This window comes from Urocitellus parryii, chromosome 9 (genome assembly GCF_045843805.1).
Source record: "Urocitellus parryii isolate mUroPar1 chromosome 9, mUroPar1.hap1, whole genome shotgun sequence".
NCBI lineage: Eukaryota > Metazoa > Chordata > Mammalia > Rodentia > Sciuridae > Urocitellus > Urocitellus parryii.
In genome coordinates, this window is record NC_135539.1 from 112,047,139 (window position 1) to 112,118,196 (window position 71,058).

General features: G+C 46.7%; 2 protein-coding genes across 2 annotated transcripts in view; both read left to right on the forward strand.

Moving 5' to 3' along the window:
- The first annotated feature begins 13,505 nt into the window (after positions 1 to 13,505).
- Slc26a9 (solute carrier family 26 member 9) lies at positions 13,506 to 34,433 on the forward strand. Its single transcript, XM_026387398.2, has 20 exons — positions 13,506 to 13,630; positions 16,245 to 16,384; positions 16,477 to 16,587; positions 17,202 to 17,377; positions 18,876 to 19,040; positions 19,604 to 19,756; positions 20,126 to 20,208; positions 20,944 to 21,091; positions 21,334 to 21,447; positions 21,616 to 21,693; positions 22,240 to 22,335; positions 23,929 to 24,035; positions 24,769 to 24,838; positions 24,969 to 25,061; positions 25,442 to 25,552; positions 26,153 to 26,434; positions 27,426 to 27,480; positions 28,591 to 28,736; positions 30,450 to 30,521; positions 32,084 to 34,433. The coding sequence occupies exons 1-20, from the start codon at positions 13,506 to 13,508 to the stop codon at positions 32,129 to 32,131; spliced, it is 2,373 nt and encodes a 790-aa protein (XP_026243183.2). The 3' UTR covers positions 32,132 to 34,433.
- Positions 34,434 to 54,615: 20,182 nt separating this feature from the next.
- Positions 54,616 to 71,058, forward strand: part of Pm20d1 (peptidase M20 domain containing 1) — a 20,578-nt gene continuing 4,135 nt past the window's right edge. The window contains exons 1-11 of the mRNA XM_026387399.2: positions 54,616 to 55,121; positions 57,765 to 57,851; positions 59,280 to 59,512; positions 60,174 to 60,260; positions 60,770 to 60,903; positions 61,316 to 61,435; positions 62,434 to 62,509; positions 62,953 to 63,014; positions 63,236 to 63,314; positions 66,171 to 66,242; positions 69,314 to 69,482. Coding sequence (XP_026243184.2) covers positions 54,953 to 55,121; positions 57,765 to 57,851; positions 59,280 to 59,512; positions 60,174 to 60,260; positions 60,770 to 60,903; positions 61,316 to 61,435; positions 62,434 to 62,509; positions 62,953 to 63,014; positions 63,236 to 63,314; positions 66,171 to 66,242; positions 69,314 to 69,482 — 1,288 coding nt within the window. The 5' untranslated portion in view covers positions 54,616 to 54,952. The remainder of the gene's footprint in view (positions 55,122 to 57,764; positions 57,852 to 59,279; positions 59,513 to 60,173; positions 60,261 to 60,769; positions 60,904 to 61,315; positions 61,436 to 62,433; positions 62,510 to 62,952; positions 63,015 to 63,235; positions 63,315 to 66,170; positions 66,243 to 69,313; positions 69,483 to 71,058) is intronic.

The window sequence follows — 71,058 nt, forward strand, 5'->3', positions numbered from 1 at the left end:
TGTCCCAGGTGAATGTCCTGGCTTGGTCCCAATCTCCTACCGCTTCTCTATGAAAACCTGCCCTTGATAATGCTTGGTTCTGGGGAGGTCACTGGAAGGAGAGGAAGGAATCAGGGTGCGAAGGACCCTGACCTAACAAGTGGGAGAAAAAAAACCCCAGAAATATGAGGTTTACTTTGCCAAGTGTAGATACATTTCCAGGCTTGGCCCCGCCACACAGCCCCAGAAGGAATCTCAGGATAGAGGCCTCCCCTCCATCCTCCCTCCTGTCCAGTGTGAACTGGAGACAACCCCAACCCGCAAGACTGTTCTCACAAAGGCTGCCCCTCCTAGTGTGGGTCTAGCCCTAAAAAGTCAGGTTGATTCCAAGTAGTGAAGCTCCAGGGATCTAGGGGGTAAAGGAGGTGCGTCACCCCAGCCCTTCAGATGGCCAGCTGCACCCAGAGCGAGGCAAATGCACACAAGACGTGAGGAAACGTATGGAGATCAGGAGGGAGTAAGAATAAAGGTGTGGTATGTGCCCTGAGTCCCCCTCCTCCTGGGAAAGCATTCTTGTTCTTGGCCAGTACCCACACCATGGATACCCCCTTGTGCATGTGCACGCACACACAGACAAACCCCTTCTTAACATCTCCCAGAAGGACAAAAGGCAGAGGGGGCTGAGCCTAGAGGGCTCAGGTGCCCATAATGTTCAAGGGCTTGTTGAGCTAGAGCAGCTCAGGAAAAGAGCCTTCCAGAACCCACTCTGCCACTTGGCTGCATCTCTGGGATAGGAGGGAAGGCCACAAGAGGGAAGTTGACACTCCTGGCACCCTGGGACAAGGAAGTAGGATAGGAATGTTCACTGTTCAGGGGGAGAAAGACTGTCACCTAGCTGGGGTGTGGCTAATGGACTAAATGCAGAGGGGTGTCAGAGAAATGATGGAGACAGGCAGATGGCCATGCACTGTGTGGTCAGCCACGGGCCAGGTGCTTGGGTCCCAAGGAAAGAAATTCACCTCGTAACAGCACCTCCTTTTTGCACTTGTCCCCTATCACAAATGAATAAACTGAGCTTCAGAGGAGCCCACACTTTGCCCAAGGTCACATGATTAGCAAACCCCAGGGTCAGGATATGAGCCTGAATTCTCCACTCTTTCCACTACGTCCTGAGGCCTCTTGAGGGCCTGTGACACAATCCCAGGCCTTGAGGAGCTGCAGGGGAGACAAAACTAACATGGAAGGCCTGGGGAAGCCCTCAGCTTTGGCTGGTGTGGGTTCAGCAGTGCCACGCAGAGAACAGACATGTGTGGGCCAGGGGTCACGGAGGAGGGGCCATTCCATGGACCAGCCCAGGGACAGGTGAAAAGTACCTCCCAGTTTTAGACTTCTTCCTAGAGAACACAGACTACAAAGGAAAAGACAAACATGCATCATTTTCCTGTGATTGTCCCCAAGTCACAAAACACACCTTCTGACCTAACACTCTTGCTGCACAAGCCAGACCCTGGAGAAAGGACAAGGCCTTGGAACCGAGTACCAATCTCATGCTTCTCGAGCATTCAGCTATTTCAGCCCTCCCTGGGTTTCAGCCTGTGTATGCAGTTAAGGTGGCTTGGCTTAGGGGCCCAACGCCAGAATCGCAGCCAGAAGGCCTGTCAGTCAAATCAACAGCCTGGAACACCCCCTCCCCACTTAATCTGAGGCCTGCTCATAGCATTCCCAGCGCTGTGCAAACTTCCTTGAACAGCCTCACCCAGGCCACCAATTTCTGGTTCTGAGCAGAATCTAACTCTTCTTTCTAGAAGGTGCAGGACTAGCCACCTAGGAGCCACATCACCCTGGGCTCCCAGGCCAATGCTACAGTCCGGCTACCCTTCCCCCACCTTCCTCCAACAAAGCCAGATGGAGCCCAGCAGTCCCTTTGCAGACACAGCAACACAGGCCCAGTTCAGGGGAGAGCATCAAGACCTCTTGTCTCTTGTGGAGGCTGGGACTGGGGATGAGGGACACCAACCTGAGTTGTCTTCACAGCTCTGCCCTCACCTCTCTCGATGACCTTGGGCAGATCCCTGGTCCTGTCGGGGACTTTGGAATCTAATCCATAAAATGATGGAAGAGGACCAAATGGGCTTAGGGTCATGCATCTCCCTGTTCCATGGCTCTGTGACACTTGCTTTCCTCTGACCGCAGATGTATAAGGACCATGGACAACCTTGACTTGACTCTCTAGAAAGGTTCTGGCCAGACCCTCCATGCCTCAGAGGCCATGCTAAGCTTCCATTCAGACTACTGTCCCCAGATCTGCTGTGTTCATTTTTGGAAGCCTCCCTCTGCCAGTTCTTGTCAAGGTCTTGACCTCCAGGACTGGTTTTTACTGGGTCATGTCTCCCTGATGCCTAGTACAGGTCAGGCAGACAGTGGGAGCTCAGGTTTACTATATGGAAACAGTGAATCCTAGTTCGCATCACCCCACTCACCTTGCCCCCCACCATCTCCTGACCCTCCTGAGCAGCCCACAGCTAGGGTGCTGACTCCCTGAGATTCCCAGGGAGCTCTGCAGTCCTCGAGTCACATACGCTCCTGTAGCTGGCTGGTAGCCTGAGGGCCAGGTCAGATCCTGCCACCGCAGGGCAGGAGGTGAAGAGTTTTCTGTCTTTGGCCTTGAGCTGTTTGCGTAAGTCACTGGGCCACTCTGCTCCAAACATGATCCTGCCCACACCCTTGGCACAGGCCCCACACGGGGCACTCGTGCAAGAAGCCAACAGGTGCAGATAAGGCCAGAGGCCCAAGAATGGACTGCAGTAGCAAAATTAGTGTCCTTCTTGCAGGCCTAGATTCAATTTGCTCACTTGAAAAATAACCACTGTGCCAACTCAAAAGTGCAGCAGATACACACAAACACGGGGATTTAGAAGTCAGAGAGGGCTGGAGACAAGCTGGAAAATCCTTCTAGAAATAGTGCTTCCAGGGGCAGCCCCCATCTTACTTCCTCCAGGGAGTGGCCCCGTTTGGCTTATAGCTCAGGTGTCTGGGCTTCACTTGTAGCAGAGCCTATATGTCCCCTTCCACAGGAAGTCTTCCCTGACCTCTGTCCCCTCTCCTCAAGGGCTAAGCTAGGTGCCTCTCCCATCTCTCCTGGCATCCAATGTTTCCATATGACAATGGTCTTTCCCACCAGCATGAGATCTTTTCAGGATGGGAATTTTGTCTTATTTATCTCAGTCTCTCCAGGATGGGATCCCGCCACTTAAGGAAGGGTTTTGAATGAATAAATGATCGAATGAATGGGCACACCAATATAACTTTCAACCCTAGGATGTAAAGTCGGCTGTCTCTAAAGGAGAATGGACACTGGTCCAAAGAGAGGATACAGCTAAGATTCACCTGCTTTCATCATAAAAAACATATACTTTAATAAAACCTAAGACTGAGCTGCTTTGAATGTTAAATGTCTTCTTTGCTCTCTTCTCATTATTTATGAGTCCTCTTTGCTCTTTTTCTCTACCATTTATATGTCTCTCTCTCCATATCCTTGTGTTCCCCACACCAGCCCGAATTCTGTACCTCAGTTTAATCCCCTCCAAGATACCCTAAGAGTCCTTGTCAGCCCTCAGGGTTGCTCTACCTCAGCTCCTGTTTCCCCAGCCTCCGGTCTGGTTCCTTCTTTCTGAACCACCCACCTGTGACTCTTGCCCATATCCTGAGGCCCCTGTTCATCCCCTTGGTGACCTTGAAGAAACCTCTGGGACCATCCCTCCTGCCCATATTACTTAGGCCTGCCTGCCCAGGATTTTGCTGAGACAATAGAACAGTTGGGGAAAAAGTTAACTAGTCCCCAACTCCAGCACATGTTCTGGAAGTCCCAGCCATCTGCATCCAGGTGACCTTGGGAGTTATTTGAAAGGGAAGCTGAAAGTGTCCAAAAGGTACGGTATTGAGTAGGGCCCCATCCTTAGCTTTGTGAGTTCAAAGATTAAAGTGATATAGTGGACAAAGCAGAGGATTGGAAGCCATAATGTCTGAGTTCGACTTCTCTCTCTTCCATCCAGATCTTTGTGACCTCGAGCAAGTTATTTCATTTTTGTCAAATTCAGTTTACTCATCAAAAAAAAAAAATTAGAGTAACATGCCTATCTCACATGGTTGGTATGGGAATTAAACTAAACAACCTGCAAGAAAGCCAAGCATTCCATAAAGCAGGTCAAAATGAGGGGAGATTCTCACATGAACAAATTTTACACTAGACCAATTGGTAGCCCCAAATATCCATGGGTCATTTAAAAGAGAAGAAGAGTGTCTTCAGAGAGCCCTGGGTGCTTCAGTCAGCTAGGCTGTGCCTTCTCTGCCCAGAAGGATGTACAGCCAGATGATTCCCTGGTGGGCATGGTATCTCAGCAAAGGGACTTAGTCATTTGATCTGGATGGCCATTGTCCCCAGAGTAGAGTAGGAGCCGGATGACTCATCTGCTTTCTAGGAATTTCCTGGCCAAAGTTGAGAGGAAGTCAGGCTCCCCACAACACTGGACAATGCTTGATGATCCATGGACAAATTCCTGCCCTTCCCCATTCTCCATCACACAGCTCTTCTCCCATCTCACAAACCTATATTGCACTCCTAGTATGTACCAGGCAATGGCCTAGGTGGTAGGGATACCAAAGGGAACAAGCCAGGCACCACCTGCCCATCCTCCCCAAGCATCTTTGGAAAGACTGACAATGGAGCATATAATTGCCACTGGTTGCATTGAGTGATATGCGGTTGGTGCAGAAAAGTCCACAGGAATGAACCAGCTAAGTCCTTGCAATGGCCAGAAAGGGCTCCTGGAGGCAGTGTCCACGCACACATCCTTCTCTCAGCTGGGTGGCAGGGCATGCTTAGGTGCTTATATTCTGGTTTTCTTCAGGAAGTTGTCTGGTTACACCCTGACAACTCTAAGTGACCTTGGGTGTTCCCCTGGTCCACACAAGCAATGCATAGACAAACTACCCCTGGGGTTGGGCTTGCAGACAATCCATTCTCTCATTCATTCAACAAATATTTGTTGAGTTTCTATTATGTACTGAAACTGACCCATTTTGTCTTTTATTTTACCCCAATTTCCAGTGGTGCCTCACGGAAGCACCCCTGTACTAATTCTCCAACACTCCAGAGCCCCTGTTTTCTTCTAGAGAGATGGAAAGACAATTTAGGACTAGGACAGCCTGCCCCACATGTATTGAAGAAAGGACACCTGGCATGGGGTGGGGATTCTCCTTCCCAGGAGATGTCAAGAAACTCCCCCGACCCACCTCCCACCCTGCAATGCAGAACTGCTTTCTGAGGTCCTTTGGTGGCTCTCAATGGGCTTAGGGCGGGTATCTCTGACCCCCAAAGGCAGGCTGAGCCTGGAAAAACCGTGGCTCAGGCAGGCAGTCGCTCCTGGAAGTGGCCTGTGGATTGGAGGTTCACTAGCCTTCAAAGCACCTTTTATATAATTGTGGTAGGTCTAGTTTCTTGAGCTCCTTACCAGATCCCACACCTCCACTTCTCTCCACTTGATACTTGAGCAGGCAGAGGACCAGAGATGCTTTCCCCATTGCACTGATGGATAGACCAAGGCAAAGAACTCGCTAGTGACTTAAGACCAGGGACAGAACTGGGAACCAGGTCTCTGCTACAGCCCCCCAAACCTTCAAAGACCTCCAGGGTCTCCCACACATGGCTCATGCCCTTCCACAGCGATGTTCAGAGGTCTGCTGTCCCCCACCCCCAGATCTACAACCTTCAAAGCAAGCAGCTCCAGAGTCCCACCCTCAGGTGGCCTCAAAGGTTCCCATTGTCCAAGAGGCTATTTGGCTTGACCCCCAGCCCATAAGCAGCAGGACAGCGAGCTCAGAGAGGAATCTGCCTTGTGTCCCTCCTCGGCTGGCCGCCTTGGGGGAGCCTGTGGGGCAGGGGCCCGTTGAATGTGACCTATTGTCTTCGGGGTGGATTTAGGAAGTACCAAGCTCCCATCAAACAGCCCTGCTCCCCCAGTAAAACAAAAAAAGGGCTGTTCATTTGGGACCTTTTCCCCTTATCTCCTTTTCCTATCTCCTCAGGCTTAGCTATGGTGTAGTGTTCAAAACCACTTCCCCTCGGAGCCAATCAGAAGCCGGGGCTCACCCCGTGGCCCTGAGGTGAAGTTATTTATAAACGCCTCCCTGGATTATTTGAGCAGAGCCCTTTCACACACCTCACGAACACCTTTCTGCTGCCCGCTGCCCAGACACACCTGCAGCCCTGCCCAGCCGGCTCCGCTCACCCACCGGTAAGGCCCATCCAGCCCAGCCCAGCCCACAGGGCCGGGGTCATCCCTGGAAGAGGGTGGGCGCCAGGGGTACTGAGAGGAGGATGACAGGAACCAACAGGTCACAGGGTGAGCTGCTGGTCTACCTGGGCACCAGTGGGAAGGACTCTCTGGCCCCTGAGTCTGAGAGCAGCCCTCCGAGGAGCCCAGGGGGTCCCCACTTCCATGGAAGGACCTTGGCTGCCAAGGCCAAGCTGGGCTGAGGGAGTCCGTGGGACAGAGGCAGTGGTAGAAGACCCCCAAACAGTGAGGCAAAACCTCCTTCACAGGCCTTCCAGGGAAAGGGGGACGGTGGCCTTCCTCGGGTGCCTCCCCTTTCTTCTCAAGCCTTGGAAGCAAAGAGCTCTGAGTGCCTGTTTGCCAGCCTGCTCTGTGTGGCTGGGTCCCCTCCCTCTGCAGAGGTCCTCCTCCACTTCTCCACCAGCTCTGGGCACTTGGTGTGAACTGCATGGAACCTCGTGTGTCCCCATTAATCTTGAGAAATTGGAAGAAGTGGAAGGAGAGGAAACCAGGAGTGGGAGAGGATGGGGAGGGACCAGCTCCATCAGGCAGGCGAGTGGGCAGCGGGAAGCAGGGCCCAGGGGACCTGACTCCATGATGAATGTTTCTGCATGGAAGGGTTTGGGTCAGGTCAGTGGATGAAGAGCCAGCTTCACGGGCTCCCAGCGTCTGAGCTCACCCTGCAGCTCAGAGGGGTCCCAGCCACCTCAGGCAGTGCCTCTGTTCCTGAAAATCAGCTCAGAGGGCCACCAGCCTAGGCCAAGCAAGTCTTTCTAGTACCAACTTCCCACCTAGACTTGGCCCCTTTGGGTCTGAGTGCCAGGAGGAAGACCAGCATTAAGGCAGTGCCCCTGGAGTGACACAGGCCACCAAGTAGGGGCGGAGAAAGAAGGCCTCCCCGGATAGCTGTCTTCACTCACATAGACAACCTTCTCCAGAGGCCCTGGCCTTCAGAACCCAACAAGGGCCTGCCTGGGCAGCACAGAGGCCACATACTCTAGTGCCACCTCCATCTCCAGAATGGCCCTCCCAGGCACCTCCGGGTCCAGTCAGCTCTGGGGCTCATTTGTATGAAATCCTGGGGGCAGAGATGGACTTTCTTTGCTCTGTCAGTGACCAGACCTCCAGGAGATTCGCACATGATTGGTATTTTTTGTGCATATTAAACTGTACTAAATAATCAGGGTCAGCTGACTGAGGGACTGGGGGACCAGCTCCACACTGACCGAGCTCTGGAGGGTGAGGGGGTCACTACTTGGAAGACAGAGCTGACACCTCCTCAAAGGGAGATGGCCCTTCAGTCAGCCACTCTCGGCTCTGAGCTGGATTCTTGGACCTTTACTGTTCTCCTTGTCCAGGTCCCTGCTTCCAAGAGAGACTAGACCTGAAATCCTCAGAGACCTCTAGGAGTCTAACCCCAAGTGCCTGTTCCCATGACCTTGTTCAGGTTTCACTATTGTGAAGTACTCCACAACATCTACCTTTCCTCTTGCAGGAATTCATTTCCTCCAGCCAGCATCTGTCCGCCTGTCCCCAGCAGGGGGGCCAGAGTGGGAAGGAAAGTTGGCTTGGAGATAAGGAGAGGGGATCTGGGGGTCCCAGCAGTGAGTCTCTCTCCTGCATGCGATACAGTCCTGGAGCAGCCAGAGACAGGGAACTCCTTGGGGACATTGGTCCTCCCCACACATCCCTGAGGAGGAAAGTAGGTTGGGGTGAGGAGGGGACAGGAGATTTGTCCAGGAAATATGAGAATTTCAGAAAGAAAAGTATTAAAAATATGCCTTTAGGGTACATAGGCCTCTACAGACTCCCTCTGCCTGCCAGGGACACAGTCTCCAACTAGGCCCCAGAAGCACACTTACCTGTCCCAGCTCCCATCCCCACCCTGGCCAGACAGAGGCTGCTCTTTCCCTGGAACTCCCACCCTGGATGAGGCTCTCAGAGTAAAGGGGAAGCCTCAAAGTGACCTTTCCTCTTCCCAGACACAGCGACTGGCCAGGTAGGAACCAGTGATAAGGACGCCAGGGTAGGTTGGCCAAGCCGGGGCTGCCTGGCACAGGTGCGTCAAGGAACACCCCCCCAACACACCACACACACACACACACACACACACACACACGCACACAGCCAGGCAGGGCTGAGGAGGAAGTTAATCTCTGCCACAGTGACCGTCTTCAGTCACCTCCAGACCTGACCAAAACCCACAGACAGGCTCCGGCCTTCTTGCTCCCCAGGTGTCCTGGCTTCTGAAAAGCCTCTCTGCTCTTCCTCTAGCCCGTCCTGGGGACCTCTGGAGAGTAAGAACCTGGGGCTGTGGTGCAGGGCAGAGGGGAAAAGAAAGGCAAGGAAGCAGAGTGACCTGCCTGAGGTGGCCGAGCAAGAAAGTGAATCCTCCAGGGGACAGTAGCAACAATAATGGTCAGGAGGTACCGCAGGCTCACCACGCAGCACCCTTCCAAGGCTTCCCAGGCATTAACTTGGGCACTGTGCCAGCGCCCATCTCTGCCCACAGTACTCTAGGGACATGGACAGATCTAGTCACAAAAATGATTGGGAGGAGGTCCCAATGCACTTTCTTTGGCATGAACTCATTATAGGGGCTCCCCACACACTCCATTTGCCCTTGGCACCCCATCCCCCAGCCTTGCCACTGTGCAAGTCCCCTGAACCCCTCCCCACTCCCCTCCCTGGGCTTAGGAATCGTCCTTGCACCCCTATCTCCTCCCATCTGCTCTTCTTTTCCCCCCTACCTGCCTTAAGCCCTGCCTGCCCCCCCCCCACCACCACCAAGTCTCTCCAGCTCTGCTTTCCTTTGCAGAGTGGGAGGGCCAGGGTCACCTTTTTGTTCCTCAATATTGTCACATGGCACCTGCTATTTATCCCTGATCTGGCAGGAGCAGGGGAGGGGAGGTAGTGGAGGGGCTGTCACTGTTTGATGGAGGCAGGGTACCTATGGCGACAGAGCACTGGGCTCTGTTTTTTAGGACGCTGACATCACTGGGCAGAGCTGTGTGTTTAACTAGGGATCAGATGGCCATGTTCCCTATACCTCTCTCCCTTCTCCCCCTCTCACCTTCCCACCCCTAGGCCAGCACAGTGAGGTGTCCTCACTGGGGGACTCTGGGACCCCACGGCCTGGAGAACCCCAGGAGGCAAGGCCCTCCCCACCATGCTGGCCACACTTACCCACCCTTCCCAACCCCCTTCCGCCAGCGCTGAGGACTGGCTGGAGATGAAGTGACACCCCCACACCCCTCTTCTTGAGATTAGGAAGTATGATGAGGTCGCCTCCTCACCAGGACCCGGCGCAGCTCCTGAGCCTGCAGATTTGAGATTCTGCTTGTCCTTGTCCAGGGCAGCTAAGGCCAGGGTGGCAGAGCCCTCTATGGAAGAAATGGAACCCAGCAGTCCCATCTCCTCAGCTAGGGAGCAAGGTACCAGAGTGGTCCAAAAGGAGCACTCTGGATGCCACTGGGGCGGGGGGCAGCCTCCAGAAAGCAGGGGTCAGTGTTGTCTCTAGGGGAGTCTAGAGCCCCTTCCAGCAGGAGCTCTTGAGTGGGGGTCAAGGCCTGGTTCAGAGCCGCCCCGCCTCCCTCCAAGACTCAGTTTCTTCATCCACAAAATGAGAGGCTTGGGCCCAGGGAGCCCTCAATTCCCTCCGAGCAATAACTTCCCAACTCTGGCCCCTGGGTTCTGCTTACTGAGACATGAAAACAGGGGTTTTGAAAGCTCCCCAAGTCTTTTCCCTGCAACACCCTGTTTCTGGAAAAGAATGGGGCAGAGTATGGGGAAGGGACGGATGCAGGGTTGCAGAAAGCAGGGGGCTCTTCCCTGTCAGCCTGTGTTGGAGGGGATTCCCTGGCATCTTGTTCTCAGCCTCTGGAGGCCTGCCCACAGGGGTACAGGCAGTCCTGAGTCACCTACCTGAGGCTCTCTGAAGGATTTCCACCACCCCGCCCATTTCCTCCCTCCCTTCTCTGGAAGGACAGCCGGGAATTACCAAAGCCAACAGCGGTATTCAGGCTGGAGAGGGGCCTGGGAAGAGGATCCTAGAGGAGAAAGAGGGCTCCAGGCTGGGGTGTCCGGAAAGGTTTCATAGACAAAAGGAGGAGAGGGGAGGAGGAGGGACGGAAGCCATCTCAAGGATGGGCAGGTCTGGGAAAGCAGAAGTGAGTCAGTCAGTGCCACTGGCGTTAAGAGCAAAATGTGAGCAGAGACCCAAACTGGTTTGGCAGAGGGTGCTGGACAGACCCACCTGGATGGTCCAGAGGGACCCAGCCAACAAGTCCACCCACCCACCCACACAAGACCAGAGGGGAAAACATCAAAAATTGTCAAAACTAGTAGGAGTTTGGCTTCACCCTTCTGGAAATGAGGAAGACAGAGATTTCTGAGCAGGGGGTGTAGGCTGGAGTGGAGGAGGCAGGGCTGAAGGCCAGGAAATCAGTTAGAGGGCGATTGCAACAGTCCAGGTGCGAGGCCAGACTTGGAGGTGGAAGGACAGAGTAGAGGTGCAGAGGCGATGGACAAGAGAGGAAGAGGAAGGGAGGAAATAGCAGAAGGGACGAAACCACCACAGTAGGCTGATAAGCAATGAACATGGAGGCTGAGGGGTAGGAAAAGGACAAGGTGGAGTGGCAGGGGAGGGACTGAGACACAGGGAGAAAGGTACCACTGCAGAAATGGGAAAATCGGTGGGAGGAGCTGGGAAAGTAGGCCTTAGTAAGACGGGGTGTTAGTAGCACCCACCGCAGCCCCCCACCCCCAATGCACTGCCAGAACTTCTGGCCTTTGGGAGTGGTTTTGGAAGGGTTGGTGGGTATGGAAGCAAAATTTCCCATCATCTCTTCCAAAATTTGGGGTGTTTTTTTTGTTTGTTTGTTTGTTTTTAACTGGAGATTTTATCCCTGAGACACATCCCCAATTCTTTTTTTATTTTTGTTTTTTAATCTAGAGACAAGGTCTCACAAAGTTGCTAAAGGTTTCACTAAGTTGCTGAAGCTGGCCTCGAACTTTCAATCCTCCTGCCTCAGTCTCCCGAGCTGCTGGGATGACAGACATGCCCCACCATGCCCAGCTGGGCTGTCTTTGCAAGTGGTCTATTTGATGGCCTGGAACACCTCCCCAAAATATAAGTCTCTCTGAAACCAGGAATGTAGCTCAGATTCCTTGGAAAATCCTCCAAAGAGTCCACCAAGAACATCACTTGGAAAGCCAGGCCCTTGCAGATCCCATAGAAGGTGTGGAGGAAAAGTGAGGCCAACCTGCCTCATGAAGGTGAAGGGCTGGAGGTGAGGTAATAGTCTCTCCTGTACAGAAGGGAGCATCCTCCCATCTTAATAATTATAATCATCGCCGTTACCATTTACTGGACACCTATGAAAAGCCAAGCACTTCACACTCTAGATCTTGTCAAATCCTCATAGCAACTGTCTGGGGCTGCTATTATCCCCACTTAGGGATGAAGAAACTGAATCTTCGAACCCAGGTCATTCTGGCGGTAAAGCCTATGCTGCTTTTCCGATGCCACCCTGCATTTCTCCCACTGAAATGTCTCACGTGCCATTATCCTTACTCATTTCTGCCCGTGTCTCTTCCAAAACACCATTTATTGATTCACTCAACAAGCATCTGTTGTGTACTGACTAAGTGCCAGGCAAGGGGCTGGGCAGGGGAAGTGGGGAGGCTCGTGCCCCCATCTTGCCTTCTGTGGGGTATCATCCATGGGATTTTTTTTCCAGGAATCCATCCCTTACCTGCAGTTTTCCCTGGACCTTGATCCCAAGACCAAATGAATGGGATGCACTAGCCCAGCCCTCATTAACTCAAGTACAATCTCCTTAAGGACAGAAACTCAACATTTGTATCATTCTCTACATTTTATGTAGGTAAAATCTTAGCCATTACATCATTGGATCTTCACAACAACGCTGTGAAGTTAGGGGGGCTGCTCCCCATTTTGCTAACGAGGAGTCTGAGATTCAGAGAGGCAATGTCACCCTTCTGAGTACAAACAGGTCTCCAGACCCTTAGTAAATGCACTCATTCATTCTCTCTCTCTCTCTCTCTCTCTCTCTCTCTCTCTCTCTCTCTCTCTCTCTCTCTCACCCCCGACCAGTGTCCCCTTCCACAAAAATTACCCACCAGACTGCTTCCCTCTGATAACCTCCCCCCTCCCCCCAGGTCCTCCCTTAAGAAGTCCAGAGCCATCTCCCTCCTGTCGTGAGGTTACCCATCTCAGATTTTTAGCCAAACTGGACACAGCCACCCATCCCTCCCCACTTCCCAAATATAAACCCTCCATCTAAAGGTGGAGGTAAACTGCCCCCTCTCCTTCCTCCAAGTAGATCTTTCCAGTTTAGGGGGTCAGGGCACAGGAGAAGGGACCAGGAGTTGGAAGACAGTGGTGGGCGGGGGAAGGTTCCCACGGGGAACCCCCCTGGGCCTCAAGGGCCCTAGCACCAGGCTCTGCCCAACTCCTGGATCCACAGTGAGGTTGCGCAAAGCACAGGAGGAGGGACACCAGTCCTCGAGGGTGGGGGGAGAGGCTGGGCCCAGGAAGTTGTGGGAGAGGCTACCGGCAGCGGAACCATCCTGATTTCCCCGGACACACCATTTTCCCTCTGGGGAAACCTGTTGGTGAAGTCCTGGATGTCTCATTTGAGAAGGGTCGTCCTGAAGTCACCCCAGCCATTCCTCTGCCTCCGGGAAGGCTGTTCTCTCTATTTGTCCCAAGTGGACTGATTGAGTGGCATGACCCTTCTCCAGGGAACTGAGACCTGGGGACAGGGTGGTAGTTTGTAGGGGCTCCAAGAGGGTCCAGAGGATCGATCCACTGAATCCAGCTGTGACTTCTACCTCTGTGCTCCCACCTCCCCTGTGCCTGGTGCTTGGCGGGGGTGATGGTGATGTCACAGGTGTGGAGTGCCAGCCACGTGCTGGGCGCCAAGCAAAACAGCCAGGGCAAGTGTGTGTATCATCAGTGCCTGAGAAGGAAGGCCACCAAAAGAAGGGAGTCTGGCGGGAAGGCGACAGTGGGAAGGGAGGCACCTTGCTGGATGGGGGCGGGGAGGACCAGAATAAAACGCCCCTGCAGCAAGAACAGACAGAGAGAAGGCCCTGGCTGCCGCTGGGGAGGGATGCCCCCTCACTCTCCTCTACTTGCTTCTCCCAAAGCTTGTAAATGCCCCAGACATGAGCCAGCCCAGGCCCCGCTACGTGGTAGACAGAACCGCATATTCTCTCACCCTCTTCGATGATGAGTTTGAGAAAAAGGACCGGCCGTACCCAGTGGGAGAGAAACTTCGCAATGCCTTCAGGTAATGTGGCCCAGAGCCTGTCTCCTCTTTCCTCTGCTCCTTGCCAAAATCCTTCCTGAGCCAGGGCATGGCTCCGGCACTAGGATTCCTAAGACAGAAGGTAGGGAAGATCTGGAAGGGGGGGTTCTGAATCCTGAACTTTAGAGCCTACAAGCTTATCTGTCCTGAGACCCCCCTCTCTGCAAAGAGGATAAGGAGGAGGAGCAAGAGCCATTCCGTTTCATAAGGGTTTTAGAGCATCCCTCACTCCCTGCCTAGGGCCTCCCCATCATCTCAGTCCATTCAAGTCTCTTTTGGGTCTTCACATGAGCTTAAGATGCACATGCTAGGATAGGGAGAGGAAGGGAGCATCAGAACCCCCCCCCCCCACTCCATGACGTTTGTCAAAAAACGCCTGAAGCTACCATATCCCATCCCCTTTCTCCTTTTTCCCTCCTTGATATTCCTTTCTGTACCTGGTCCAGAGAATCCCTAAAGGAGGCCCTAAATTCCTGGGCTCTCCTGAAGGGGACCTACCAGGGTACGGTGCCACCAGCCTCAGGATCTTTCAGCACCCAGATAACCCCAACTATGGGCCTTGCCTCAAAGAAAGAAGACACCCAGGCCATGCATACCCATGCTCCGGGAGCTGGGGCCACAGCTGCACTCTCCCCGTTCCTAGACTCCTGGCAGGCCTCGTGCAGGCCTGGCTGTGGGCTGGCTTACGCTCCCTCCCTCGTTCCCCTGGGAGAAACAGCTGATTCAGTTACCTGGATTGAGGTCACTGGCGGCGCCTAAAGTGGAGATGCAGGTGGAACTGGTTCAGGCTGAGGAAATCACCCACTTGAGTTTTTACTAAAAGCCCCAGCCCAACCCTGCTTCCCTTGGGAGGCTCCATCTCTACCTAGTTACAGTCAAAGCCATGGGTGCCCCGGGTTTGGGCACCATACCCACAGCTGTGTTCCTCAGACTTAAGGGCTCCGCCAGTCTTTGAGCCCAAAGCAACCCCAAATTTGAGTTGCTCTGATGCTGAGGGAATAAGGAGGGTCTGCTTTTTTCCTAAAAGTTAGGATGGTGAAAACTCTAAAAAGAGCCAGGGAACTCTCCATTCCCATGGGGCTGGCCTGGGAGCCTTGGACAGTTCCTGGCACAGAGAAGATGCTCCATAAATATGTGACTGATGAATGAATGAATGAATGTATGTCTAGAACGCTAATCAGTCTCTCCACTAATGAGGCATCTACAGATATTTTTGATCTTGCTTCCAGCTCTTTTCAGACCTCAGATTTACCCACATAGGACAGGGTTGCAAGAAGATCGGGCAGGCACTAGCCCTCCAATACCCTGTTATTCTTTACCCAGCCCGGTGTCTGCTTGGGAGTCCAGTTTCCTCTACCACAAGCCAACACCCTGCAGAGCCCCTAGGATCAGACTTTAGAGATGCATGAAGTTATTTTCCCCTTTCAACTCCCTTTCCACCATCCCAGGGAGGAGGGAGGCACCTGTGAGCCCCAGAGAAGACTGGACAGTCAGAGGCGGACGGCAATGCCATTCCACAGTGTCAGTTGGGACAGAAAATCTGCCTAGACTTTTCTGGACACAAAGCATTGTCTGTGTTGGTTTCAGTCTTGGGTGACATCCAGGGGACCCAGTGTCAGGGAAACTATGATTGAGCAAGAGTAAAGAGCAGGAATTGGTGGCGGGCAGGAAAAGAAGCCTAATCAGAGCAGGCCAGTGAGTCACCAGATGGGCCCTGAGTATTTGAGTTCCCTTAACTGGGAGAAGAAAAGAAAATGCCCCCCACCCCCTTCCAGTCATCAATCCTCCGGCTGTCGCCCTTGAATTTGTAAGCCCTTGTTCCTGCCGCTCCGGAGTCACCATGAAAGGACCTCAAGGTGCTCAACAAACAGGGAAGGGATCAACTCTCCCTAGCCTGTGTTGGCCAAGGAACAGCTCTCCCATTCTTCCCCCTCCACCCATCCATTAACCAGGGGGAACTCCAGCTCTCGAGCATGGCACAGAAAGGTCAGCAAGTCAGCTGCAGTGCACCCCACAGGGACAACAGAGCCTTCCTTTTGGAGGGAAGTTTTAAGAAAAAAGAGCAACAGATAGCCCCCACTCAGACCCCCTGTCAAAACTGGCTATTTACTTTCTATCCAACAAATAGTTCACAAGCACACCTCTGTAACATTCAAAGTGTATGAGGGGGAACAAGAGAGACAGACCTCTCTCCATCACGGGGTCTGCTGAGTTGAGACAGAGGAAAGGCAAGAATTAAGTCACAGGGTGCACCCAGAGCTGCAGGAGCCCGGACGAGGGCAGTCAGGCCTAGGCTCAGTCACTCAGGCCTAGAGAAAGGCCATCTGAGCCAGGTTGGACCTGACATCTCAGAAGCCTGAGCCACCATAAAATTCATACCTTGAAGCCAAGCCTTGCAGACGTCCCAGGTGAGCAGTCAGCAGTGAGAAGCCCTCCAGCCCAGGGTGCATTGACAAGCTCTCCAGAGAAAGTTTCTGCCTTCTCCAAATCCTCCGCGTGGTCTGTGGGTGCTCAGTTTCCTGAGATCCAAGTGAATTGTGAATTAATAAATGAGATGAATTATCATCCCTCTCCAACCTGCCCTTCTTCCCTATAGCTGTTCCTCAGCCAAGATTAAAGCCGTGGTGTTTGGGTTGCTGCCGGTGCTCTCCTGGATCCCCAAGTACAAGATCAAGGACTATATCATCCCCGACCTGCTGGGCGGACTCAGTGGGGGATGCATCCAGGTGCCACAAGGTGAGGGGTCCCCTCAGCCAGTCCTGGCCTGCTGCTCCCACCTCTTCTTCTCTCTAGTGCTCCTGAGCTTTGGATCTCCTTGTCCCCTGCAGGCATGGCATTTGCTCTGCTGGCCAACCTTCCTGCAGTCAACGGCCTCTACTCCTCCTTCTTCCCTCTCCTGACCTACTTCTTCCTGGGGAGTGTGCACCAGATGGTGCCAGGTAAGGTCTCTCTTCTTTCGATAGGCAAGATGACCTGGACCTAAAGGATGGGTGGCATGGGATGGATGGAACCCGGGGAGGCGGGTTCCATCGCATTCTCCTGGTGTTGGCACTGATTGATCCTGGAGGGACGGTCATTGTATCAGTCCCAGGTTCTCAGTGACCTTGGAGAAACCACTGAGCTCAGTCAGCATGACCTGCTCTATCTCCCTCCCTGGAAGGAGTGGATAACTTAACAAAATAAGATAAGGCCTACACTACACAGGCTGAACAGGTGTGAGAAATCACTGTCCAGGGGCCAGAGTGGTCTCAGCAGGCCACTAAAGGGACATTTGGAGTTCTCTGATGCTAGGTGAGCTAGAGAAAAGGGGCCTGTCCAGCAGGGCTGGTCTCTGATTCTGGTTCTGGTGAATGGTGGCCTCATATGTCAATGAGATGCTGTTAGGTAAAAGCATAGGTGGTTGGAGAGTGCAGAGGGTAACTGGACGTCAGTGGAATTGTCATGCTGGAGAGGAGGGTGGAGGTGCAGGGATCCATCCCCCCCGGGGATTAGGATCCTTTCCATGGGTGTGCTCCAAACCTCTCATTTTTGCTGGCTGGGTGGGGCACCACAGGTACCTTTGCCGTTATCAGCATCCTGGTGGGTAACATCTGTCTGCAGCTGGCCCCAGAGTCGAAATTCCGAGTCTTCAACAATGCCACCAATGAGAGCTACGTGGACACGGCAGCCATGGAGACAGAGAGGCTGCATGTGTCGGCCACACTCGCCTGCCTGACGGCCATCATCCAGGTAAGGTGGACAAGTCCCAAGCCCTGCTAGGGTTCCCCCTTGGGAAGAAACCAGGCTGCTCCGCCCCTGCCCCAGAGCCCTTGATATGATGATAGATCTGATTTAGGGCTCTGTCTTCTCCATCTTCTCCATCCCAGAGCAAAAAATACCTTAAAAATTCAGAGTATCTTTTCACCTGTGCCCATGTCAGGACCATTCCGACAACCAGCAATGGCGCCTGATGAATCTGCCCTGAGCTTTAAACTGCAAAAAAAAAAAAAAAAAAAAAAAAAAAAAGACTCACAGCCTTTCTCCACTGCCCCTTGGAGAAACTCAGCTCCCTGCCAGCATTCCTCACGCCCCTTTGCCCCACGCCAAGGCAGCAGGTGCACAATGCAAACCGAGCTTCTCCCAAGAAGTGCAAAGGATTCCCCAGGGCTTGGGGAGGGAAGTTCAGCCTGAGAATGCAAGAGCAAGAAGCAGCCCCGAGAGCACCCCTCTTCCGTTCATTTATTCATTCACTTAGCGTTTTTTGGTTGGTTCATGTGCCAAGAACTGAGCCCTGAGGATACAAAGATAAATAAAAAAAGAGGCTCAGTTCTCAGGTGCTCCCAGCCCAGCCGAGGAAGTAGCCATGTCAACCAATAAATAAAGGTGAGACAAGCCACCCCCTAGAGCTCTGTACAAATGGCTGCAGGGTCACAGAAGAGAGAGTCAAGGAAAATCTCAAAAGGGAGGTGACATTTGACCTCAGCTTGAAGGATGACTAGAAGCTATCCCATGACTGAAGGATCAAGCATAGAAGGATGCGGGGGCTGGGGGGCAGCACCCCAAAGCAGAGGCCTCAGAAAGGGAGTCTGACCAGAAATCAGCAAGGACTGTGATGTGACCAGAGGGTAGAAGGCCAGAGAATAGGCCAGAAAGGTATCAGGGGCCAGACAGTGAAGTCAGTCTGTCCCCTAAGCAGTGGCTTTGGATCCAACGGGCAGTTTATAAGAATCACTGGGTTTTTTCTGGCTGGAAGGTGGATTAGAACCAAGGGAGGGACCTGTTGGGAGTCTCTGCAGAGGCCCAGGCAGGAGTCACAGGGGCCTAGACCAAGGTGGTGGCCATGGAGAGGGAGATGGGGGTGGACGTTGTGCCAGGAGCATCAGCAGAGCTTGGTGATAGACGGGATGTGGGAGGTGAGGGAGGGTGACTCCACTTTCTGGCTTGGGCAGTCAGGTGTGTGATGGTATCATACTGAGAGAGGAAGCGCTCAGAAGGACCAAGTTTATTTTGCAGATGAGGAAGTCAAAGCTAGAGGAGTGACGCGACAAAGGCCCGATAAAGAACCAAAGGTCTGGTGGCAGCCACATAGGGCACAGTGAAGGGCAGGAGGAAGCCACAGAGGACCCTTTTCCCTAGAGCCACTGTGTCCCAGCACGGTGGGAGCTCCAAGCCTGGGTTTGTGCTGGTCAGGTTGCAGGGGTGGTTGACCCATCGTGGTCTCTCCCGCCACCTCCTTTCTTCCCCTCAGATGGGCCTGGGCTTCATGCAGTTCGGCTTTGTGGCCATCTACCTCTCCGAGTCCTTCATCCGGGGCTTCATGACGGCTGCTGGCCTACAGATTCTGATCTCCGTGCTCAAGTACATTTTTGGATTGACCATTCCTTCCTACGCAGGCCCGGGGTCCATCGTCTTTGTGAGTCTGGGGAGGCATCCTGCCAATGGGGCAGACCTCAAGCAGATGCATGAGCAGAGGATACTGTTGAAGGAAGTTGTGAGCTGCTCATTCTGAGATGTTCTCAAGCAAGGGCTGGCTGAGCCATTGTTCAGAGGATTCTGCGGGTCTTCCCACCATGGAAGGAGGGAGTTGAACCCATGCCCTCGAGAGCTTCCTGAGATTCTCTGTGGTTTATTCCTGCAGAAAAAGAAATGTACTTTCCATTGGTTCCCCACCCCCCCATTGCAGTGCCCCAACCTGTCCCTGCTTGGGAAGACCTTCCTTAAGTCTAATCTTCATCCCTCCTTAAGTTTGAACTCTTCTAGAGGAAAAGAAAGCATTTCCATCCTAGCATGAGTTCCCCACATGTCCTTTGGGAGAGGAGAGTGGGAGATGGCAATGTTCACGACCAGGGTCTGTGTTCTGCCTTTGCTCACCTCCATAAGCACTCAGGGCATCTCTCCCTTGAGTCAGGCATCCAGGAGCGGGATAGTATGGGGTCGAGGGGTGGGAGCCTGTGAGCCTCATGCTCTCTCCCCCAGACCTTCATTGACATTTGCAAAAACCTCCCCCACACCAACATCGCCTCGCTCATCTTCGCCCTCATCAGCGGAGCCTTCCTGGTGCTGGTGAAGGAGCTCAACGCTCGCTACATGCACAAGATCCGCTTCCCCATTCCTTCGGAGATGATTGTGGTAAGACCTTGCCCCAGGCTGGGATGTTGAGAGGACAGGGATGGAGGGGCTGTGAGAAGAGATAGGGCCAAGGGAACCGCTACCTGTCCCTCACCCCATCCCTCCACTGACAGCCAGGGGACAGAAAGTTACATGGAACCCATTCCATGCCCCGGGTGTGGGACTTCCTATTCCCACTTCCCCTTCCTACTCCTACTTCCTGCTCCTTCAGTGGGTGTGTCCGCCCCCTCCACCTACCCCCGTCCAAAGGAGGCAGGAGAGTGTGATTTGGTGCCTCCAAAGAAAAGAGAGACTAGGGAGAGACCTCTGCCCTGGCCCCAGCAGAGAGCCAATCCTCATCCTCATTCTGCAAATTCTTGGGATTTGCAGGTGGTGGTGGCAACAGCTATTTCCGGGAGCTATAAGATGCCCAGAAAGTATCACATGCAGATCGTGGGAGAGATCCAAAGTGGGTGAGTCCAGGTGATCCAGAGGCCTGCCCCCCCGCCCTCCCCCCGGGATCCGATAGAGACAAGATGATCTCTGTGACAGTCCATTAGAAACAGTATGACACTGGTCACTGGAGAACATTTACTTTTACTTATTACCAAGAAGAGCCGCGCAACCAGACAAGGCTGACCGCTTTATGGAACATGGGTCTTCACAGCGACCCTCCCCTGCAAGTCTTACACTAAGTGCTGTTCAGCAGAGCCTCTCCTGCTAGCCCTCTGCCTTGCTCTTGGCCCTGTTTATCCATGCACAACGGTGACCATTAGGATCAACCAGATTTGTTAGGCATCCATGGTGTGCCAAGTACCATGCTGGGCCCCAGGAGGCCAGGGGCAGAGCCTGTCCTACTGAGCAGAAGAAGGCATGCAAGGGACATCATCAAGCACTGGGGGTCCGTGAGTCCATAAACTAGGGGAATGCAAGAGTTCAGAATCTGGACACAAACAGACAAGGCCCTACCACTGACCAGCTCTGTGATGAGGAGGTTCTCGAAGCCTGGCTGCCTCCTTTGTGAAACAGAAGTGATGGTGCACCGCCCCCGCCTCCGGCTGCAGTGATTGAGACTGGCAGGGATGAGTTAGGAAGAGATGCCCCTGGTGCACAGCAGGGGGCCCTGGCTGGCACCTGAGGGCTGAGGAAGGACTCCCTTCCCTCTCCTCACACTCCTGGGCCTTGCCTTCTTTATGGCTCCTCGGCAGGTTCCCCGCTCCAGTGTCACCCGTGGTTTCGCAGTGGAAGGACATGATAGGCACAGCCTTCTCCTTGGCCATCGTGGGCTACGTCATCAACCTGGCTATGGGCCGGACCCTGGCCAGCAAGCATGGCTATGACGTGGATTCCAATCAGGTAGCTTTGGCTGCCCTCAGCAGGGCTGGTGGAATGGGCCAACAGAGACCTGCAAGAGATATGGGGGCCCTTTGAGCTAAGGGCTTGGGGAGACTCTGATCCCAAAAGGCTGATCTCTTCTTGACTGGTAGTGTGTGACTTCATGGTACCAGGGTCACTTGCAAGTCATAGACCCAAGATCTAGATGCACACTGACTATTTTGGGTCGCTGCCCTCCCACCAACTCTGCCCCCTTCCTATAGGAGATGATCGCCCTGGGCTGCAGCAATTTCTTTGGTTCCTTCTTTAAAATCCATGTCATTTGCTGCGCGCTCTCTGTCACTCTGGCTGTGGATGGAGCTGGTGGAAAATCCCAGGTGAGCCCTGTACTGGGGGTGGGGGGGTGGGTGAAATAGAACCCAGCCCCACCTTCCCAGCCCCATCCTCTCCCTACTCAGTCTCCACTCCACCAAAGGCATCTCTGGGAAAAACCAAGGGCAAGACTTCCACAGCATCCCCCTGTTCACAACTCTTTCTCTGAATAGGTGGCAAGCTTGTGCGTGTCTCTGGTGGTGATGATCACCATGCTGGTCCTGGGGTCCTACCTGTATCCTCTCCCCAAGGTAAGAGCCAGCTAGGGAGCAGAAGACAGCAAGAGACTCCAAGCACCAATGATTCCTAGGAGTTGGGTAGATCTTAGATTATGAAGCACTGTCATTGTCAAACTTAGTCTCAATCACAACCTGTAAGAGACACGCAGGTTTTATTCTCTCCATTTTACGGAGGAGGGAGACTGAGCCTGAGAGAGTCTGCCTGGAGAGACAGCTCGTGGTACAGGACTGTTCCCAAACTCCAGCCTTCTGGTCTTAGGGTTTAGTCCCAGGCACTTTGTGCACTTCCTAGGGTGCCAGGCCCTGGCACTGCCCAGCTAGCAGGGCTTAAGCAAGAGCCATTTGAGGATAAGTGGAGAGACAAGGACAGAGATGGGGCCAGGTGAATTCCATGGCTCTAGCAACTGCACTTTCCAAGCCTAAGATTGAGCGGAGAGGTTTGGGGTTCTGCCAGGAGAAGTGCTCTAGAACTCCAACTCTATACTGCCAGTCTCAGGGTCAGGTGTGCAGGAAGAAGGGAGTACCCAGGTGACATGGAGCCACATTCTGCCTCTCCAGGCCGTGCTGGGAGCCCTGATAGCTGTCAACCTCAAGACTTCCCTCAAGCAACTCACCGACCCCTACTACCTGTGGAGGAAGAGCAAGCTGGATTGCGTAGGTAGTGGGCAGCTCGGGGCACCTGTCCAGGACCTTCCCCTCCTCCAACCCACAGCCCCAGCTTATCTTTGAGCCCTCCGGTCTGCTGTTCCCTGAGAAGTTAAACATCCAGGCTTTGGAGCAAGGCATCCTATGTTTAAACCCTACCTCAGTCATTCCCTAGCTCTCTGGTCAATAGCAAGTTTCTTAACCTCTCTGACTCTCATCTTCTTCATCTGTGAAATGGGTATTTTATACTCTCCAACCCTTAGATTGCTTATGAGGAAGAAACGAGGTCATATGAGTAAATTGCACACTGCCCGAGTTGTATTTGTGCTCAATCAAACTTAGTTACTCTTATTTTTATAATTTATAATTCAAAATAGCACAAGAAAATCACTTTGTAAGAAAGTTTGGAACATAAAGCCAGAAGATCAGGGTCTTGAGCAAGTTACTAGATTTCTTTGGGCTTCTGTTTCCTCATCTGTAAATGAGGGTGATAGTTATGTCTGCGTCAGACACTGGTTCTGTGGATTAGGTGAGATCACAGTGGGAAAGCACCAAGTAACCACAAACAATCTGTGGCATGACTTATTATCTTGATTAGTCACGCACGCCAAGTGCGTCTCCCACTGGGCAATAGTAATGCAGGCTCCCAGGTACCCATGACATTGCATTAGCTGCATTTGAGCCAGGGAGAGGATTTGCTAACCTCCTTCAAAGATGACAAAATCAAGGCTCAAAGTGGCTAAGTAAACCATCAAAGGCTCCAGAGGAGGCAAGGGGCTGAGTGGATGGGATCCCCAGGTCTTGAATTCCAGCCCCCTGGGCTGTGCTGTCTCCAGTAAGAGAAGCTCATCCACTCAGTACAGGGAAGGAAACCCTCAAAGCCAGAGCACAGAGTGGGCTATCTGATGGGGAGTGATGGGGCTGGGAAGAAAAATCATGCCCCAATTCCCAGCCCAAGGATCTACTTTTCCTCATCCCAACATGCAATCGCCTCTTAGGTACACATAGTGCTGTGGTTCCACTTGACCTTCACCACAATTCTCTATGGGAATCCGGGAAGATGGATTCCTTTTAGAGGAATTTGGGGATCCCTAAAGGCCCCTGGCCCCAGGCTATTGGTGCAGGTCCAAGCACCTGATATATTGATCACCCATTGATCCCAAGACTGGGACCACAAGACTGTGGATTAGGAAACCACAGCTCACACAGCTGAGAACCAAACGCTGAACCCAAGATGCACAAACTTATTATATACATGCTGTCTCCCTCTGGATGCTGGGGCTTCTATTTTTTAAATGGGCAAGAGATTGAGGATGTAGCTCAGTGGTAGAGCCCTTGCCTTGTTGGCGTGAGCCTCTGAGTTCAATCCCCAGCACTACCAAAAAAGAAAGAGAAAATGATCAGGCAGCCACACTCAACATAAGGGAAGCAGGCAAATCTAACCAAAGTACAAACACGTAAATCACTGCAAACCTGCAATCAAAAGGGAAGGATGGGTCTGAGGTTGTGCTGACAGTGAACAAACTTGGCTAATCCAGGAAGACTTCCTGAAAGAGGCAGTTTTCCTCCCCAGGCCTGCTTTTGACATCTCTCTCCTCATAGTGTGTCTGGGTGGTGAGCTTCCTCTCCTCCTTCTTCCTGAGCCTGCCCTACGGTGTGGCAGTGGGTGTCGCCTTCTCCATCCTGGTTGTCGTCTTCCAGACTCAGTTGTAAGTAACAGCCTCCTGACTCCCAGGCACAGCAGCGGGTTGCTGGGCCGGCCTGTTAGGGGCTCCCACACCAAGGCCTGGCTCAGCCCGCTGCACCTGACACCTTTTGGCCCAGGCACTGGAGGTGCTGCCAGGGCCGGAGGACGCGTGACCCAACCAAGACTGCAGGCACAGGATGGGCTGTCTGACTTCTCATACCTTAAAACCCCCAGAAGAAGCCAGCCTGGTCTTAGCGGGCTGGGGGTACAGAGAAAGTAGAGAAAGAGCTGGTGGGTGAGACCCAACACCCTTCCAGAAGCACAGCCAGTCCCCAAGACCTAAGGGGACCCACCCAGGAGAGCACCAGGGCAGAGCACAGGGCCATGCTCTTCCTATAAAGGGATGGAGTAGGACAGGCCCTGGGCACAGAGAGAGGATCTGGCCAGGGCAGCGAGGGTGCTGAATGTTGGAGAAACCCTGCCTTCTCTTCTTAAGAACTCAGAACCAGGAAGTGATGACTTCAGGGCCACCTAACCTGGTCATTTTGTGAAATCTCACCCTTTCTCTCCCCTGAGCTGCATCAAGGGCCTGCCTGACATCCCCACCAGGCATGTGTCTCCAGTGCAGAATGACTGGCAAAGACAAGCCCAGGGATGAGGACAGGACCCTGTTCCAACATTGCCCCACCTGGGCTCCACCTCCAGCATCCTTCCAAGCCCACCATAGCATTGTCTGCCATCTTTCTTTTTTCTAGTCGAAATGGCTACGCGCTGGCCCAGGTCATGGACACTGACATTTATGTGAATCCCAAAACCTACAATCGGGTAGGTAATCCAAGCTGATGATCTCACTCTTTGGCCTTGCCCCCACCCCAAGCAGAGGTGTTTAAAAATAGAAAGAAAAAAACAACAGTCAAGACATTTCTGCAACCTGAGCTCAGTCTCCTTCTCACAGGTCCAGGAAATTGAGGGGATTAAGATCGTCACTTACTGCTCCCCCCTCTACTTTGCCAACTCAGAGATCTTCAGGCAAAAGGTTGTTGCCAAGGTAAGCCTCAGTCCTTGGTGACCGGGAGGGCTGAAGAAAGAGTGACCAGAAAACGAAAGTAGAAAAGGGCTGGGAGCAAAGGGCAGACCACCCCAGCAAAGGTGGAGGTCAAGATTGTGGCTGGAACCCGGTGTGGTGGTGCACACCTATAATCATAGCTACCTGGGAGGCTGAGGCGGGAGGATCACAAGTTCAAGGCCAACCACCACCAATTTAGTGAGTCCTTGTCTTAAAATGAAACAAAAAGGACCAGGGATAGAGCTCACTGGGAGAGCACTTGCCTAGCCTGTGTGTGCCCTGGGTTCCATCCTTAATGCTACATAAAAAAATAATTTAAAAAAAGAAAGAAAGAAAGATTCTTGTTGAATCTCTCCTTACAGACAGGTATGGATCCCCAGAAAGTATTGCTAGCCAAGCAAAAATACCTCAGGAAGCAGGAGAAGAGAATGATGCCCACACAACAGAGGAAGTCCCTCTTCATGAAAACCAAGGTGAGCAGAGGCCAGGAGCAGCCCAGCCACCATGCCGACCTTGGCCCTGGTAACCCACCGAGAGGCAAAGACAGGAAATCTGTGAGCACTGCCCGCTGGCCGCCAGGCAATCTTCTTTGGTGATGGGCTGCCAGCTCCCAGGGAAGACACTGAACTCCCATGTTCTGGCCAAGATAGGACACTGTCTGGGGACCCATGAGCAACCCCAGAAGATGGAGAGCTTCCATGGATTTCCTGGGGTGCCCAGACAACCCAGAGTACCACACCAGGGTGGGAGGCATGGAGGAGCAGGCAGACGTGGGCAAATGCCTAAGGGCTCTGCTGTCCCTACAGGGCCTCCTCCTGAGCAGAGTGAACCCAGGTTTCAGGGCCTCTCTGGAGGGGTCCTGGACTCTCTCCCTGGACTGGGGGAGACCAGGCTTGCAGGCCCTGCCTCAGGAAGGGGCTCTGGGAGCGGCCTCTCCAGTGGGGTTCCCTGGGCCTTATTCACAGCATCAAACTGAGCTATTCACTTCCACCTGCTCCTCACCCTGCTGCGGCCATAGCCACGTCTGACTTGGTTCCTTGGTCCCTGCCTCTGACCCCCACCCCACCCCCCAGACTGTCTCCCTGCAGGAGCTTCAGCAGGACTTTGAAAACGCCTCCCCCACAGACCCCAACAACAACCAGACCCCAGCCAATGGCGCCAGCATATCCTACATCACCTTCAGCCCTGACACCTCCTCAGCCACCCCATGTGAGCCATCAGCCTCTGCTGGGTCCCCCAGTGAGCCCAGTGACACCCTGGCCAGTGTCCCGCCCTTTGTCACCTTCCACACCCTCATCCTAGACATGAGTGGAGTCAGCTTTGTGGACTTGATGGGCATCAAAGCCCTGGGCAAGGTGAGGCCCCCAGGGAGAGGGTGCATGGCCCCCGCTCCTGCTCCCCACACCCCCTTAACTTGGAGCCCTCATTTCAACCAGCTGAAGGAGACTCAAGGCCCCTAGGGATCCCTCCTTTCCCCAGACATGACCAGGACAGGATTCTCTCTGCTGAGCCGGCACACGATAGAAACTCTCTTGAGTTTCTGGTCCCCCTGTGCCACCCCACACCAACAGACACCAGGCCTCTGAGGCCTCTGGGATCCAACCCCAGGGTTCTCTGAGTAGAGTCTAGCTTGGCTCGAGTTCACAGTCTGCTGGCCCTTCCTACCCTTACTGGCCAACCTAGGAGAGAAGAAAAGTAACACCTTGTCCCCAACTCTTGGGTCACACAGGCAACCAAGGGACCCTGAGTGAATGTACCCATCTGATGAGTTCTCAGTGGCCACCCCTGATGTCAGGGAGTCAGCAAACCTCAGGGTGGATCAGAAGGAGGCAGCACAGGGGTACAGAGGGGCATAGAGATCATGTGGGCCAATGTCACCAGCAGCAGGAGATGTGAAGGCCCCTGCCCTCCTCGGGCCTCAGCCTGCCTCCTGGGCCCTGAACCTGCTTCCCAGGCCTGGCTACAGCCCTAGTCTCTCTCTTCAGTCCTCCCCTGTGGCTTCTGCCTGAAGCCACAAAGCCCGGGAAAGAGGTGGAGCCGGGAATCCAAGTTACGAAAAGAAAAGATCTGGCCCCATAAGAAGGCCACCGTGACTTTAAGTGCCCGGCACATTGGCAAAGCCCCATTTCCGCCGGGCTTTCTAGAGGAGGCTTCAGCCAACACTCCAGAGAGAAGTGGTGTGCTCGGCTGCTATTTTTGTCTTTGGCTGCCAGGGCTCCCTGGGTTGCTTATTTGTTTGGCCTTCCCTCTGAAGTAGGTTTTGTGAGTCACTTTGGAGACCCACTCAGAACATTCCTTTCCTTCTGCCCCCACTCTCTGTTCCCAACGCCTTCCCCACACGTCTAGCTGAGCTCCACCTATGGGAAGATCGGAGTCAAGGTCTTCTTGGTGAACATCCATGGTAAGAAATCCATGGGGACGTGTAGGGCACCCTGGTGTGTGGGGGGAGGGACAGATTGGTGGGGCACTGAATAAGAGCACCCCAACATTCCCCTGAACTGCTGACTGCTCATAAGGGATCCAGTCACAAGTCATAAGAGATGGTCAGATTATGAGAGTATCAGAGGAGTCTCCATGGCCAACTGGGAGAGTTGAGAAGGGACAACCAGGACTCTCATCTGCCCCATCACTAATTTGCAATGTATCCTGAACCAAGTTGCTTTCTCTGTCTAGGTATCCATTTTCACCCATGTAAATTAGAGGGCTGATTAATGAACTTGAGGATCCTATCCCAAGCAGAAAGTCCATGAATCTAAAGAAGCATAAAGCACACACATGCCCTAACTACCTAGCGAACAGACAGATGCACACTCAAAATCTTATATGCATGCAGCCCCCAAGGACCGGGCCACCGAGCAAGGGACGCTCACGGTGTTAGCACATATGCCCAACAAAGGGATGTGGAAATGCAGCCAGTGCATACACACAGGAAGATGTGAAGGGTGCGTGCATGCACCACACACACACACACACACACACACACACAGCTTCCTGCAGAGGGTCAGATCCCAGCCAGCAGAGCTGCATGTCCTAGGCTCTGCAGAGACTCGACTTATGAAGAGAATCTACAATGGTAATAAGCAGCTCGGATGGGGTCTAGAGTTAGACTCAGTGGATTCTTCCCACCCTTACTGGACACTCCATTCTAGAATTTGGTAAGAGTAAGGGCTGAACCACACATGGGAAAGGTCTAGGTGAACAGGAGGAAGATGAGCCTTACAGGAGAGAATTGGCAGCAACTTCCCCATGGACATGCTAGTCTTTCCTCTCAAATTACCACAAAGTACCAACTCCCTCAGTCAAACTGCTTCCTTATGCCCTGGGTTGAAGGTTCAGCATCCTCAAGCCCATGTTGCCCTCTGCTGTCCAGAACTGATATGGCAGTGCCAATGTCATGCTGCCCGCACCCCCGCCCACATGCACTAAGAACATGAACCTTGGGCGTCTCTGTTCCTCCTTCCTCTTCCCCAAAGGCTGTTATCTCTCTGAAGGTCATCTTGCTTCCTTCCAGCCCAGGTGTACAAAGACATCAGCCATGGAGGTGTCTTTGAAGATGGGTGTCTAGAACGCAACCACATCTTCCCCAGCATACATGATGCAGTCCTCTTTGCCCGAGCAAATGCCAGAGAAGTAGCTCCAGGTCACAGCTTCCAAGGGGTAAGGTCCCTGCAGCTGGAAAATCCTAGGGCACTAAAATAGCAGAACCAAAGGGCATTAGAAAAGCCCAACCTGCTAGCTGGATAGCATGTATAGAAGGCTGAGGCAGGAGGATCACAAGTTTCAAGGCCAGCCTTGACCTTGTTTCAAAATAAAAAGGGCTGGGGATGTGGCATGGCTCCAGGGTTAAACACTTCTGGGTTCAACCACCAGTACAAAATATATATAGATATAGATATAGATATAGATATAGATATAGATATAGATATAGATATAGATATAGATATAGATATAGATCAAACAAACATAACAGGCATTAGAAAGAATGCAGGAGAAGGTTTGAGTTCCAACACCAATTCCAATTATGCCATTTTAACTTTTCTGAATCTCAATTTTCTTATCTGTAGAATAGGCACCATCAACTACTATTACCTACTTCACAGCGTTTTTCTTTTGGTTTTGATTTAGGATTAGATGATAATTATCACTTGTAAAAAAAAAAAAAGGCCCTTCCTTTGTTAGTATTAATTTCCCTACAGCACACATAGTACACACTGCCCTGTCATCGGCATTGCTCCCGCCTCCTCCTTCACCCTTTCTAAAAGGGCCTTTGGGGAGGGGAGGGGAGGGGGGAGTCTGCCTGGTTTGATTTTGCAGCACTTGGAGATTTCAGGCTGCCAATGGATGAGGAGGCTGGGACCAAGCCTCTGGTTTAATTTACTAGTTCCATAAGTAATACGCAAATGAGATGCCAATAACACTGTCTGGGACTCTAGGAAGCTGAGGAGTCAGGAAAAGTCCGCTTCATTGGGGCCCTTGCCCCCGTCTCCCCAGCCACCCCTCCCTCACCACCAGTCCCTTCCCAGCTCAGGCCCTGCCCTGGGCCTTCCCAGATTGTTTGTTCCCCTGGCCTCTGCTTAAACCTCCTCTGCCCTCTGTGGACTTTCCTGGCCCTAGAGCAACGATTTGCTCTTTGCCTTAAGAGATGGGGAGGGTGAAGCCATCTGTTCCAAGTGCTGAAAGACTGTCCTGGGAAACCCAGGGCCTTGGCTCCAGCCCTCCATACTCAGAGGGAAGCTCTAGGGGAACAGCAGGCCCTCCTGCTTCATGAACCCCATCCACCGAGCCCACTGGGAGACAGGGATGAATCCTCAGCATTTGTTATTGTACCAATAATGACCAGTTATTACGGTTTATATATATATATATATACATTTATACTTTATTATTTATATATTTATAAATAATTTATATATAATATGTATTTGCCTATTATAGAGTACATTTGTATATATAAATCTCACACACACACACACACACACACACACACACACACTCCTCTTCAATGGCGTGGTGAGGGGAAAAAGCATCAAGGTGAGTCTGATTATCCTACATTTACAGATTTCCAGAGACAGGAAAGGAATCCCCCAAGGTCAGGTGATGGCCCATCACCTTGTAAGCTAAGGAAACCTTCCCTCCCTCTAAAGGTCCTCAAAGGAGAACAGGCCCTTTGCACAGGTGCCTGGCGTCAGAGAGACCATAGCTGGCTGTATTTTGTGAGGCAGATGAGGCAGGTGAAAGGAAGAGCAGGAGGACAAATTATGTGGGAAACATGGCGCCCACAGGGGTCTGCCATGCGTCCTCCTTGCCACCATGTGCCCCCTTTGTCCTTCTGTCACTGAGCTCATTCTGCACTGGCTTTCCTCCCTCTAGGCTCCAGGGGCCACTGAGCTCTCCTTGTACGATTCAGAGGAGGACGGCCCCAGCTACTGGGACTTAGAACAGGTGAGCAGAGGGAAGAAGGGGAAGGGAAGGAAGGGAGAGGGGGGGGGTCTCTCCTACAATACAGGGTGTTCCCAGGACTCTCTGGTGTCTGGCCAGAGCAGTGACCTTGAAACCAAGTTTCACCCTCCTCTTTCTTTTAATAGCAGATCTTAATTCTTCTCACTCCCTGAAAGGCATCTTGGGGGTAGGGAGAGTTGCCAGGCCAAGTCCTAGAGAACTGATATCTATTCTTACCTCTACTGTGTTCTGGAGAAAGCCTCCCATCACACTGTGATCTGGAGAAAGTCTCGAAACACCACGAGGTCCCACTATCATCTAAAATAAGGGAAATATGAATAATACTTGTCCCCCACAAGATTGGCAGTAGGGGGGCAGTAAGAGGGAGTCATTTGTTCTTTCACTAATTCAAAGGTTTATTTATGGAGTGCCTACTACTTGTCTTATGCAGTGGCAGGGTGGGCATCTAGCTGTGAACAAAACAAAGACCCCTGCTCTTGCCAGGCACTGCTGCACATGTCTGCCGCACACTCCTGCAAGGTTCGGGAGGCTGAGGCAGGAGGATCGCAAGTTCAAAGCCAGCTTCAGCAACTTAATGAGGCCCTAAGCAACTCAGCAAGACCCTGTCTCTAGATAAAATATTAAAAAGAGCTGGGGATGTGGTTCAGTGGTTAAGCACCCCTGGGTTCAATCCCTGGTACCACAAAAAAAAAAAATGCTCTTAGAAAATTCTATTCTGGTGGAGTTGAATGGATTCTGAGGATACAAATGCATTATTATTACAAGTGAACAGGCCTTAAGAACTGAAAGCTATGAGAAATGAGAGGCACTGTCCCCTCACCCCAGGACCCATGAGAATTAGTACTACTACAAAACTCTCAACCAAAAGAAATCAGATGACTAAGTCTAGAGAAATCTGGCTTTAGACCTATGAAGAATAACATCTCTTTTTGTGCCTCTTCCCACTCTTTGGGGATTTGAGTTCCATGGTCCTCTGACTACATCTCTGAGAGTGCTGACAGCAGGTGGGAGACACTGGAAAACAGAGCTGGAGCCACAGAGATTTGGCAGGCTGGTTTCTATGCCCCCTTGGAATCTCCAGCACATTCCAGAAACCCTGTATATGACTGAAATAGCTTATCAAAGGAGGCAGCGCTTCACAGCTTTACCATCTGTACGACGCTACAGATAGCGTCCCCTGGTTTCAACCCTCGTTCTCCCTAATGGAGAAAATGAAATTTAAAAAAACAAGGAAGGGACCAGTGGAAGGTCACCCAGCACACCAGAGGCCATTTAGAATTCAGTTCTGGCATTTCTTCCTGCCACTGCTGTACCCCAGTTCACCTCCTGGCTAACCCCTCCTCTGCCCTGTTCCCTCCTCTCTCTCTCTCTCTCTCTCTCTCTCTCTCTCTCTCTCTCTCTCACACACACACACACACACACACACACACTCGCTCACTCACTTAACTAGAGGTCCACACGGTCACCTCTTGGTTGCAGTCGCCCTGACCCCACAGGTCTAACGCTTTCCCTTGCTCTTCCCCATCCTTCCTGTGGCCCCTCAGGAGATGTTCGGGAGCATGTTTCATGCAGAGACCCTGACCGCCCTGTGAGGGCCCCGCTGGTTCCCACGCGACCTCCAGAGCACCTGGCACCTGGAACTCCACAGAGGATAAGCCCAGGACCACAGGGATTGACAGGAGAGGAAGTGTGTCCTCCAGGACTCTGGTTCCGCTTTCCCCTCCTCCTCCTCCTCTCTCCATTTCTCTCCTTCCCCTCCCTCCCTCCCTGCCTCCCTAGAAAGAACCATTTCAAACCCTGTTCCTCCAAGGGACAGACAGAGTCTGGTGAATCCACCTGTCACCCCCTCCCTGGCCCTCAGACCCTGTCCAGCAATGAGCAAGCCACAAGCTCATTCATCTCACCCACCCATGGCAGCCAATGGACACCTTGACTTCCAAGAATGAGCCAAGAAGAGGACAAGTACCACTGTGCAGACCTGGCGTGGAAGCTTCATGAACGGCTCTATGACTGCATGGCTGGGTATAGAGGGGATCTGGCTGTCCCAGGACACAGGGATGAACCTGGTTAGAACGCTGAGCCTTACCTCCTTCAGCTGCCCCACTCTGTGCCTGGCAGCTCTGCACCCAGAGACATGCACTTTTCAGAACCTAGGAGCTCTCTCTTTGGGTGACTCTGTCCCTTCTTCATCCCGAGGCTGCCCAGATGACCACTGTGTTCAGCACTGCAGATTCTACCCATGCAGTGGCCTGGGCCTTCAGACCACTATCGCAACCTCCTCAGGGGCACCCCCCCCCCAAAGGACTGCTTTGATCTCCTGAAACATCAACCCACCTCCCAGGGGTTGTTCCCTTCCACTTGAGGCTGAGTAACAACCCCAAAGAAGAGACGGTAGCAGGCAGAATCCTCTGATAACTCAGCAACAGATATCAATTATTCTGCACAAAAGCTTTTGGGAATCCCTCTTGGTACTGGAGACTTGGAAGGGGAGGGGGTGCTAATGCTAACCCAGAGCAAACTGGTTGATTCTGAGCCCTAACAGTCCCCCGGACCTCAGGGCCTATCAGGGAAGTGCCTCCCCTCAGGAAAACTGCCTTGTCCTTCTTCACTTGGCAAAGAGCCCATGTTTTAACTCTCCCTTATCAGCTTGTAGCCCAGAGCCATAATGGAGACCTGACAAGAGGGAGGAAGTCCCCAGGAATCAAGTGCATCCCCTAGCTGGGTGCAGGTGCAGAGAAGGGCGGATCCAGATTGAGTCTTCCACTGCAGGGAGTCCTAACACCCTCAGGACCTGAGGCTATCTTCCTCTAGGACAGATGAAAATCAGGGTCAAGATCTCTATGCCTATGGAGGTAACTGGAGGACCCCACTGGTGACTTGAAAACAAACAGGTTTCATGTGTTAGTGTTTTGTAAAAATTCCATGAAAGTGCACAAAGAAATCTTCTGGATTCTCCTGTTTTGTTTTTTGGTTTTGGGGGGTTTTTTTCAAGTTTTTTTCCAGTTTAATGATCCCCCACCCCAACAGGTTGGGCTGGCCCAGCCTGGGAAAAACATCCCAACGCCTAACTTCAGCCTGACCTGTGTGTCTTTGTATTGAGAGAGCTCCTCAGCTAGCAAGTCTTCTGAGAGTTAAAGGAGAGGGTGCTGGGGAAAAGCCAGCACATTCTTGGCCATGGGCATTGCTTCTCTGTGAATTCATTATGCCATCTGGCTGCCAATGGAACTCAAAACTTGGAAGGCGGAAGACAATGTTATCTGGGATTCATCGTGCCCAGCACTCGAAGTGCCAAATTCCAGGAGGACAAGAACCTTAGCCAATGACAACTCACCCTCCCCTACTCCACCTCCTTCAAAGTCCAGCTTGGGCCCAGGAGGTGGGGGAAGGTCACAGAGTCTCGGGACAGACCTAGTCAGAGTCCCCTTTTGTCTAGATCCCCTGGGGACTTGATGAAATGACCATTAACCCTCCAGGCCAGCCCCAGAGCTGAAGGGGATTGCTGACTCACAGCATCCTGGAGTAGGGACTCCAGGAGGGATCTGCGACATGCCCAGGACAAAAAGTACTCCGGAGCCCATGGTGGAGGTGTGACTGGAAACACACTGGACCAGGAAAAACACTGAAGAAAACCTCAGTGTTGAGATATTTTGGAAAGAACACAAATGTTGAATAGACGCAAAAGGTAGAGGGGCGGGTAGCAATATAATCCAGAATTATCCAGAATTTCAAAACTTTGAATGTTCTGATACTTTAGTTGAGATTTTATGGTTTTGTTTTGTTTGGGGTTGTTTGTTTATTTGTTTGTTTGTTTTAACAGTAATGGTTTCACACTAGGCAAGTGCTGCTCTATCACTGAGCTACATCCCCCCGTCCTTGTTCTTGCTGATACTGACCTGTGACACATCATTCCCAGGAGGACTGGGAACTTATCTCTTGAGATATTTGTATAATTTATTTAATTTAAATGTCATTTTCCTTTTGTTCATTTTGGTAATAAAGTGGTTTTGAAATTTGAAAAATGCACATGTTCCCGTGGTTTTACAGAGAGGCAAACAAGTCACCTTCAAGGTCAGCTGGAAGGATAGTACTTGGCTTTGCACTATCCTGAGAAGAAGCAACAGAGATTTCCTTTTGAGTCTCCTGATCCTCTCCACATTCTGGTGTTCACTCCTGGGAATACATTTTCATGACCCAAACAAAGAGCAGGCAGAGACTAGGGAGAGAAGACTGGGTGGAGGGATTTGCCTCCCCAGGATCAGATCTGAGGGTCAACTCTGTGTTTTACTACTACTAAGAAAATTGAAACCCCATCAGCCCCACTGTGAACCCTGCATTTACCAATTCTTCTATGTTCATGAGATGCCTATGATGGGTCAGTAACATCAAAACTCATCAGAGCCTTGAGGATCTTCAGTTTGGGGGAGTACACAATCGAACCCTGCCTTTTTCCTCTCCCGCTTGACAGCTATTGCAAGGAGAGCAGGGCTCAGGACTCAAGGCTATGATTTTGATTACTGACAGTAGGAAAGGGAAGGAAATGAGAGGATTCAGAAAAATAAAGAGCAAAGGCATGGAGGGGACAGAAATAAGATGAAATGGAAAGAGATGAAAGACCAGAGAAGAGACACAGTAAAGGAGGAAGGGAGATGAAGGGTCAGGAGGATAGAGAGATGTGGGAACGAAGAGATGGAGAGAACCAAAAGAGGAAGAAAAAGGTGGAGGAGGAGGGAGATATGTTCCAGAGGCAGAGATGCCAGTGTGTTTCAAAATGGTATTCATCCCAGATAAACTAATCTTGCTCTATCCTTTGTCCTGCTGTTCAGCTGGACTGTGGGTTTGGGTAAGTGAGCGATTAGCATCTCTTCCATTTGAGTTTTAGGTTTTTTCTATGATGCCATCTTAGCCTGGAAACATCCTCTGAGACCAAACCCCTGTGCACAGGCTATTTAAGAGTGATTCCAGGGAGAAAGAGTGACAGGTAGGAGGAGTGAAACAGGAACAAAGGCAAAGCCAACACAAGCAAGAATCACGGAGGTAGCCATTGCCAAGGGCAACCACCTTTCCAGGGCCCTATGAGATGCATCTGCAAACTGTCTGGTGAAACATTTAACCATCAATCCTCTTCCATCAGTCAAGGGTAGCCCATGTGGACAGTTGCCATGGTGTCCCTGCTGGGGCATGGGGGAAGCCCCCTGGGCAGGAAGGAAGAAGTATGATATGGGTCCAGGGAGGGGCTAGTAGGGAAAGCTGCTTAGAACTGTTACCCTAACAGGTTTAGGAGGAGGGGACACACAAGAGTCATTTAAATCAGATGCTTTTTTTTTTTTTTTTTTCATTTTAAACTCCATTTTTACCTGGGCTTGGTAGCACATGCCTGTAATCCTACTCAGAGGGCTGAAGCAAGGATCATAAGTTCAGGCCAGCTAGGGCATCTTAGCAAGACCCTGTCCCAAAATAAAAACCAAAAAGGGCTGAGGAAGTAGCTCAGAGGTAGAGAGACCCTCAAGAGGAGTGATATTCAAGAGGAGTGAACCCCAATAATCACCACATTCAGACCCAATACATTTTATTAGTCCATCTCTTAACTCTTTACACTTTTGCTATAAATCCAAGATCTGAGGGTGACTTCTCGTCCTCTGTTCCCTCTCTCCCTTTAAACTAACTCTGTGTAATCTCATGTTTCATGCCCCAGATAGACTAATAGGCCCTATATAGTCACTGTTGGCTAGGAACTATTCTCAGTTCTTTGCTTTAACTAAAATCATGCTGATTCTCGTGTTTATTTTCACATTCTCTGTACTGGATCCTTGGGGAATAAGTGATTCCAAACTTGACCCACTGCCTTAATAGATAAGAGCTCTGAAGGGTAGTGTGCTCTTCTCTCTCTGACCTCTTATTTTAGTCAAGATAAATACCCACCCTACTAGTATTATCTAACTGAAAGAATGACAGCCCCACCTTCAGGGGACAGCAATGACTATACTTCAGATGTGTTTTGTTTGACATCAGACCTGGCTGTGAAGAGAGGTGATTTCCATGAGGCATTCGTCCTTCCTCACGATCTAAAATGTCAGCTATCAACAAATCTCTATTAAAACCTACCTGACTTTGTCCTATCCTAAAATACCTCAAAACTCTACAAGGTTTTTGTGTCCTTGCTTATTTAAACCAAACCAAAACAACAACAAAAAATAATAAGTTTCCAGGTACATCCAGGTTACCTAATCTCTTACGGATTTTTTTCATAAAGGACTAATTTTCCTGAGGCGTAGCAGGCATTGTGAAGCTCCCAGAAAACTGCTTAATGGGGGTGAGGATGATCATCCACTAATAATTTGCAGACAATATAGACAGACTTAGAAGGGATGTTACTTTATGGGACAGACTTAAAAATTCATTCCTGGTGGGGACTCCAAAAGTACCCAAAGGCCTGCTTCTGCTTCTGTTGGTGTTCTCTCTCTCTCTCTCTCTCTCTCTCTCTCTCTCTCTCTCTCTCTCTCTCTCTTAGAAAACCACACATACAAAAAAAAATCAAAGCAGGCAAATAAAAAGATTATGGGTAATTCAGTTCCTAAGAACTCACCATTTGTGTGTGCAATAAATAATTGGAATTATTTTAAAGCAGAGTACTTAAAGAAACTAAAATGAAATTGATTTTTTTCCCTATAACATGGCATGGCCCCAATATAAATCAGAGAATGAATGCTTGTTCTGAAAATGGGAAAGGAAATAAACAGAGACCTGACTCTGGGTTTCCGCCACTGCTGTTTATTTTAAAGGCCAATTCTTCAAGGTCCATCTTTCAAACTCACTTGGGACTAAAGGCAGGAGAATAAATCTTCCCCTTTGTTTAAATATTTTTATTAGTTGTTGATGGACCTTTATTTTATTTACCTATTTTTATGCGGTGCTGAGACTTGAACCCAGTACCTCATGTATGCTAGGCAAGTGCTCTACCACTGAGCTAAACCCAGCCCTAAATCTTCCCTTTTAAAGGGTCCTAAAGAGGGGCTGGAGTTGTGGCTCAGCGGTAGAGTGCTCACCTAACACATGCGAAGCCCTGGGTTCAATCCTCAGCACCACATAAAAATAAGTATATAAATAAAATAAGGGTTAAAAAAAATAAAGGGTCCTAAAGAGAGGAATAAATAGTGGTGATGTTGGACATGGACCTATCTCATCGATGGACAATGGCCACCTGAATCATTGCTTCAGCATCCAACATGGTTGGTAGACAAGGCCATCCCCAACTGTACTGGCCTCCCCAATTTTATAACCTATGGCTCACTGGGTCACACAAGAGACTTCTGGAACAGACTGTATTTTGGTTTTTAGAATTCTAAACCTGGTGCATTCTCTATTTAGTGAGCAGTTTTAGCTTTCTTATCCCCTACCTCTTGTACCCAATACCTGGTCTATACAAATCATTAAAAAAAAAAGAGTCCCTGACTTGGTCTTTTTTCTTTTGCCTGTCTCACAAGACACTTTCTTTTCTTCTTCTTCTTGGCTAAAGGGGGATATCTGATGTATTGGTGAGTCTCTGTAAATAAATCCCTGTAAACCTGCATTGACTTTTGCTCCAGGCAACAGATGAGCTTCCAATAAAGTCTTCAAAACATCACATTAGGCAGAAATTGTATAAATGAATCTCAAAAGAAGTTTGTATTAGGTTGGATGGGCATAGAAAGCTCTCTCTGCATGGATCAAGGACCTAGGTATTAAACCAGACACCCTGCACCTAGTAAAAGAAAAAGCAGGCCCAAATCTCCATTATGTCAGATTAAGCCCCAACTTTCTTAATAAAACTCCTATAGCACAAGAATTAAAATCAAGAATCAATAAATGGGATGGATTCAAACTAAAAAGCTTCTTCTCAGCAAAAGAAACAATCAGTGAGGTGAATAGAGAGCTACAGAATGGGAGCAAATTTTTACCACAAGCACATCAGATAGCCCGCTAATCTCTAGGATATATAAAGAACTCAAAAACCTAACACCAAAAATAAAAAAAAACAAATAACCCAATCAATAAATGGGCCAAGGAATTGAACAGATTCTCAGAGGTGATATATACAATCAATCAACAAATATATGAAAAAGCCTCTCACTCTTAAGATGGCCCACATTCTCCCTTGAATGTGCCTATTTTCCTAAATAAACCTTTGTGTCTGACTGGCACCTGCTGAAATTCTTTTCCATAATATAAGCCAGAGAGGTGACCTTGACTCAGGACAAGTGATTGTCCTGAGTCAAGGTCACCTCTCTGGAAACTTCTTGAACCTCCAGTGACAATTCCACTGGGACAGGATTGATATAACATGAATCTGGAATAGCTTCTTATGCTAAAAAGCAAGGAAGTGTTCCCAAAATAAAAGTTATGTCACAGGGTCACAGGAACCTGATTAAAATGGTTTCTATTACCAAGGAAAAATCCAAATAAACCTTCTAGCTTCACTTGCTCTTAATTGACTTGAAGACATTAATTTTTGAAGTTACACAGCTGGGCAATATATTAGTCTCCCACTAGCTTTGCTATAACACCTCTGATGTGTGGGTTATTATGATAACAGTTGCCTTGGTTACTCTTCAGGGATCTGAATCCACTTTTGCTGAAAATACCGACTGTTCTCTGGGTCTGCAGATGTCTGATGGGGACTGGAATAGGACAAAATGCTCAGTGGCTGCCTTCATATTCTGTCTGTCTCCTTTTTTGCCTTAACCTTTGATCAGATTCTACTCTGCTCTGCATGAAGATACGTTGATCATTTTGAGAAATGTTTTGTCCACAACTATAATATAGGATTCACTTGACCTAGACATCCCTAATCCCACCACTCCCTTTAAAGCTAAAGACACCTACCAGCCACCATGACTGGAAACACCAGACCATGAAAGGAGTAAAGACAGCCGGGCACGGTGGCACAGTCCTGTAATCCCAGCAACTTGGGAGACTGAGGCAGGAGGGTGGTGAGTTCAAAGCCAGCCTCAGCAACTGTGAGGCACTAAGCAACTCAGTAAGAGACCTTGTCTCTAAATAAAATACAAAATGGGTCTGGGGTTGTGGCTCAATGGCTGAATGCCCCTGAGTTTAATCCCTGGTACCAAAAAAAAAAAAAAAAGAGTAAAGACGGGACACCAAAGTTTCTGGAAAATTTCTACCTATTCCCAGAAAAGTCATGAATACTCCTCTCTTCCTTAGCCTATCCTTCTCCTTCATTAGTTCTATTTTATATCTATAACCACACAACCCCCTAGAGCTGAGAAGCTGATTTGTGAACAAAGCTCCCTCTTCTCTATTTTCAGCCACTGAATGAAGCCCTTCTTTCTCCCCAACACCCATCCCTCTCAGTCTTTGGTTTTTCTTTGGGATGAGCCCCAAACCAAGTTTCAGTAACACTACTAACCAAACGTGAGTCAATTTGAACACCAAAATAATTAAATATAATAATGAATCTCAAACTACTAAAAAATAAGAATATAATCCATACCAAAGTATAATAGTTGACAGATAATTATAGAAATTTAATAGTCTCTATGGACTGAATATCTGTGTCTCTCAAGAATTTGTATGTTGAAATCCAAACCCCCAAGGTAATGGATTTTAAAATGAGGCCTTTGGAGGTGACTGCATCATGAGGGTATAACCCTCCTGGATGAAATTAGTACCCGTATAAAAGAGACCCAGAGATGCCTCATCCCCTCCATCATGTGAGTTTACAATGAAAATACAGCCATATGTCAGAAAAAAAGGTCCTCATCATTGACTCTTCTTGTGCCCTATCTTATCCTCCCAGCCTCCAGACCGATGAGAAATAAATCTCTGTTGTTTTTAAGTCACCCAGTCTATAGTGTTTTGTTATAGCAACTCAAATAGATTAAGATAGTAGTATTTTAATTTTTTAAATTTTATTTATTTGGTTTTTTAACAGTTCTGAGGATTGAACTCAGAGTCTCTCACATGCTAGGCAAGTACCCTACCACTGAGCTACATGACCAACACAAGACAGTAGTATTTTAAGTATCCAGCATGGGTATTAATCTCCACCTAGAACATCTTTTTGATACAGTTTTCCAAGAATATAATATTCCTTTCCATTTGTTTAAGTCTTCTTTTATAAAAATCTCAGTAGAATTTCCTCATATAGATCTTACACATTTTTCAAATTTATTTCTAATTATTTTTACCTTATTTATTATCATACAAATGGAATCTGTTTTTAAATTCAATTAACTGGTTGTTTACATACATAACAGCTATTAATTTCTGTCTATTACTTACTAAATTCTCTGACAGTGCTAGTAGTTTTGTCAGCTGTATAGTGTATGTTGTCAAATAATTATAGTTTTACCTCCTTTTCAAATTTTATACCTAAAAATCTCTTTTTCTTATCTAATTGCATTGACTACTACCTATAAAATAATGTTTGTTAGAGTTAACAGTAGACATCCTTGTATTGTTGTTGGCTGTAATTAAATGTTTCTAGGACTTTTTTCTCATTAAACATGATTCTCACTTTTGTATTGAAAAAGTATATTTTATCATTTTAAGATTTTTGTCAATAATAGATGGAGGGAAAAAAAGAATGGATGGAGAGAGATCAACACCTGGCATGGCAGTACAAGGAGATCCACAGACCAACTCTCCAATGACACTGGTGAAAACTATTTTTTAAAAGTTAAAAGGCTATAGAAATAGTCCTAGGGGCAAATATCAAATGGGAAAAAAACATTTATTCTAGAAAAATCCATGAAAATTTAGTAAGTAAGGTGAGACTCTGACATCTGAACCAAAACCACTGTCTCTCTTCCACTGCAAGATGAAGACACCACTCTGGATGCTACAGCCAAGAACACAGGATTCCCACTCTCCCCAGTTCCACTCTTCTCAGGAAAAACATAACTTCAGCAGGTCTCGTCCTGCCCCGAGCCACTATTGGCTGAGGCCACATCCTAGGTGAATGTGGGCAAGTATATGCAATAGAGGCTCACACTTGGGTGCAGCATGCTATGACTACGGGGGTCCTAATAACTGCCCCAGTTTGTGAGGTCTTGATTCCATTACTGGAAGGGCAAGCCAAGAGGACTTCAGGCAGCTGACCACCACCACCCTCAGCAAGTGCTAAGCTCCTAGAGCAGCGGTGTCACTCAGAGAGAAACTTGCCATTGTCTCCACCTCCACATTCAGAGATTGAATCAGAAATTGTTCTAGGGGGAATCAGCAGGCCATAAAACAGGTCCTAATTTCTTCAGAAAGGAACTGACATCATTCACAATAGAGCATGGATAAGAAAACCTAAGGGTTGCTCTCAAGAACAGCAGAGATTCTGGGGGTGTAGCTCACTGGTAAGTGCTTGCCTAGCATGTGCAAGATCCTAAATTCAATCCCCAGCAACACATACATACCTGTGCACGTGCGCGCACACTTGCACAGAGAGAAAGAGAAAAAAAAAAAAAAAAACACTGGAGACTGTGGTAAAAGGCAACTGGAAGATTTATGGATTTAATAAAGATTCTGCTTAATCAGTAGGTCAGCCAGTTTACAGGAGAAAACCACAGTTGTAAGGAGTTTGCTAGAGTCAGAACAAATATCAAACTCCAGCTCAGGAACTATTCCTTCCAATGAGCCAAGAAATAATCAGATTAGTTTGTACAAATTTATGTCCCAAGTCATTGTTGAAAACCATAGAACAATCAGCCAGCAATTGGTAGAGATTAACAGTCAGGGGAAGAGAAAAAGATATAATCTTCCACTCAATACCACTGTCTTCCCAGGGCCAACTATGGGCATCCCAAAACTTGTTCCTTCCTGAGGAGCAACATCAGAGGCTAAATGCTGTAGGGGAAATATAGACTTCACTAAAATGATCCCTTCAGCCACTAAAAAACTAGGCTGGTTGTCGTGGCACGTGCCTATAGTCCCAGCAGCTCAGGAGGCAGAGGAAGGAGGATTGCAGGTTCAAGGCCAGCCTCAGCAGCTTAGCAAGATTCTATTTCAAAATAAAAACTAAATAGGGGCTGGATATATGGCTCAGTGGTTGAGCACCCCTGGGTTCAATCCTCAGTACCAAATAAATAAATAAATAACCAAATAACAATTCTCAATAGTTAGAGTTGCTACAATGTGTTATCTAAAATGTCCAGTTTTCAACCAAAAATTGGAAGCAAGAAAGACAGACAGACAATAGACAAAAAGCAGGCAACAGGGCTGGGAATATAGCTCAGTTGGTAGAGTGCTTGCTTTGCATGCACAAGGCCCTGGGTTTGATCCCCAGCACTACAAAAAAAAAAAAAAAAAAAAAAAAGGCAGTAGACACTGTGAGAACAACCAGATATCAGATTTAACAGACAAAGGCCTCAAAAAAGCCATTATAAATATATTCACAGAACTGGGAGGGGAGTGTGATTAAAGAAATAAAGGTAGGGTAGGGTTACAATGTTGTAAAAAGAGATAATGTCAATAAAGAGAAATTTTTTAAGATTTTTTTTTAGTTATAGTTGGACACAATACTTTTATTTTATTTATTTATTTTTATATGTGCTGAGGATCAAACCCAGGGCCTCCCATGTGCTAGATGAGTACTCTACTGCTGAGCCACAAACCCAGCCCCAAGAGAAATTATTTTTAAGTGGGAATTATGGAGTTGAAAGCCTGAATTTTTAAAAATCCATTAGAGCACTGAAGATATGACTCAGTGGTAAAGCATTTTCCTATCATGTGTGAGGCCCTGGGTTTACTCCCCAGCAACACAAACACACACACACACACACACACACACACACACACACGGTCATTAGAGGGGTCCAACAGTAGATTTACTAGCTAGAGGGAGAGATCACATGGCAACTGGGGTTATGGGAAGGGCCAGTCTTGTGACCCCTCACTAGCCGGACTCCACCTTCTTTTGTGTATGCGTGTGGGGGGGGGGTGTGAATGTGGGTGCAGTACTGGGGGTGGAACCCAGGGCTGCACATGCTAGGCAAGTACTCTACCACTGAGATACAGCCCAAAGCCCTCCAGCCTCACTTCTTAAAGGTCCCACAACCTCTTTACATCGACACATTGGAGATCAAGCTTCCAATACATGATTCCTTTGGGGACACACTCAAACCACAGTGTTCTATTGAAATGCCCAGAATAGGCAAATACATGGAAATATAAATTCTATTTCCAAGTAGAGGAGAAGATGGGAGAATTTAGGATAATAGCTAAAGACTATGGGATTGGTTGGTTTTTGAGACAGGGGTGTTGCTATGTTGCCCAGACTACCCTGGAACTCCTGGGCTAAAGTAATCCTTCTGCCTTGGGAATTGCTGGGACTATCGGCATGCACCACCTGCTCAACTCAGGATTTCTCTTTGGGTTGGTGAAGATGTTCTAAATTGATCATGGTGATGTTTATCCAAGACTATAAATAGAATAAATTTTTTGCTGAATGCTTTAAAAAGGAAAAATAAAACATTTGTCATCTAGTCACCTTGAAGTAAACTACAAAAGATCAATAATTGGGGCTAAAAGTGTAGCTCTGTGGTAGAGTGCTTACCTAGTATGCACAAGGCCCTGGGTTCAACCCCCAGTACCACAATAAATAAATCAATAAATATTGTTGTTGGACTTCTCAATAGGAAAAATGGAAGCCAGAAGACTATAAAATAGTATCTTCAAAGTGCTTAGAGAAAGCAACCACCAACTTAAAATTGTAACTGCAGCCCAGCCACCTGGAGAGAGGCCCGCCCCAGCACCTGTATGGACAGGCATCCCGTGCAAAGGTTCCTTATTCACCAAAGCTTAGCTTCACAGCCCAACAGCAGGGTACATATAGGCTTGAGGCTGCTGCCAACACAAAACTGGGATATTGCTGCATCTATCAAGGGACAAAAATAAGGACCTGGTAAGACATCATCAAGGTCCCTGTGTGCCTGGCTGCACCAGAGGTATCTCTACTAGGGGTGCTAACAGTTATCCTGTTGCTGAGATAACAGGGAGTATTGCATGGGGTTGCCTATCTCTTGTTTCTCCTACTAACAGCCAACTTGTTATGATTATCCTTTCACTAGTCATATAATCTAATATCTCTACATTTTCACATCTCACCTCATAAACATCTCACCCAACCCCCAGCCTCCCCGCTTCTTACTGTTAGAAACTATAAACCATTAGGCAAACCTATTGACTCAATGGTAGAAGATAACCAAACTCATCATTTCTGATTATAGCGACAAAACTGTAAATGTAAAAACAGAAGCTAACTGATCGATTACTGCACAGTTGGGTACATTCAGTGCTGTAATATTTTTTGATCTCCCCTTTAAAGGTGAGGTATTGGTAACCTGTAGGAACACCATAAGACAATAGGGCAGAAGCTGTAATACCTCAGATCTACACTGTAAGAGAGGAAGACACATAAACATCATGAAAAAACAAGGGAGGAAAGTGTCCCAAACAAACCAAGCGACTACAACAATAGAATCCATAGCTAGTGAAGTAGGTGAAATGTCAGAGAAGGAGTTCAGAAGGTACATAATTAAAATGATCTGGGAATTAAAGAACGGCCTATGTGAGCAGATACAGGCAAAAACAGATCACTCCAACAAAGAGATAAGAGAGCAAATACAGGTGACCATGGATCACATCAACAGAGATAAGAGAGCCAATACAGGTAGCAAGAGATTACTTCAAGAAAGAGATAGAGATTCTGGAAAAAAAAATAAGCCAAATAAAAAACTCAATAGAAAGCATCACCAACAGACTAGAGCATTTAGAAGACAGGACCTCAGACAATGAAGACAAAACATACAATCTCAAAAATAAAGTTGACCTCACAGTGAAGATGGTAAGAAACCGTGGACAGAATATCCAAGAATTTTGGGATACCATCAAAAGACCAATTTCAAGATTTACTGGGATACAGGAAGTTTCAGAGATTCAAACCAAAGGAAGCATAATCTCTTCAATGAAATAATATCAGAAAATTTCCCAAGCATGAAGAATGAATTGGAAAATCAAATACAAGAGACCTATAGGACACCAAATGTACATAATTACAACAGATTTACACCAAGATTCATTATAATGAAAATGCCTAGGGTACAGAATAAGTATAGAATTTTAAGGCCACAAGAGAAAAAAATTGGATCTCAGCAGATTTTTCAATCCAGACCTCAAAACCAGGAGATCCTGGAACAACATATACCAACCTCTAAAAGATAATGGATGCCAACCAAGAATCTTATATTCAGCAAAATCAAACTTCAGATTTGATGATGAAATAAAAACCTTCCATGATAAACAAAAGCTAAAAGAATCTACAGCAAGAAAGCCTGCACTACAGAACAGTCTTGGCAAAATATTCCACGAAGAGAAAATGAAAAACAACAATGAAAATCTGCAAAGAACTACAATAAAAGAAAAGCCAACTAAGGGAGAAACCAAGTCAAGTTAAATGCCAAAAATTTTTTTAAAATGACTGGAAATACAAATCATGTCTCAATAATAACCCTGAATGCTAATGGCCTAAACTCACCAATCAAAAGACATAGACTAGTAGATTGGATTTTAAAACAAGACCCAATAATATGCTGCCTTCAGGAGATTTATCTCATAAGAGGTCCACAGACGAAAAACAAAAGGTTGAGATAAAATATACTTGTTTACATATGGTCTATGTAAACAAGCAGGGGTTCCCATCCGCATAACAAATAAAGCAGACTTCAAGCCAAAGTTAATCAAAAGGGATAAAGATGGACATTTCATACTGCCTAAGGGAATCATACATCAACATAACAGTTATAAATATATATTCCCCAAACAATGGAGCAACTACGTTCATCAATCAAACTCTTCTCAAGTTCAAGAGTCAAATAGACCACAACACAATATTCTGGGTGACTTTAACATACCTCTTGCACCACTGAATAGATCTTCTAAACAAAAGCTAAACAAAGAAATTATAGAACTCAATAATACAATTAATAACTTAGACTGAACTGACATATATAGAATATTTCATCCTTACTTTCTTCTCAGCAGCACATGGATCCTTCTCTAAAATAGAACATATATTATGCCACAAAGCAACTCTTAGTAAATACAAAAAAATGTGGTCTGCATTCTATCAGACCACAATGGAATGAAATTAGAAATCAATGATAAAATAAAAAATAAAACTACTCCAACACTTGAAGAGTAAATGATATGCTATTGAAAGAACAATGGTTGCAAAATATATCAAGGAGAAGATTTAAAAATTCTTAGATGTAAATGAGAACACTGATACAACATATTGAAATCCCTGGGATATATGAAAGAAGTTCTAAGAGGAAAGTTCATTGCAATGGAGTTCATTCCTTCAAAGAAGAAAAAGTCAACTAAATGATCTAACATTACATCTCAAAGCCCTAGAAAAAGAAGAACAAATCAACACCAAAAGCGGTAGAAGACAGGAAATAATTAAAATCCGAGCTGAAATCAATGAAATTGAAACAAAAGAAGCAATTGAAAAAAATTGACAAAACAAAAACTTCATTCTTTGAAAAACTAAATAAAATTAATAAACCATTAGCTATGCTAGCAAAGAGAAGACAAGAGAAAACTCAAATTACTAACATTCCATGATGAAAAAGAAAATATCATGATGGACACTACAGAGGCACTGGACCAATGAGCCACATCCCCAGCCCTATTCTGTATTTTATTTAGAGACAGGGTTTCACTGAGTTGCTTAGCGCCTCGCCCTTTGCTGAGGCTGGCTTTGAACTCTGGATTCTCCCCAGCCACTGCACCACCGCACCAGGCTCCACATTTACAATATTTTCAAAAACACTTCTAAACAACTTATAGTGAAAAATGAAATCACATGGAAAGTTAAAAACACTTAGACCTAAACAACAATGAAAATACTACATATCAAATGTTTTGTTTGTTGTTTTTTGTTTTGTTTTTTTGTTTTGTTTTTGTTTTGCAGTACTGGGGATTGAACCACTGAGCTGTATCCCCAGTTCTTCGTATTTTTTATTTTGAGACAGTGTCCCACTAAATTGCCCAGTCTGGCCTTAAACTTTCAACTCTCCTTCCTCAGCCTCCCAAGTAGCTGGGATTACAAATGTGCCTAAAATTTGTGGTGTGCAGGAAGGCAATGCTTCAAAGAAAATGCATATCCTCAAATACTATTATTAGAAAAAATGAAAATTGACACCAAATGTTCACATTAGTAGTTGAAAAAACAAATATGTTCAAAGCTTTTTTGAGATATTTATATATCTTAGATATTAATCCCTTGAAGGAATAGTTACTGGCAAAGATTCTCTCCCATTCTGTATAATCTCTCTTCACACTCAACTGTTTCCTTTGCTGTGCAGAAGTTTTAAATTTGATGCCAGCCCACTTATTGATTCTTGGTTTTACTTCTTGTGTTTTAGGAGTCTTATTAAGGAAATCTGTTCCTATGCCAATATGTTGGAGTGTTGCCCCATGTCTTCTTCTAGTAGTTTCAGAGTTTCTGGTCTAATTCCTAGGTCTTTGATCCACTTTGAGTCGATATTTTTTGTACAGGGTGAGAGAGAGGGTTCTAGTTTCATTTTTCTACATATGGATATCCAGTGTTCCTGGCACCATTTTTAAAAAAACTGTTTTTTCTCCAATGTATGTTTTCAGCACCTTTGTCAAGGATTAGATGATGGTAGCTATGTGGATTTGTCTCTGTGTCTTCTATTCTTTTCCAATGGTCTTTGTGTCTGTTTTTATGCCTGTACCATGCAGTTTTTGCTACTATAGCTATGTAAATTAATTTGAAGTCAGAAATTGTGATGCTTCCAGCCTCCTGCTTAGTGTGCAGGATTGCTTTGTCTTTTATTCTTCCATAAGAATTTTAGGACTGTTTTTCTAGTTCTAAGAAGAACTAGAAAAATTTTGATGGGGATTGCATTGAATCTGTAGATTGTTTTTGGTACTATGGCCATTTTTCAATATTAACTCTGTCTGTCCATTGAACAACAAAGTTCTCTCTGACTTTTGAGGGCTTCTTCATTTTCTTTCTTCAGTGTTCTAAACTTTTGATTATAGAGTTGTTTCACCTCCTTGGCTAGATTTCCTCCCAAATGAATAAATAGGCGAAAGATCTAGACAGACATGTCTCCAAATAAGTAATACAAATAGCCAACAAATATTGGAGGAAAACATTCAACATCCATAGCAATCAGGGAGATGCAAATCAAAACTACACTGAGATATCATCTTACTCCAGTTTGAATGGCAATCATTAAAAATACAGACAATAATAATTGCTGGCAAGGATGTGGTTGGAAAGGTACACATGTACATTGTTGGTGGGACTGCAAATTGGCACATTGAGTCTTTTGAGGCAACTCCAAAGACTAGCAATACATCCTAGTCTTTGGACTAGGACCCAACTGTCCCACTCCTTGGAATTATTCCAAAAAAAATCTAAAACCAGCACACTATAATGATACTTGCAAAACAATTTTTATAGCAGCACAATTCATAATAGCCAAGTTAGGGACCAGCCTAGGTGTCTGTCAGCAGATAAATGGATAAAGATAATGTGGTGTGTGTGTGTGTGTGTGTGTGTATTAGGGGGAGGGGAAAGAATAATAAAAAGGGGTAAATATCCTAAAATAGGCTGGAGATCAAAACACTACAGGAAGGTGATGGAGGGGTGGGAGGAGAGAGGAGAATGGGGAATGAAATCTACCAAACTATGCTATCTTCATGTACAAATTTACCACAATGAATCCTACACACACACACACACACACACACACACACTTATAATGCACTAATTAAAAGAGCAATAATAGAAGGGGAAAAGGTAGAGTAGAGCAAGTAGATTTGGGGAGAAAGGTAGGGAAAGGAAAGATACTAGGAAATGAGAGTGATCAAATTGTTATGTGTAAGTAGAAATACAACAAAATTAATTTTACTATTATATTTAATTACATAGTATAGCTTACATTTATTGAGTGTTTACTAGGTGCTATGTACTCTTCCAAGTCCTTTACATATTTCAGTTCACTTAATCTTCCCCAAAACCCTAAGAGGCTCATGTTCTTATTATCCCCGTTTTACAGAAAAAGAAACTGAGATGAGAGAGGTAAGTTTCCCAAGGTTATTTATCTTGTAAGTGAAGAAGCTGATTTTAAGCCAGGCAGGCTGGTTCCAGAGGTTAAGCTTTTAACTACAAATGAAAAACTTAGATGAAATGAATAAATGGCTAGTAAAATAAAAATAATTTCCCAAAATGGAATTTAAAAAAATAATCAAAAGCCTGAAAAGTTCTATAACCATTAAGTGAAATCTCAGATTAACTTCAGGTGATTTTATTTGTAGAGTTTATTAGAAAAATATATTAGAACACTGGGTTGTGGCTCAGTGGTAGAGAGCTCGCCTTGCATGCATGAAGCACTGGGTTCAATCTTTAGCATCACATAAAAATACATGAATTAAATACAGGTATTGTGTCCATCTACAACTAGAAAAATACGTTTTAAAAATAAAAATATATTAGAATTTTTTTTCCAACTTTATACACACTTTTCCAGAAAATGCAAACGAAAAGAAAAGAAAATGGAGGAAAGTTACTCCTTTTTAGTAGTTTAAGTGTGGTAGAAATTTTTTGTTTTGTTAAAACAATCCAGAAGTAGAGGGTCCAGAGCTAGTACAGCTAGTGCAGGAAGCTTTCAAGGGCTCGGGCTTCTTCTAGCTTACCTCTTGCCTTGCCCCTGAGTGGACCATGTCATCACAGTCCAACACAGCTGCTAGAGCTGCAGTCAGTACAGCTGAGAGTGGAGAAAAGGATTTTTAAAGAGTGCATCAAGGTAGAGCATTTGCCTTTCATGCACGAGGCGTGGGTTCCATCCCCAACACTGGACATAAATAAAAATAAAAAGAGGGGTTGGGGTTGTAGCTCAGTGGTAGAGCACTCGTCTAGCACGTGCGAGGCCCTGGGTTCAATCCTCAGCACCACATAAAAATAAATAAATAAAATAAAGATATTGTGTCCAGTTACAACTAGAAAATAAATATTTAAAATCAAATCAAATAAAATAAATAAAAAGAGTGTATCCTCAGAGACATGTTCTCAATCACATAACACACTTCCGTTCATCTCTCATTCTCCAAATATAGTCATATTGCAAACCCTAGAAGACACAAGGGTCTGAGAAATGTGGCTAATCATGCTGAGCTGAAACTCAGGATTCTTGTTGCTTAGAAATGAGGGAGGATGAATATTGAGAGCAGATCAAAATCTCTACTGTGTTCTTTAATTAGATTTCTGAGGCTAACAAACACTCAATGCTAAAGCCAAACAAGAATATCACAAAAAAAGAAAAATTATAGGCCAAATGAAGCTCATAAGCAAAACTGTAAAAATCCTAAAAAGAATCCAGCAGTAGGTTTATCCAGTGTAGTTTATTCCAGGAACATAACTGTGGTTCACATTTTTTAAACTTATTAATGTAATTTTTATTACTACAGTAACCAATTTCATAAGTAGCATGCTTTATCAATATATTAAAACATATTTTAAAGCTTATAGTAATTAAAATAGTCACAGTTGGGCTGGGGGTGTGGCTCAAGCGCCTGGCATGCGTGCGGCCCGGGTTCGATCCTCAGCACCACATACCAACAAAGATGTTGTGTCTGCCGAAAACTAAAAAATAAATATTAAAATTCTCTCTCTCTGTCTCTCTCTCTCTCTCTCTCTCTCTCTCTCTCTCTCTGTTTTAAAAAAAAGAGATAGTCACAGTAACATAGTAATGAACAAAACAATCAGTGAAATAATTAGGCCAATAATGGGACCCACTTAAATATGAAAACTAATTAATTATAGAGTAGGCATTGCAAATCACTGAGGAAGAACAAACTCTTAAATGAATGGGAAAATTGGTTATCATCTAGTTGGAAAAAAATAATAAATTGGACCCTGACCTCATGCCACATATAAAAATTCAATTCCAGATGGAAAAAGGACATTAATATAAAAGGTGAAAGTTTAACCCTTTTAAGATAGCATATTGACCCAGTTAATAAAGGAGCAAATGAACTAGACAGACACTTCTCAAAAGAATACAGATGGCCAACAAATACACGAAAAAAATTGTTGAACACTGTTAGCAACTAGGGAGCTACAAATCCAAACAATACTGAGAGTTTACCTCGCTCCAGTCAGAATGGCAGCCATCAGTCAGAATGGCATCCCTGACTCAGGCAATGGCAAGGCCCTACTGAGGTGGATGGTGCAAGGCATCCATCCTCTGGAGGAGCGCAGTATGTTTCTGGGAATGGGCTGGTCTGTTTTTGTATTCCTTTAATAAGTATAGTTGCGATTTCTCCTATGACCTTTAAGTATGAAGGAAAAAACATGACTTTCCCAATTAATGCAACTACTTCTAAGATCTGTTTGCTCTAAATGCAATGATTCAGCTGTGGAGTATAAATTGTTAATGTCTGATGAGAAACTCCCTGTATTCCTGTCAAGGAAGTTTTTGAGAAATTAAATTAAAACTAGAGAAGAAGAATTAATGTTAAGAAGACAGATTAGTGCTTAGTACTGGGCAACTTGTTCTTGTACCTGTGCACAATGGTCTGTGCTCTTACTCTTGTTTGATTAAAATTAATAACAAATTAACTACTTGCCGTAACCATGGCACCGGTTCTAGTCAGTAAGTCAAGAAAGAATAGTCAAGATATAGGCCAATAGTCTGGGACATTTCTAACTATTATTAAAAGTTAACTAAGCAGAAACAGCTCAAAGCAAAACACGAACAGAAAGGAAAAATGCTTGCTTATGCATAAGCCAAGATACATTCTTCTATTCTAATTGTAGCTACGTAATATTTTGTTTCTTTGAATAATGATTCCTGTTTTGTAACCACAAAATACTGTGAGCCTGCCAAAATGAAAAGTATATATGATCAACTTCACAAGTAAAGATTGGGATCAACACCTTCACTTTGGTGTCTGTGTTGTTTCTCCACCCCCCTTTCGCCAACTCCTCACCATCGGTTCGTCTCCTGAGACCCCTGTTGGAGCTGGACTCCAACAAGAATACACAGAATAAGCCAGGTTCAGTAGTGCACACCCGCAATCCCAACAACTCAGGAGGCCGAGGCAGGAGGATCACGAGTTCAAAACCAACCTCAGCAACTTAACACAGCAACTTAGTGAGACCCTGTCTCAAAATAAAATTTTAAAAAATTAAAAGGACTGGGGATGTGTCTCAGTAGTTAAATACCCCTGGATTCAATCTCCAGTACCTTCCCCCCACACACACATACAAAATACACACAATAATAAATGCTGGAAAGGATGCAGAGAAAAAGAACACTTTTACACTGTTAGTGAGATGGTAAATTAGTACAACCACTATAAAAATCAGTATAGAGGTTTCTCAAAAGATTAGGAGTAGAACCATCATATGACCCAAATATGCCACTCCTCAGTATTTATCCTAAAGAATAAAAGTCATAATACTATGGTGATATAAACACGTATACCCATGTTTATAGCAGCGCTATTCACAAATTCATAATAGCCAACCCATGGAACCAGCCTAGGAATCCACCAACAGATGAATGAATAAAAAAACTGATATTTATATCAAAGAGAAATCAATAACACAATTATAAAAATATAATATATAACAATATAATTTGGCCAATATCATTCTCCAGTGGTTCCTTCACCAGGTCCCCTTTCTGTAACTCTATGGATCTCCCTTCAATTTTCATGAAACCATTCGCTCACCTCTTTTCCTTTTTCCACTCTAGCTTTCACATAAGAGAGAAAACATTCAAATCGACTTTCTGAGTTTGGTTTGTTTCATCTCTACCCATTTTCCTGCAAATGACATGTAAATATAACTTCCCACTCTAGTATATTGACTCCTAAAAGTCAATAAACATCTCATAACAAAAGGGCAAAAGATATTTTTTTGTTTTTTAAATTTATTTTTTTTTTACAGTAGAATGCATTTTGACATATTTTACACAAATGGAGCACAACTTCTCATTCCTCTGGTACACGGTGCAGAGTCACTCGGGGAGTGTAATCATATATATATAGGGTAATAATGTCTGTCTCTTTCTTCTGTCCTGCCCAACCCCTCCCCTCATTCTCCTCTACACAAACCAACAGTCTTAGTGTTAACTTGCCTAGAGTGGCAAAAAGCACTCTTAACATTAATATTAGGATACTTTAAATTAATCTGGGCAAGTGGTACATACCTGTAATCCCAGCAACTGGGGAAGCTGAGGTAGAATGATTGGAAATTCAAGGCCAGCCTCAGCAATTTAGCAAGAGCCTCAGCAATTTAGCAATACCCTCGGCAACTTAGTGAGATGCTCTCTCAAAATATAAAAATAAAAAGGGCTGGAGACTTAGCTCAGTGGTAAAGCACCCTGGATTCAATCCCTAGTACAAAAACAAAAACCAAATTTTCAAGAAATACCTGAATGGAAGCAAACCCGCTAACCTGGTAAACTGGTATTTCTTTTTTCCTTTCTCCCCCCCCCCCCTTACTGTCACACTAAGTTGCTGAGGACCTCGCTAATTGCTGAGGCTGGCCTTGACCTTGCAGTCCTCCTGCCTCTGCCTCCAGAGTTGCTGGGATGGCAGAAGTGGGTCACTTCCTCTCCTAAATGGTATTTCAAAGCATTATCTATAAACAGAGAAATTATCTTCCAATTTTAGATGAAATCAAGTCCGGAACCCGCAAAGCTCCCCCACAGAACATAGGGAATGACTTCAGAAGAAGCCAAACACCATAGTACGGTCTGGTAAGCTTTGTTCATCTTACTTTGCTTTCTCCTCGCTTTAATTTGGATTTGCAGCCGGGCGCAGGGACACTGGCCTGTAATCCCAGCGGCCCAGGAGGCTGAGACAGGAGGATCGCGAGTTTAAAGCTAGCCTCAGCAATGGCGAGGCGCTAAGCAACACAGTGAGACCCAAATAAAATACATTTTGTTGGGCTGGGGATGTGGTTTAGTACTCGAGCCCCTCAGAATTCAATCCCCAGTACCCTCCTCCCCAAAAAATAAAAAATAAAATTTGGATTTGCCGTCACACAGCAAGGCATTAACTAGTATCTCAGAGAAAAGCCAAGCGCCACCAAGACCTTTACCCTCATCTGGAGCCCTATCTCACCTCCGCCCTTCAGTCACCTGCTACTGGACGAGAAACCACGACCCCCAAAAGGCCTTGCGGGGACTGGGGCGGAGTCTTTGCGTCGATTGGTTGTTCCGCAGCCCAAACCAAGCGGTGATTGGCCATCTCTGGTAATGGGGTGGAGCTAATTCAGAGAGCGAGAATTGGAGCAGTGACAGAACCAGGCAGGAGATCTGGGCGTTTAGGTCCAAACTTCGGCGGCGGGCGACAGGTAGCAGAGACTCCAGAGAAGCATGGCACGGTGTAATGTTTGCGTGGTGGCCCTGGCGGCTGTGTTGCTGCTAGTTTTTGCCATTGTCTCCAGATCCAATGGCCTGAAGGGCAGGGAGTTTCACCGGGCGTCGCGAATACCTTCTGAGTTCAGCGAAGAGGAGCTCGTCGCTATGAAAGAGGCGCTGAAAGGTGAACCTGGGTCCCCTTCACCAACTTGAGTCCCGCGGTTCTCCGGTCAACCCGTGACTCACGTTTCCCTCGGCAGAAGGGCCGCTGCTCAAGTCGGAGCTCCTCCCCATACCCAGCCGGGTCCCAGCACACCATGTCCTGACCTGGGGTTCGCCACTCTTCCCCTTGACCTGGTTTCTGTGACTTCGGTGTTCCCTGTCTCGCCGGGAGGCTCCACCTTCGCTCCTCTTGTCATGTCCTCCTCCCACCCCATACAGTCTCCAGTGTTCCGACAGCTTTTGTTTGAACAGCACTTTCAGCCTTTGGAAAATTTCACATCTGTTAAATCCTTGTGGTATCTTAAAATAAGACTAAATGATCTCTGTATTGTCTTCAGAGAAGAGGAATTGAGGCATAGATCAAGTGACCTTCTCCATGGTCCCACAACAAGGAATGGTCACTGGGTGTCAACATCTAATATCCAGGAGTATTCACTGGGTTCCAGATTGTTCTCGGGGTTATAGAATGTTCCTGAGGTGTGGGATGTACCCAATTCCCTTTCCTAATGGAAGAACCTAACAATGCTGACAACTCATTCATTTAAATCTCTGTTTTCCAGGTGAAAAGAGGAAACTTTCTGTTGAGTGCTAGATCCTGTGGATAATGAGATCCTTCCTCCCACGGGGAGGAAGTCTTTTCCAGACTTTTCCCTTTCATTAAGTAGTGGATTAAAAGAAACTGCCTACATAAACATGTGCAGGCAGATGCAGGGAACAAATGCTAACTGCTATGTTTGGAGATGGATTGTGCACATGCTGGAGTGATAGGCCTGGGAGGTAGAGAGGGCTTTCCCTAAGCATAGTATAAATAGTCCTTTGAAAGTCAGCAGGCAGTTGCTCAGAGTCTCTTTGCACTGGAGAAAGCAAATGTTTACATAAGAGCCTAAGGTAGGACCTGACGGGTAGTACACACCTGTAATCCAGCTACCCAGGAGACTGGAGCAGGAAAATCACAAGTTCCAGGCCGGCCTGAGCAATTTAGTGAGACCCTATCTCAAAATTTTAAAAAATGTCTGAGAATGTGGCTCAGAGGCTGAGCACTACTGGGTTCAATCCCCAGTAGCACAAACCCAGAAGAAAATAGATAGATAGATAGATAGATAGATAGATAGATAGATAGATAGATAGATAGATAAACCTAGAGAAGTAACCTCATAGCAATGTGGCTTAGAACTCTCAGCAGAGTGCAAAACACCTGAGTTCTGAGCTTCAGTCTGCTCTTGGGTAGACAGTTTTAATGTTTTTGAACCTTGAATTTCCCATCTATGTGGCAGGCTATAATGTTATAGGGATGATCCTTAGCAAAATTGAACATAGAAGTCCATTTGTCGCTCAGAGGCATCCCCTGGAGACCAAGCTGCTCCAAGTGAATGTGTCTGAGCAGTGTTCTCAAATGTCGTCATGACTCATTGTGTCCCCCCACCCCAGTGGTGTTTATATTTGACAATAGAATCCTTTCAGTCTTTAAAGACTTCAAGATTTAAAGGGATGAGCTTTATGACAAGTCAGGAACTGAAACCTGCATAGGGAAGATGAAACTAAGGACTGAAGAACCTGTTTAGGAGCATCTTAATCCTTATTTCCCCAGGTATCTTGTGCCCCAATGTTGGCTTGGTTGAAAGGTCAGTGAAACTCTGGATGAGCCAGTCCATGAGGAACAATCTGCCCTCTACTCAGCCAAGCATACAAGCCTCATTGATTTAGGGTCCCAGGACAGCCAAGCATACAAGCCTCATTGATTTAGGGTCCCAGGACAGTGGGCAAAGACTTGAGATTGATAAAACCTAGATTTATCAGAGGGAGTGATGATTTAATAGGCAGAGTGAAGCCTTACTTAGGAAGCAATTTGTAATCACTTTCTACTCAGGATCAGAGTTCAAAATCTACTGCCTTTATTTTCCTTAAAGAATTATATTAGTTTAAAAAAAACTCAGAAGACCTTCTTTTAAATTCTGGTTCTGCTCTTTGTTCCTGGGCAATCTCTGGCATCTGGCAGCTCACTTAACCTTGCTAAACTTGTTTCCTCATCTTCTAATTAGGGAAAATAATGATGGCCCCCAAAATTGTTTTGCCCTCTGCAATAAGATAATGAATGCAAAAGAACTTTTTAAACCAGATGAGGTGGCACATGCCTGTAATCCCAGCAACTCAGGAGACTGAGGCAGAAAGGTTGCAGATTCGAGGCCTTAGTTAGTAAGACTCTGTCTTAAAATAAGAACTGGGATTTTCCTCAGTGGTAAACCATTCCTGGTACTGTTAGAAATAAAAGTAAAATCAAAACAACTTACCCACAGAGGACTTGGGAAAAAACAATGACTGTTATATGTTGACTAACCTTTATCCAAAGGAGACCAGAAAAGTGTTTCAGATTTTGGAGTATTTCAGATTTTGGAATATTTGCATTGACTTTACCACTTGAGCATCCCTAATCTGAAAATCCAAAATCTGAAATGCTCCAAAATCCAAAACACCTTGAGTATACTATTGACACTTAAATTTTTTTTGGTTTTCAGAGTGCTTGGGCTTTCAATGTTTTTTTTTTTATCAAAAATGCCCAATCCATATCATCTGTAATATTTCCTCTTTGTCTGTTTAACTCTGACAGGTGCCATCCAGATTCCAACAGTGTCTTTCAGCCATGAAGAGTCAAACTTCACAGCCCTGGCTGAGTTTGGAGAATACATTCATAAAGGTCAGCTGCACACTGTGGGTGAGGAGTGATAGGGGGATAAAGAAGCATATTTTGTCACTAATTAGAGAAAAAAGTCTAATTTCTAAAGGTCTTTTTTGAGTTTTCCCATCGAGGGGAGGTATAAAAGGGAGAAGGAGGCAGAGTAGGCATTATAGGTTTTCCCTTTGAAGAACTAAGCCATGTAATTGTCAATTGGAGTTTGAACTCTCTCAATGTTTGCCTTAAATGTGTGTCATTCAATAAATATTATATAATCAAAACATAGAACTAACGATTCCTCCCACCTGTGCAAATGTCCAAAACTGTGCCCTGTGTATCTCCCATCCCCACCTGCCCTCACACACCTATACCCCATACATGTACTCCACCTATTGAGGCCTACTCAGACTCATTACTAACACATTTCTAAGCCTCGAGACAGTCAACAACTTTAAGCTGTCACTTCAGTCCTCCTCCCTTCATCCCCATCACCCATGGATCACAGAGCTAGGAAGAATGGCTCTGAGGAGGAAAGGAGTCTTAGAAGTCCCCTGTTGGCCTGTGAAAATCTTATGGAGAATTGGGAGGACCCCCTCCTAAGTCCTTTATAAAGCAATCCCTCTAAAGTGGCCTAGGAGCAGGAGGTAGCTGCTTCTCTAGCACTCTGGGACAAATGGTTTAGTCATCAAACTGGAGGACCAGGCTGGAAGTCCCTACCAAACAGCTGATAAAAATAGGGAAATAAATATACAACGACAGTAAACTATTTTATCTATTTGACACATTAAAGCCACATTCTTCCACTTTATTTCCAGGTATCTGAAGAGGAATATGTGGATTCTTCCAACAAAGCCCACAAGAGAGAAAAGCTCTTTCTCGCATGAGAAAACTCTTTCTCTAAAGCCACTTGTGTTAAGATCTACCAATAATCTGAATAATTAACCCTGGGGACATCTACACCTGCACACAGAAGTGTGACCTTGAGCCAAACACAGTAATCTTTATCTCCATATAACACAAACTGTAGGAATGCTGTTTTCTTAAAAGTAACTCCAAATATTTTTTAATGTAGGGCTCATGTTTAGCTCTGAGTAATTTGTATACTGGGAACTACTATGTTCAAATTTTAACAAAATCCTCAACTTCAGAGATTTCTATATGTGGTAACATGTTAAAAGTCAGACTGAGCCAGATCTGGAGATATTTACCATTTTAATGGTGGAGTCTTTGCATGTTATTACATAATAATAGTACACTAAAATATGTGGAAGAGGAGATTCAGAGATTGAACAGGCAGATCAAAATTCAGACTAGCTTTATCCCAGAGATTTCTTAAAGGAGGATGTACATTTTTAAAAAGTGACAGAGAGAGAGCACAAAATAATAGAAAGACCAAAAGAAACTGTTAAACCTGACTTTCTCTCTTGTTTTATATCCCTTGGTTTCTAGTCTTTCCTACAGTGTTCAACACCAGCTTTATCCAGCATGAAGTTGTGGGAAACTACAGCCACCTGTTTACTATCCAAGGCTCAGAGCCCAGGCTGCAGCCCTACATGCTGATGGCTCACTTTGACGTGGTGCCTGCCCATGAAGAGGACTGGGAGGTGGCCCCCTTCTCAGGGCTCGAGCGTGATGGCTTCATCCATGGTCGGGGGACACTGGACAACAAGAACTCTGTGATGGTCTGAAATGCTATTTTCTCTGCCTTGGGGTCCCTAAAGATCAATCTGGGGATGGAATGTTTGGCTGACTTCTGAGAGGAAGAAGGTGATGGTAGAAAAACTCCTGGTTCCAGGAGAAGTAGGTTCCAGCCATCAGTTGTTACTTCCTTCTTTAAAAATTTTATTTATTTATTTATTTATTATTATTTTTTTTTTTTGGTACTAAGGATCTAAACCCAGTAGCTCTACTACTGATCTACATTCCAGCCTTTTTTATTTTTTATTCTGAGACAGGGTCTCTGTAAGTTGCAAAGGCTGGTCTCAAGCTTATGATCCTCCTGACTCAGCTTCCTAATCACTGAGATCGCAGACATGTGCCACAATGCCCGGCTCTCACTTGCTTTCTGTGGACCTTGACTTCTCAAGTGTATAGGGATTAGAGCAGATAATCTCCCAGGAAGGACCCTTTCAGGGTCCTGATAATTGGCACTTTTCTCCACGTGGTGAAGGTTTTATGCAGAGGTCTGCTTCCCCATAACTAGTCCCCTGAAACCTGCATATTTGTTCTTTAAAGAGAGTCTATAACATGCTAGTTCTACCAGCACTGATGCAAGAAGCTGTCCCTGATACCCTGCTTAGATAATAAGTCTTTCTCCTCTTCCACGGTACTTCTGAACCCTAGGCAATCCTTCAGGCCTTGGAACTTCTACTGACCAGGAACTACAAGCCTCGAAGATCTTTCTTCATTACTCTGGGCCATGATGAAGAGGTAAAGGCAACCCACCCTAAACCTATCTCTAGGGCCCCTGTTGGGGGAGGCAGGTGCTTCACCTGAGTCCATTGTGTTCTTCCAGGGTCTTTGTGATATGGCATATAGGCCTGCCAACTTCTCTGTGTATCTATGTGCCACAACTATCTAAGGACCATGACCAAAATTCAGGTTCCTGGGTCCTTATGCCATAGAATATTTAGCAAGCTCTGTGTAATATCTGAGGCAGGCAGGTAGACCATCAGCTGCACCCTGTGAAACATTTGTGTAATAGAAAAAGAACTGAACAGGGAAATCAATGGCTATATTTTGTTTCCAGTAATACCACTCAGTTTGTGGACAAATCACTGCACTCTCTGGGTCCCAGTTTCTTCATTTGTGAAAATGAAGGGCGCTGGGTACCTCCAGCTCTTACATTCCAGGATTCTGTAAAACAGAATCATCTCCTGTATCTATGGAGGTCTGTTTCTGGTCCAAAAAGACTGTGACTCTGGGTTCAATGTCTGCAGGTATCAGGAACAAATGGGGCTCAAAAGATGTCAGCACTGCTACAAGCCAGGGGTGTCCAGCTAGCCTTCATTGTGGACGAGTGTGGCTTCATCTTGGATGGATTCATTCCCAATCTCCAAAAGCCCTTTGCCATGTGAGTAAGGCACCCCATCCCCCACCTTGGAAGAAGTTTGCACCCTATTTGAGGTGACCCCAGTCTGGTATGTATAAGCCATGCTGGAACCCCTGTTGCCTTACCACCCTTATCTCCAACCTGTCCTGGGTTTCCCCTTCCTCTGCTCCTCTTATGTGTGGGTAGCTTGGTTTTGTTTGTTTGTTTGTTTTGTGGTGCTGGGGATTAAACCCAGGGCCTTGTGCTTTCGAGGCAAGCACTCTACCAACTGAGCTATATCCCTTGCCCTTCCTTTGCGCCTCTCGCATAGATTTCTTAAAGCAGTATAAAGCTTCCTCCTAGCCCATCAGACCATACAGATGGGCCTGTGGGCCTGTGGATTCATTCATGGTGAAAAGAAATCAGAAGGACCATCTCTGATCCCCTTCCACAGGATTTCCATCTCAGAGAAGGGTGCAATTGACCTCATGCTGCAAGTGAACATGACTCCAGGCCACTCTTCAGCACCCCCAAAGGAGACAAGCATTGGCATCCTCTCAGCCGCTCTCAGCAGGTGAGCCGCTCTCAGCAGGTGAGCCGCTCCAGGACCTGGACCCATGTGAGACTTGGAAATAAAAACCTGGCATTTTTCCCACTTTGGCTTTGAGGAGCCTAAAGTTCCTTCCCTGAAGATGGGCTAGGAAACCAGGGTGTAGGCCACAGGAGGGATCGAACTATGCGCGCCCAGGCAAGGGCTGGGTTCAGAAGAGGATCCATCAGTGCAGCCCTGTGGCAAGCAGGGACCAGCAGATAAGAGCTAGGCTGGCAACTCAGTAGTCCAGAGTCCAGCTAAGCAGTCTGAAATCATAGATCGACAATGATTAGTAGAGCTGGCTAAATTCTCTGTCTCCCCTGGCAAGAGGACAAAGGTAAATAAAGGGTGGCGAGCTATGGATGAGAATGACAGGGTCTATAACAACACTCACCTATGGCTGGGATTTCTTAGCAAAGTGGGAAAGAGAACTACCTGCATTCAAATACAAAATGAGGGGCTGGGGATGTGGCTCAAGCGGTAGCGCGCTCGCCTGGCATGCGCGGGGCGCTGGGTTCGATGCTCAGCACCACATAAAAATAAAGATGTTGTGTCCACCAAAAACTAAAAAATACATATAAAAAAATACAAAATGAATACCTGTCATGGTCAAGGCTTTGTGCCAGGGGAGAGTGTACAGTAAGGAATAAAACAGTCAGTGTCCTCAAGAAACTCATAATTGGGAGAGGAGACTGACAATTCTGCCGCAGTGTGGTAGGTGCTATGAGACAGGATGTCAGAGAGGGGCACAGGGCAAGGTGGGTAAGAAGGGACTCTAACTTGGACTTGGTGGACAGGAAAAGCTCCTGCTGGTGGAGTGAAGGTAGTTATGTGAGTACTTGACTTCAGAATGGTTGGGTGGTGGAGGTGATGAGGGTGGGCATGGATAGCAGACCTCCTGACCAGACTGGGTAAAACTTCTGCCTGTCTCCCTCCTCTTTGATCTTTGCTAAGTCTTGAGAACTCTGTTTCTCTTCCAGACTGGAGCAGACGCCAATGCCAAACATGTTTAAAAGTGGAATGTTGAAGACGATGTTGCAGCAACTGGCAAGCGAGGTGGGGGAAAGAGTACCACTCCTCCCCAGTCCTGGAGAGGACCAAAATGGTGGCAGAGAAGTCACCTTTGGAGTGATAAAAGGGCCCTAGTGCTAACCAGTGCTCTGCCCATTCTCATCTAACCACAGCCAGTGGCTGAGCCAAAATGAGGGATCTGGCTTGTTTCTTGGGGCTGCTGGGGCATATCTGAGACCTTATGCACCCAGGTCCCCTTTTGGACTTGGTTCCCACTCAACCTAGAGGGTGCTGAGCAATTACTTTGGCCAATCAGCTAAGCCTAGCCAGGTAGAAATTGCCTGGGTCTCTAGCAGAATGAGTTGGCTGCTCTTCTGATTGCTGAGGGCCCTGAGGCAGGTCGGAAGTAGGAAGATCCAGGCTGCAGGAACAGTGACTCTACAGTGCTGAGCTGTCTGATCCTGCTAACCTCATTCTTTCCCTTTCAGTTTTCCTTTCCTACCAATATAGTCTTGAGAAACCTGTGGTTGTTTGGGCCCCTTGTAAGCAGGTAAGCATTCTTACCTTCTCTGCACCTCCCACCCAAACCTACCCCTCCCCTTGATTCACTTGAACCTGACTAATGAACTCAGCCTCAGACACTACATCTAATACACATACGGGTTGTCTCTCTCAGCCTGAAAGATTTTTGAGGTTCAGGAAAAGTGAATGAACTTTCTTTCCCCATTGGATAGTTCTTCCTAATGTCTGACTTTAATCTTTTTGTTTTAGGATATTGGAGAGAAATGATGTGACCAATGCGCTGATCAGGACCACCACAGCACTTACCATGTATAATGCAGGGGTCAAGGTAACATGGCCTGGCTTTTCCATATACCATCTCCTTATTGCCCATTCATGCCTCCATCCTGCAGCTTTGTCTAAAGGCTTTCCCTTCCTTCTCTGACTACAGTTTGAATAGGAAGGGCCACTACTGAACTATCCTGTGACATCAGTTGGGTAAGCCTCAAGAGAAAGGGGTCTGGTCAAGGCCTACAAACCCTCTGAAATTGTTGGCCAAATTCTATATGTATAATAGGATGCAGTGGCACATGCCCCCAAACCCAGTAACTCAGGAGGCTGAGGCAGGAGGATCACAAGCTCAAGGCCAGCCTCAGCAACTTAGAAAGACCCATCTCAAAACAAAAACTAAAATAGGTTGAGGATGTAACTCAGTTGTAGAATGCCTCTGGGTTTACCACAAAAATGCGATGTGTGTGTGTGTGTGTGTGTGTGTGTGTGCATATTTTAGTGGGAATGCTGCCTCTTGGGTCTACCCCATGCCAAAAAAAAATATTACACTAGTGTGAAGAAGGATTGTTTGGGAATTGGCTCCTTTGACCTGTGCTTAAGCTGTAATTCAACAGGCTTTATATTTACCTAGCACTTTATACATGTCAACTAAAGTTTTCTAAGCATTCCACCATCAAAGATCTTTTTTAAATCTTCCCTATATTTTGAAAGATTTACCACTTAATAATGAGTAATCAATGTACTCTCTCTTGGTGTTACTCTTAGTTGAAAGAGAAACTCACCGCCATTTATAAAATCTATCATGTGTGTGATAGATATATGACACTTAAAACATGGTATATTATCATTTCTCAAAAATCTATGAAATATTGGCCAACCTTAACAAACATAATTTATTTCTTTTTTGGTGGGGGAGGCAGTATACCAGGGATTGAACTCAGGGGTGCCCTGTCACAGCTATATCCCTAGCCCTTTGTTTGTTTTGGTTTTGGTATTTTGCTTTTTGGTTCTTGGGTTTTGGTGGTTTTTGATTGAGGTTTTTTATTTTTATATTTTTAAGACAGGGTCTTACTAATTGCCAAGACTGGCCTTGAACTTGCAATCCTCTTGTCTCAGCCTCCCAAGTTACTGAGATTACAGATAGGAGTCACCATGCTTGATTCGTAATTTCTATGTGAAGCTTACTTTTCTAGAAATAAATTTTAGTTGATTCAATGCTTTGATAAATTTTTATTCCAAAATTATTTTTCAGCTAATTGGCTTATTTCCATTCAGATGGTCCATTAAGAGGCATCTTCTTGGACTAGGGTAGCTCAGTGGTAGAGCGCTTGCCTCGCATTTATGAGGCACTGGGTTCCATCCTCAGCATCAAAATAAATAAATAAAATAAAGATATTGTGTCCATCTACAACTAAAAAAATATTTTTTTTTAAAAAAAGAGTGAGCTCTGTTAAAAGAACCAAGCCTAGCCACACAAATAGACCTTTCTGAATTTTTTTTTTTTTTGTACTTGGGATTGAACCCAGGGGCACTTAACCACTGAGCTACATCCTTTTGATTTTTCTCTCTTGAGACAGGGAATTGCTGAGTCACTGAGGGCCTTACTAAGTGGATGAGGCTGGCTTTGAACTTATGATCATCCTGCCTCAGCCTCCCAAATTTCTGGGATTGCTGGCATGCACCACTACTCCTGGCTCCCTTTCTGAAATCTTGAAGGAAGTCAGACTACTCCTATAACTATCAGTGCCACCATCACAACTTCTGGGGACACCATTCCCCAAGAATACAATGTGACCTCCAGAAGTTCTTGTAATCTGGAGCTCAAATTGAATATAAGTGAATGGTGTTTCAGAATTAAGTCCTGGCATAGCTGACTGGTGAGTTCAGTGTGTCACCTGATTCAAGCCATCTGTACCAGCTGCCTGTAGTGTTCACCAGAATAACAGTACTGTATCCTTGCATTTGAATGGTGTTTTCGTCCCCCACTCTTTCACATTCGTTACTCCATTTGATCCTTCTAAGAGCCGTAGGAGTATTACTGTCCCACTCTCCAGTTAAGAAAACAGGCACAAAGAGGTTATAGTTATTAAAAATAACACAGCCAATTTGTGATGGATGGCTAATATTTTTTTTAAGTACTGAGGATTGAACTAAGGGGTGCTCTACTACTGAGCTATATCCCCAGCCCTTTTATTTTTTATTTTGAGACAGGGTCTCACTAAATTGCACAGGCTGTCCTCAAACTCATAATCCTCTTGCCTCAGCCTCCTGAGTTGTTGGGATTATAGGTCTGCGCCAACCTGCCTGGCTCACAAGGCCAATTTATAACACCTAATCTGTCCCTAGCCATGTGTTTTTATGCATACTTATTTAAAAAATGATATACAGTCAGAGAATCTGTTCTCTCTCAGCCTTCCAGGAAAAAATAATCCCTCCAAAATATGCCTTCTTCCATTAGTCCTGGGTTCTTCCTCTTTGAACAAAGAATAGAGTCATATTTCACAAATGGACACAAGAAAGTCCTACCCCTATCATAATCCCCATAGGGTTCAAACATACTATAACCGAGGCCCATTAGGAAGCACTAACATTAACAGAAATGTCCAGGTTGCCCTGAGAAAGTGCTCACAGAAGGTTCCCAATGGTACGACTCAGGGACATCACAGAGAAAACAATCCTTTCTGGGCAGCTGTGACTCCCTCCAGGATCAAGAAGCATAAAGATCTGGCCTGAATATAACCCCATGTCAAGGACCCAGAGAAGACAAAGGTAGACTAAGAAAATTAAACCCAGGATCTTTATATCAAATTCGCTTCCTCTGCCCCTGCCGGTGGTAATTGGTATTTCCTGGGCGGGGATGAGTTGTAGAAAACTTGAGGTTGGCTCAGGCCATGGTTTGTGGTTCTCTCCTTAGGTGAACGTCATCCCCCCAGTGGCCAAAGCCACAGTCAACATCCGGATTCACCCTGCACAGACAGTTGTGGAGGTATGTGTCATATGTTCTAGACAACAAGGAGGTGGGACCCTTAGGATGTGGGTTAAGCTACAACATAGGGCAGAGCCATTCTCTCCTTTGTTCAATCTACAAGTTCTAAAGGCATCCTATTGCTACTTGGGTAGGATAGGAGACCTCTAGTTTGGGGAACTTGGAGTCTGGGGGTAGGAGACAAGTACAATAATTTAGAGCATTGTAGCAAATATATATAGTGGGCTTGCTCTGCGTCAGGTACCCTCCTGAGCTATACATGCATGTGCACACTCATCAGGTCCTCATGGCCACCCTGTGAAGTGGCAACTGCAATATCCTCATTAGCCTGGTGAGAACTGAGACACAGAGCAATGCAGCAGCTAAGCAGTATAGTCAACAAGTGCACATCTAGCAGTTCAGTTCCAGAATGTTCTAACCACAGCTCAACACTATGATTATAACAATTAGGGTTGAACAAATTACCATAGGACCGTTGCAAGGGAGACTGATGCTACTGTGGAGGGTCAACAAAAATCTTTTCTGACCTCTAGAAATTTGAGTAGGGGCCTTAAAGGATCACCAGGACTTTTCTAGAAGTAAGACATTCGTTGTTACTAAAGAGGATAAACTGGGGGAGAGTAGTAGGAGATAAAAGATTGGTAGAAGATGGATTTGTAGCTTGGAGGTGGAGCCTTGTGTGCCATGCTGAGGACTTGAACTCTAATCTGTGGACAGGAGGGAACTTTCAGAAATCTTCAGAAAGCACCAGGATAGATTTGCTGTGAGGGAGATAATGCTGGTGGCAATGCAGAGGAAATGCTGAAGTAGAGAAAGAAGCTTCTGCAATGTCTTGAGGCCAAGGTCACAGGGTAAAAGAAGGAGCATTCACTTCAAGAGAGAAAGGTCCAACGGGATAGGATGTATATATGGATGTGTACTGAAAGGCAAAGTCTTTAACCTGGGTAGTTGAGCAGGCACTCATTCCTTTGATCAAGATTGTAAACTCAGGAAGAAGAGCAAGTTCAATGAGAAATACAACAGCTTTGAAGTTTAAGATGTATATAACATAGTAATAGGCAATTATAAATACTGCAGGTCTGGAGAGAGACATGAACCAGAGGTACAAACTGCAGTGTTATTAACATAATTGGAACCTCCTAGGCAGCGATGAGTGTCAGGACAAAGGAATCTTGTGCTATTGGAAAATATTCCAGGAACCAGACCTTCTGTGGGGTCAGACAAGTCTTCCCTGAGAGAGTGACATCTGAGCTGAAAACTTCAGGGTGAGCAGAAGTTACACAAAATGTTTGATATCTGTAAGAAATGCCAGCTTTCTGGTTGAGCCAAAAAGAATTCAAAAGGTTAATCTGACCCTTCAAAAATGAACCAAAAATGGGATGGGGGTGTAGCTCAGTGGTAGGCACTTGCCTAACATGCGTGAGGCTCTGGGTTTGATCCCCAGCACTGCAAAACAACAACAACAACAAATTAATCTAAAAGACAACCAACAATTATCAGATGAGTTAGGGACGGGTCCCTGATACACATTAAGAGGGGACATTCTGTGATCCTTTCTCCTAAATTATTCCCCTTGGGGATTTCATCTGTCCTCACACAGGGAGGGAAGCACACTCCTCATTGTAGATTGGGGAGTGGGTCAGTGGCCTGCCCCGAGTCCTCTAGCACTGGGTGAGGGGTGAGCCCTGACTATGCCGCTTTTTATCAGGTGCCAACCATTGTCCATTCCCTAGGGGCTCATAGGGCCAGGAAATCACTGCATTCCCCTCATTGAGCTTCTTTCCACCAGTTTTTTTCCAGCCTCATTCCAATTCCATGCCCTTTGCAAGGGCTGTTTTCCACCCAGCAGGCTTTCATCTCTCTAGGTCATGGCACTCCTCCCTCCTCTCTTCCCCACCACAGAGGCCTTCCTTCCCAGCCTATCTGATGAAACCCCTGGGATCCCCAGGCCCACCCTGCCCACCTGCCCACTGAGGAATGGAAATCTTCCATCCATCAAAGCTCACAGAGCCCATTCATCATGGTCACTGCCATGACCCTAGTGCCCCAGCTTTATGGGTCAGGAACATGGCCTAAAGCTGCATGCACAGAGCTTCGAGTAGACCTGGTGGGAACACAGGCAGCCCCAAGAGTCCTCCTTCTCCATCTTCCACTGGTATCTCCCATGTTCCAGATGTTGATCAGCTCCAACACTTCTCTGTAAGGAGCAGGAGTCTTCAGAAGTTTAACGGGTTCCACGTGGAAAGGGAGGTCTATTCTGAATGGCCCTCAACGAGTAGAACTGAGGCCACTAGGAGAATCAGGGTCTGGTCTGTATCCTTCCTGGGATCAGGGATTTTGCTGGTTGCTTCTAGTCATTTCAGGCTGAATTTTCAGGAGTTTCTTCAGGTTCCTTCCTGAGGAAAGGAGGCAAAGAAAGAAGACTTGAATACAAGCATCCCAACTCCTAGCTTTTATCTGTGTTGAGCTCACCTTCCTGGCTGCAATGCAGTTGGTTACAAACAGGAAGCAGGGATGCCCAGAGAGGGGAAGGAAAAATGTATGGCCTTTCGTCACCTAGAACTCTAGTTGAAGCAGGATCATCCTCTTTGCTGTTGAGATTCCTATTCTAAAGACTCTTTTACACTTTCACCCAGTCTGTGGCTCATGACCTAAGGGGAAATTCACAGAATTTCCCCGCTGACTCACAGCTATTAGACAAGCCTCCCAAATATTTAGCCAAAATCTACCATGCTATAGATTGCTTTTCAGAAAGGGCCAGCTCTTACATCACCTACTGCCAGTCAGTTGAAATTGAGGTCCCAGTGACTCAGGAGGCTGAGACAGGATGATCACAAGTTCAAAGCTGGTGTAGGCAACTTATGGAGACATGTTCAAAATAAAAAGAGCTGGGGATGTAGCTCAGTGGTAGAGCACTCCTGGGTTAAATCCCCAGTACCAATAACAAAAAAAAAAAAAGTGTCTTTTCTGTAAACCCCAGGGCTCTGCTGGAGAGAAATCATGACCATTTAAATTCATATGGTACTTGCAGTTCAGTAACAAATCTAACCCTCTTTGTTTCCACCATGGAGGTCCTGGAACTCATCAAGAACATTGTGGCTGATGACCGAGTCCAGTTCCACATTTTGAGAGCCTTTGACCCCCTACCCATCAGCCCCATTGATGACCAGGCCTTGGGCTACCAGATGCTCCACCAGACCATACAGTCTGTCTTCCCAGAAGTCAATATTGTTACTCCAGGTAATGACTTCATCAGCTGTGGTTGGAGAGAGGCGGGGGCTGGAACTGTTTCCTATCCAATGTCCACTGCCCCACCCCCACCCCAGCTGTTCATCCTGGAAACAGCTGGCTGCTTCCCCTCCTGATGGGACTGGAACTGTATTTTCCCTTTGGGGTGGAAGTGAGAAAGCAAACAGGAAAGGAGCAGAAACAATAAACTAAATCAGTCAAGCCTGGGTCCTTACTTAACCTAGTCTAGCAAAGACCTGTGCCCCTCTGACAGAGAAAGGAGGATTGGCTGAAAATTCTCCCCCTCTGGAGAAGCCACAGAGGAGCAAGATTCCCCCAGATTCTGATTCCAATTCACTTTAGGATAACAGCCCAGCAGCAGGGTTCAGTCATCAGCCCAGAGAAACCTCTGGGACCATCCCCAGCCCCCAGACTTCTAGCATATCATCCAAATCTATCTATGACAGTGGTTCTCCAAAATGAGAGTGGAAGAGGATCACCTAGAGAACATCTTAAAAATGCAGACCATCTGAACCCACTCTTGGAGATTCCAGTTAGCCAGATCTGGATAGGACTCTGGAACCTGCCTTTTTGACAAATACTCCCAGGGGATTCTGATATGAGTGGCGACTGACCAGTGTAAGAATCTCTTGTCTACAGTGTAGGAAGAGATGTTCTGGTGTAAAGGCCTCTGTCCACTTTCCCTCCATCTGGGTTTAATTATAGATTTCTCCTAACATTTAGGAGCCCTGGCCCTCACAGCCTCACATGGTCTGCCCTCTTGACCTTCAAAGGCTCCCGAATCCTACTTTTTTACCTTTTGGGACATTTTCAGTCATTTCATCACAGTGGTGAAGCTGTTATAGGAAAACAGATGGGCAGAAATCATCTGGCAGAAACTCCCACACATGAAGCTACATTTGAAACCAGAAGAAGAAATTAGAACAAAATACAAATTACCATTTCAAATCACCCCACTGCACTTGAATTGATGCTCCAGGGTGTCTTTTCCCAAAGAAGGTGCCTTTCAGGGATAAATCCCAGTCCTTGATGTGACCTACTCCTCTGCCCTCAGAAAAGTAGGAGACTGAGAAGAGAACATTCTGGAACTTTCCAAACCTGAGGTTTGACTCTAAAGCAGAATCATCACCCAGAGGATGAGAATGACAGGAAATCATGTCCCACTTAGAGAGGACTGGATTTCATAGCAGTACAATTCCCCAAAGGGTGTTAATTTCTGACCTAGGATACAGAATATAGACCAGGTGATAAAGAAGATTTATGGTTTCTTTTTTGTACTGGGAACTGAATCCAGGGATGCTTCACCAATGAGCCACATCCCCAGCCCTTTTTATTTTTTATTTTGAGACAGGGTAACTCTAAGTTATTAAGGACTCACTAAATTGCTGAGGTTGCCCTTGAACTAGCAATTCTCTGCCTCAGCCTCCCAAGTTGCTAGAATTACAGGTGTGTGCCACCATGCCTAGCTACATTTATGGTTTCTAAAGTAGCAAATGACCATGGCTGTGGGTATGAGATAAAGATATTAGCCTCCCTGGTCATCAAGGAAAGAGGGCATTTAGCTTCA

What these genes read in the sequence shown, in the direction of transcription:
- Slc26a9 (XM_026387398.2), top strand. Translation starts at nt 13,506, where the DNA reads ATGAGCCAGCCCAGGCCCCGCTACGTGGTAGACAGAACCGCATATTCT. An exon ending in GGCAAAAGGTTGTTGCCAAG is followed by an intron (nt 25,062 to 25,441) that starts GTAAGCCTCAGT and finishes CTCTCCTTACAG; the next exon opens with ACAGGTATGGATCCCCAGAA. An exon ending in CCCTCTTCATGAAAACCAAG is followed by an intron (nt 25,553 to 26,152) that starts GTGAGCAGAGGC and finishes CCCACCCCCCAG; the next exon opens with ACTGTCTCCCTGCAGGAGCT.